The 72089-nt window shown below is 45.2% G+C and overlaps 1 long non-coding RNA gene across 1 annotated transcript; it reads left to right on the forward strand.

Moving 5' to 3' along the window:
* The first annotated feature begins 28966 nt into the window (after positions 1–28966).
* Positions 28967–36818, forward strand: LOC309525512. Its single transcript, XR_014216367.1, has 3 exons — positions 28967–29398; positions 36416–36500; positions 36684–36818. It is a non-coding gene; the product is annotated as an uncharacterized lncRNA (long non-coding RNA).
* Positions 36819–72089: the final 35271 nt, after the last annotated feature.

Here is a 72089-nt window from a genome sequence, read left to right on the forward strand (position 1 = left end):
GACGTGTGTGTGGTCCCATCATTACAGGCTTTAAGAGGGTTTTAAGGAACCATTTGTTTAGAACCACATTCTCTTAAAAAGAGAGCATTGTGGTGCTGGCTTGCTTTGGGGCTGAAATAAAATTTAAACTATTTGCATTGATATTGTTATTGATGCTGATGATGCCATTTTTATTAATATTCTATTTTGGTGGTGTTTTTATGGCTAACTTTTTTGGTTAAATGCGAGGCCACCTTGTAAGGGTTCGGTCCCGAAAGGTAGCCTTGAAAGGCCCTAATAAATTGGGCTACAATTTCCATCAGAGCCAGTGTGCTGTAGGGGTTAGAGTGTTAATCTAGGACCTGGGAGACCAGAACCAGTCCAAATATTCTTCTGACATCCCTGAAACTTCACTTCAGTGGGCTTCCTCTGTATAACTTTGAGTAGTTCATTGTCCAGAATGGGTAGAGTCTGCTGTGCACGGTGAGGGAAGACAAAGAAGGCAAAACTCACTTGTAGGAGAAGGTACTCATCAGAGTCAAAGTTATAGACAAGATTATCACTCCTGACTTTTCTTTTGGGATAGGTTTGCACCACCCTAATGAATTAAGAAGCCTCACAACAAATAACTCCAGCAGATGGTTTGTAGTTGTCAGTAGGCTCAGGGGAGTGGGTTGCCTATAAGATCTCTCCCCACAGCTTTTCCTTCTCAGTTCCAGCATCCTATCCTTTGAGCAGTGTGGGCTTATCTGTTTCCATTTGGAGCTGAAGAGGCTTTCTTTGGGGAGAAGGACACCTTGATTGGCCTTTAGGTGCACCTTTTATGCCTAATAATGTGGCTTCTGGAAGGGTTAGGGCTTGATTTGGCTGCTTGGGTTCATACAGTGTTTAGCGTGGACAGATAAGAGACGTAGATAATGGTCAACGCCATCATCGATGACACTTCGCTAACCATCTCCTATTGTCAACCAGCTTGGAAGGCTACTTGGTTTGGTGCCCTCAGGGTCACACATCCATGGCTTCCCTTTATGGGACAATGGTATTTGCATCATATCATACCCGTTTGGATGATGTAGTTGCTCTGTGGTGGTTTAGCCTTTAGCAGCAGGGAGGATATTTTCTACCTGCCTGTGCAGGTTCTACATCCCTGCACTAGTGATTTGAGATTGGCACAAATTCTTCATTGCTATATTTGAATAAATAAAAGATTTAAAAACCAGTTTCTATCTTGTTGACTCTTCGGTCTGGGTTTGGAACAGTGTAACATGGCCTTTGTATTGAAGAAATGTCAAGAGCCCTTTTAGAGATGTGCACTTTCCATAGGCATCTGGAGAGAAGAATGCTGGACCAGGTAAGCTTTTGGTCTGATGGAACAAGGCTACCCCTTCTCCCTAGGCTGACAGTGTCAGACCCTGAATAGTACTGATAATTTAGGGCAGGACTTAAGCAGAACATTATCTGTAAAGCACTGGCACATAATACTTGGCTCTAATCCCAAGTGTGAATGTGTGTGTGTGTGTGTGTGTGTGTGTGTGTGTGTGTGTGTGTGTAATCTGCAGCTGCATCTCAGCTTGTTAAAGTGGAACACAAGGTTGCCACTTACCAGATTCAGAGGCAGAGAGTCTGCAGGAGATTCCCAGGTTTCTCAATGGACGACCTGCAGGACTCCACAGGGTGAAGCCAGTTTTGAATGTTTTCCCTGTTCCTGGTATGTGCTTGATAAGAAGCAAGCTTGTTGCTCCTTAATAGGCTGTGTGTGTTTGGAATTAACAGGACACATCTCCAATTCTTTTGGCTGGCCCTTAGAAGAGGTTCGAAACAATAGCAAGCCTTTAAGATGCCCCTGGGAGTCCATCTGACAAACAAGTTTTATCCTGCTGCTGCAAAACTTCATAGGACTGCAGTAGAAGCCTGGGCACAGCATGCATAGCTTGCAGAAGGAGAGTTTAATTATTTTTATTATTAATTTTCATTTCAGCATTGCTGGAAATTCATGTTGCTGCTGCTGTTACCACATCAAGGAAGGTGAAAGATCTTTGCTTAGTAGGTTTATTTTTACTGTATTTACACTTCCTTCCTTTAGGAGTTAATAATTGTACTTGGGAAAGTGCTAGACTGAAGGGGGGGGGGAGAGAAACAACCCTGCATCCTTGGAAAATATTTTAGCAGACAGGGTCAGGACAAGTGTCAAAGACTAGCATCATTCAGCAGTTGTCAGTGGTCAAAGTCACTAGGAGGGCTCTCTGTCAACCCTGCCACCAACCCCAAATGCCAGCTATGGCACCTGGACCTGGCACTCCTCTCAGCGCGGAGCCACACAGAGTCTCCATTGAACACAGGCTTCACAGAGCACAGACTCCACCTTATACACACACACACACAGAGAGAGAGAGAGAGAGAGAGAGAGAGAGAGACAGACAGACAGACAGACAGACAGAGATTGCCTGCAAGCAGATACAGTACAATACTTATACAGTGGTACCTCAGGTTAAGAACTTAATTTGTTCCAGAGGTCCGTTCTTAACCTGAAACGGTTCTCTTAACCTGAGGCGTGCTTTCGCTAATGGGGCCTCCTGCTGCCTCTGCGCTGCTGGCACACGATTTCCGTTCTTATCCTGGGGCAAAGTTCTTAACCTGGAGCAACCACTTCCTGGTTAGCAGAGTTTGTAACCTGAAGTGTCTGTAACCTGAGGTACCACTGTACAGAGAATGAGTCATCCTCAAGATGAGTCACAGTGATTCAGCAGGCTAAATGATTCTGAAGCTTTTCAGCATTTCACAACATTTCTAGACTCCTTTACTGCTTCCTTTACTGCTTGTGCTCTGAAATACCTTTCTCACATGACAGACCAGTGGGTGTTTTTCTTGCTGCTGCTGTACCCATCTGCGACGTGTATGATGGGAAAGATGTGCCACATCTGGGTGGGGCCATTATGTGAGATCCCACTCCATCTCCAGAAGTTGAGTCTGTCTATGCATGGATGCAACCTTGTGAAAAGGGCTATAATGGGGTGTCAAAGGCTGGATGTAGATCTGAATCCAAGACTCTCCAATTCAAATTTATTCATACCCTTTCCACTATAGCACACTGTCTCTCTGGCTCTTGCTTAAGCCAGCATATTTAGCTGCCATGCTCTGAAGCCAGAAATAAATACATTAAAACAAGTGAGCTCAGATGACTTGCATTAGGAAGCAGCACATTTCATTCCTCAGCACAGTGTTACAATAACCCATTTTGGGGGCACAGTTCCAGGCCATCCAAACCACATTGTGAATAATTACATTTGTGGAGGTCAAGCCAAAATGCTAAGCCCGCTAGTCTGTTCTCATAGGGTTGAATTATATACCAGTACTTTGGTGAAATGCCACCTCACAAATCTTCTAGCTGAATATGCAAAAAGTGTTTAAGTCCAAAGCACAACTGCAGTGCAATCAGATACAGTACACTGGACAGCCTTGCAACAAATTAAGTCAAAAGCATCTGTAAATGCCAATCAATATGTGTGTGTGTGTGTGTGTGTGTGTGTGTGTGAGAGAGAGAGAGAGAGAGAGAGAGAGAGAGAGAGAGAGATGAAGGCAGGTCTGAACATTTTTCACACTCATGGCTCAGCTCTTTACTGCCAAGCTGGAAGGCACCAAGAAATTGTATCTCTTTCTCAAGCTATAAGCTAGGAACCAGACTCATTCATGCTTAGAGCAGATTAATTGATTTCAATGTGTTTACTGTAAGCCTAACTAAGCCTGAATCCAGCCCATAGCAAGGTATGTGCATTTTGTTTGATTGTTACCACTTTATATTTTTTTAAGCTGCAAAAATAGCTGGCTAGGGACAAGATAGCTGCTTACAGAATTATGAATCGTACACAAAGAGTAACCAGAGAGAAACAAAGAGTAAAGATTATGTTGGCCCATAAGAAGAAAAGATCCATATTACGGCAATGCCGCTATTTGAGATACTGTTCACTCTAGTTCAGATGCCAGAGTTCAAGGTCTTTCTTATTGTGAAAATTGATCACTGACAGGGCCCAAAAGAGACCAAAGAAAAACTTCATGGTATGGTGCATAATTAAATCAGGTTATCCATAGTTATCAGATGCTTGGGACAACCAGCAACCCAGGGGCTGGCTATTTCCATCATCTTGTTTGAAAGGTTGTTTGAAAGTGGCACCTGCAGGGCCACTATCACAGGAGACATTGCCAGGCTTGGCAGCCCTGCTGTGCCCATGTCAGGGGTGGGTCATCAGAGACCTTTCTGATGACATTGGACTTCAGATCCCATTAGGGTCATAGGCTCCTCATCCCTGACATATGTGGAAGAAGGACATGTTGATGCTATACTTCGACATATGCATATGTTGAAAACCCTGTATGCTACACTGACTTGATCTACTTCTGTTTAGGAAACCTGGACACCATTGGAGGCTCAGTTCAAGGTGCTCGTGGCTGCCTGGGCCTGAATCTTCTGTGGTTGTCTGAGTGCTTTCAACTCCCAAAGAAACCCCTCTCTTTCAATACACCCTATGTGCTTGTGTTTGTGTTTCTGGCCTCCGCCCATGTCATAGGAACTCGTTCTTCATAGAGAGAAGAACCCAAGATTATCTCTCCCTGAAGGATAAAGGGTTGATTCCATCCTTCTAGTGAGATGAAGCCGCGTTTTAATATTTCAAACCCAGCCTCTCAGCATTGAGCAATTCCCTCTAGGAAAGGCTGCCGACAAAAATCTGATTGTATATTTTAAAAGGATCTGATACAGTGTGTTCCTGCCACTGATAGAGTCTCACATACATTCATCATTCAGGAAACACGGGCAGATTTAGTGCTTTGTCGAGATTTGCTGATGCTCTGCTTTTTCAGCGCATTTGAACCTGTGCTTCTCTTCATGTTTTAATATCTTTTTGAGCAGAGCTGGCTCCGGAATTTTTCATGCCTTAAAAGCCGCGTTTGGAGGTCATTGCAAACACACAGCAGACTGGTGAAGAAGACAGAATGCCATTCCTTCCAACAGCACAGAATGGAGTCCATGAACCGCTCACGGTTGTGTACCCTAGACAGATGCTCTGCTTCCTGAGTGGGGAAATCTGGCTCAGCACTGCAGGAATTTAACAAAATCTGCCACTCGGAAGTACAAACTAATTAGATTTGTTACAGCACAAATAATGAAAAATAAATAAATAAAACAAAGGATGCTCTAATTGTGCTTTCCCTTGCCTTACCACTTTTTCTCAGTTGGATGTGCTGACAATATTTCAAGCTGGAAAAATTCTGACTCTTGAACGTTGGGGAATCCAAAATGCTCCCCCCACCCGCCCAATGTCTCATAGGGAACAAAGCCGTTCACATTTTTTAAAATGGCCATATGGGAAAACTCTTGATAAAAACACATTTATAAGTTTCACACACCCTGACAAATATGCATCACAATCAAAAACCCAGAACAAAAATGGTACCTCCCCATGCCAGAATGAATCGCTAGCTAAAGGAATAATTTTGTAAAACAGCCAGGGCATCACCACCAAGTTTTCTTCCAGGATAAGAACGGGATTTCTAAAGAAGAGCCCAAGATTATGTTTCAGTTCATTGTTGCTAAGATTGTTAAAGGAACATCTGCTATGATTTCCAGTGTGATAGGGGAAATATATGGGTGATGGATGATAGCTCAGGCCATAGCAGATCTTGCTTGCAGAAGGTCCCAGGTTTAACCTCTGCTATTTCCAGAAGATCTCATACAGCAGGGAAAGTGAAGCCCCTGCCTCAAACTCTGGAGAAAGTGCTGGGCTAGAGGGATCAACAGGTGTGCCCTGAGATAAGGTATCTTAATAAGTTTACATGCAATTGATTTAGTTCAGCATTTAACTTTTTCCTCTACACATAAGCCAGCATTGAAATACTCACAAGGGGAATAGAAAATGTCCCCCTTTCACCATTTAATTCACAGGTAGCAAAAATGGGCAAAAGGGGTGTATATCAGCAATTTAAGGGCCCTGAAAGTATGACTCATGGCAGCTGGCAATTTTCTTTGAGTGGAGGTTGCCATCATTTCTCCCAGAATGTCACTGTAAACAACATTGCATCACCACACAACATTGTTCCCAGGGTCATTCTGAGTTGAAAGTGAGCAGCAGGGTTTGTGTGTGTTGCTGCCACAAAACTAGCCATGCAGGATTTAAAAGAAAGCTGCTTTTTGCCTCACATGCTTTAAACAAGCCATTCCCCCTTCTTTCCAACTTTTGGTTCAGCCTGATCTGAAATGCAATTGGCTGTAAATGCAGCGGGTAATATGGAAAGCCGCCTCCAAGGTTGACTCTTGAAAATTTGCATTGCATAAATCTCTCTCTCTCTCTCTCTCTCTCTCTCTCTCTCTCTCTCTCTCATACACACACACACACACAGGCATACGAAGGGGGGCAGAGTGGGAGGTCCGCCCCGGGTACTACTCTGGGGGGTGACAAGATGGCCCGCTGCCTCCCCCCAGCTGTAGTGCGGCCAAGGGCGCACGCACAGTCACTATGGGCGCCGCTTGTGTGGCATCCGTACGGGCTGTCGCTTGCGCGGCGACCATATGAGCTACTGCACATGTGCACCTCCGGGCAATTCGCCCCACCCCTCGGTGTCCTGCCCTGGGTGCTGGAGAGGGTTCCTCTGCCACTGCGCGCACACCCCCTTCAAGTCAAGGGGCATAGAACCCAAACCTAGAATCAGCACCTGAAGGGAGAAAATCTCACAATGACCTTCTCCCCTTTCTGGGAGTAAAAATCCAATAAGAATACATTTAAAAATAACAAGTTGCTTCCCTTGCATAATACACAAAATCAGCTGCCTGAGGCAACCACCTAATGGTAGGGCCAGCTTTTGTGGTGTGTACAAAGGACAGGGACTTTTCCACCTTGGCACCTGAAGGGCTATGGAATTTCCTCCATTCAGAAGTGCATCTGGCTTCCCTCCCCTTTCTGTTTCCTGACACGTGGCAAAGACTGTTCCCTTCTGTCCGCCATTTTATGATGATAATGATATTGTTGGGTGTCTCACTCGGCTTCCATTTCACTTTATCAACTAGTCAGGGCATTTTTGTTTGTCGAAGTTTGACTGTTGCAATTTTATTCTCAGGTTTTGGGGAGTGTATTTCAATTGTATGCATCCCATGTTGGGATTTGTTCCTATAAACAAATCTTAACTCTTTCTAATGAGTTCACACATTCAGCTGTCAGTCTTTAAGTAGCCGAATAACCCAGTGATGAAAGAAATCAACTAATCTGCATGTTTGTTCATGAAATCACCTCTGCCATATGCTCTGCACCCCTTGAAACCCATTTGTGAACCAAAGTGCTACAGAAATGTGAAGCAGCATTTAAGGCAACGGGTACAATTGGGATGCAAGGGAATTGTTCTGCCTGAAAATCTTGGGATTCTTTTATTTAGCGGAGTGCGGGGCTACTTCACACTATGTTGTCATACTTGGCAGAGGAGAAGGGGGCAGTGGAGTGCTAAGTTATAATGTAAATTGAGTTTATTACTATCTGGCAGAATCCTGTTGGCAGCCTTCAGCAATGAGTCTGTGCCACAAACACTTTTTGTGTTTGGAACCAGGTCAAACAGCTAATCTGAGTGTCTGCTGGGATATGTGTGCTGCACTCTAGCAGCTCCTACAGTCAGAGGGCACACAGACCTCTAGATTCACACCAAAGGGGTCCTCGTGAATTTGAGGAGCTGTTGCTTGACAAAGTGTCAGTGCTGAAGCTTGCACTTGAGAATAAAACACACTGGAGGTAAGCAGCCACAGAAAAATACAAGTTCCAAAGTTTTGAAATGTTATTGTTGTGCTGAAAGGAGGGCTGTATATGGAATCAGACACGCTGTTGCTCAGGCTTGCAATCTGGACAATACATTTGATCCCTCCTTCTCAAAAATGAAATGAGATATGCCATTTCTATCTCCAAAGTACTGTAAATGTCTAACTTTTCTGCTCATTTCCTAGATTTAAACTCTGGATAATAGTCTGGTTGTGTAGAGGGATGGGCAAGCATCTTGCTGCTTACACTGAAAGGGGTGAACGTTTGCTAGCATTCTTATCAAGTTTTTTTCACAGGCTCACACATTTTGTGAGTATTTGATATGAACAACTGTGTGTGAGAGAGAGGGAAGAAGGAGGGAGAGGGAGTGCTTCAGGGTGCTCACAAAGCTGCTACTACATTCCCTTTTCTCTGTCTTAAGCCCCCAAAATATACTTTGTTATATGAGTGGGTGGTGAGCATCACTACTACCCTGCTGAGATTGATGAGAAACTGATGCTATGTGCATCATTTCCACTAGGGAACACGTCCACCTACGTCATCTGCTGCCTTCCTCCTGTGATCCAGGCTTTGATTTCTGGGACTTGAGGCATTGGAAAGGCAAGGCAGTGGGACAGCTCACAAGATCAAGGTGCATGCAAGGCCCTGCTCAAGGCCGGCATCAAGAGTGATGTGCTCACCTCAGTCCCGCTTGCAAGCGTTTGAGCTGTGGTGATCACTTCTGCAAGTCCTGCTGTTCAGTCACAGCAGCTCTAGTTTACTAGAATGTGATTTTTTCCCTGTCCTGTGAAATTTAAATCTGTTCTAATTATAATTATTTTATTTATTAATTGTTACAATTAATAATACTACTTTTCTTTGTTTTCTAGTTAGCCACCATGATAGTATTCATAATTAAGTCATTAAGGGTGGAGTATAATAGTTCAATACATGGGCTAATTAATTCAAGATTACTACTCTAGAACTGAACTTCATCACGCCACCCCTGCCTCTCGCCTTCCATTGTTTGTCATTGTTGCAGCGCCCCCTGTGGTGCCTTTTGGCTCAGCGCCCAGTGTAGGTGAACCGGTCATGCTCCCCTAAATTCACCTCTGCACATGGTGCTATGTTGGCTACGCCCCATAATTTATTACTGTTATTTTCAGAAAGATAATAGCATACAGAGGTCTGATTATGCAGACACCAAATGCACATGAATCCCCCCTTTTTTGAGAGGAAAGAATCCTGCAGATCATGTGTTCACATAGAGCACCTATAATGTCACTGGGTGAAATTTAGCCATATGCCGACCTGCTGAGTCCCACATGATTTTAAAATATTTAAGTCTGGATGATGGCTGGATAATGTATAATGTGTACATGACATTTCTACACATCCAGATTTTATTAACTGAACATTAACTAAATATCTAACAGGAGTTTGTATAAGAGAAAATCTCTCTATAATGAAAATATAAAATTAATTGCTTCGCGGTGCTATTTGTTTACTCCTCTTGTTACAGCTCCAGGGAAAAATGCTTTTATGATTTTATCAGTACCATCATGCTCTTTTATATCTCAATTAATTTCTTAAGTGCTGTTATATTTGCTCCTATATACAAGGCCAAGTGTCCACTAGACCTGGAGTTATAAATGAAACATCATCAAAACTCAATGGGCTTTCCTTTTAATCTTCTCTGTTTTCTCTGTTAGAGTCTGAAAGGTTTATTCGCCTTGACTAGTTCACTGAAATTTCAGTTGTGGGATGATGGATCAGGGCATTAGGAAAACACAGTGTACTGTTTTTCTTTAACTTTTCCCTATCAAAGTAAATGTGTTCTCTCTCAAACTACAGATTTATGGGGTGGGAATCTGTTGTCTGGGGCACACATTTATGACTTAAACATAACAATTTAGGCTCAAACCTTAAGATGGAAACAAGGAACCTGTGGCCCTCCAGATGTTGTTGGAATATAGGTCTGGTCAGCCTTGACGGTTGGCCATTGATAGTCCTCTCCTACGTCAATTAGTTTCTTCTCTCGGTATGATATTTCAAAGCTAGTAAATGAAATTCATTGGCTGTGAGCTGAGGATCAGCCAAAGAAAGATTTAATTTTTGTAATACAATTCTGCACAGTTCAGTTCTGGATCAGACATGAGGTGGAGAAACCACCTTGAGATATTGCTGGACTACAATGGATTTTAATATTGAATTTTCGAATTGGTGTAACCTGCTCTGGGGCAATGAGGTGAAAGACAGTTCAGAAATAAAATAAATAATAAAATTAAATTAAACCGGTCGTTTTATTTGCATGCTGCCTTTCCAAAGTTCAAACCATGCTTATGTAGTACATAATTACAGACATAACAAAAGTAGTCATGGACAATAAATGCACAACCAAATCCACCATTTCCCACATAAATAATAAAGATACAAAAAATTAATATCAATAGCAGCAACAAACCACCCACAAAACCCCCCTCTAAATTATACCCCAGCCCATGAATCTGTTCAGCACCCTCAACCTTTGTAGCTGGAGTTTGTCAGGGCCCCGCCCTCCCAGGCCAGGTGGAAAAGGTCTTCCAGGACTCACAGCCAATAATAAATCCTATAATTTCTGATAATTGCCCATTCTGGCTAGGGCTGATGGGAGTTGTAGTTCAGCAATATCTGTTGAGCCACAAGTCCCCCTACCCCTGGATTAGACAAATCTCTCACTCCCAAGACATCCAAATTCCCAGCCAGCATCATTTCCATCTTGTCTGAATTCAGCATCAGTTCAGTGAGCTAAAACAATAGCTCTGTCATATGAGTGAAACCTTAGATAAATTAAATAGTCTAGACAAAGGGGAAAGTACGTTGTTTTAAGATTCAGTAATGCATTACTTGTATGTACCAGACATATTCAATTTCCCCTTTCAACAGGAACGAAATATATTTAATAATCAGGAGTGTCATATTAATTGCCTGGTGCTTTTTATTTTTAATTACAGTGAGAAAATTTGAAAATCTAGGAAATTGCTTTAATAGTGCAACTTCCTCTAAAAATAATAATACGACTAACAATTCAGTAACTGTTGACTGCAAAAGCAATGTGTTTGGATTGCCCCCATTAATTGTGAGGACCAGCCTTGTGTACAGGCATTTGATCAATTTCATTCACCTTCACCAGGTATGAACTTCAGACTGCAAAAGGCATTGCTGAGTGAGAGGTAACTGTTCCCCTTCAAACAGGAGGCTGAATATTTCTTACCATTTGACTTGCATTAGCATCCAGCTCAGGTTGTACTTCAGGACCTGCCAGGAGCAAAGAGGGGGAAACAAGTGCTTCCGTCCCCCAATCCAGAACTTTACCAGACTTGCTCATGAATGGGACACCACCCTCCATCTCACCTGAGAGCATCAGGCTAACATAGAGGTGCCCAGTGCTTTTTTTCTGAGGGGACACATGGGTACACATACCCCTAAACATTTTGTGAATCTATCTAATGGGAGAAGAAACGATTTTTTTAAAAAAAGTTTATTCTCTAGCACAGTGAATTGTCAGTTCCATTGCTACCCCTGATGGCGGCCTCATTTCCTGTCACAGTGTTTCCTGAGTCTCAGACGGAGGCGAGTGTTTAATGTGTGAAGCAGTGTGGAATGTGGATGTGTGGTGTTTTACTGATGCAAGTTTGGTCTCATTGAGGGACAGTATGAGTAATGCATGTTCTTTTGTCCATTTACTGTATTTAATGGTGATTTTCTTGAGTCAAAATGAGAGTACCCCTAAACATTTTTTTAGGAAAAAAAGCACCGGAGGTGCCTGCCCATCCTGTGTGTTGCAACAGCCACACCAAAAACACTTCCTGCTAAAATGAGCCTAGGAAAAAGCCTTCTGCTGACTCCAACATAAAGCTCCCCCCACCAAGCTTAATTGATTCAGTGAGGTGGGGTGATCTTTCTGGGAAGAGAAGTGCCAGCCCTCTTTCTTCACATGCATGTGGGCATGTTTGTGCACTGTGTGGTTTGCGTGCAAGTGCAGTTTGTGTATAGCAGTAGCCGAATCAATTGGGCCATGCCCATTTATTTTTACCATGTCCTCTGCTAACATGTGGCTCCTGGTGGGTTGGCCAAGAGGAGGATGCAGCCCTCAGGTGAATTTTTCATCACCTGGAGGCAGGTGGGTGTGACAATGGGCCTTGCTGGCATTTCTCGTTGAGAGGCTAGAGGAATCCTTAAGACCTCCCACTGGATATAACAAATTCATAAGGACGTAAGAAGAGCCCCATTAGATCAAATCAAAAGCTCACCTGATCCAGTATTCTCTTCTCACAAACAAGATATTAGCACTCTTCAGCTTACGTTCCCCACAACTGGTACAGTGGAACCTCGGATCCCAAACACCTCTGTTGCCATACGTTTTGGTTCTCGAATGCCAAAAACCCAGAAGTAAATGCTTCCATTTCTGAACGTTTTTGAGAACCCTAACATGTGACGCGGTTTCTGCTGAGTGCAAGAAGCTCTTGCAACCAATGGGAAGAACAGGCTTCCGGAACAGATTTCGTTTGAGAACCGAGGTACTACTGTATTCAGAAGCATGCAGCCTCTAATCCTGAAGGTAGCAGGTAGCATTTATGCCTAGTAAGCCACCCTTAACTTCCCTTCTAAGGCCGTCCAAGTTGGTGACCAAGCTGGTAATCCCTGAAAGTATCATAAGAAAATTGGTTTTGCCATTGAAGATGTTCCATGGTCCTTGGTTTCAAACACCATGTACACATGGCGTTAGCTACAATCCACCTGTATCCTATAGTTTCTTGAGAACTAGTGTTGTTTGGTGCACGTCTGCTCAAACCAGCTTCCATCTGATTTCAAAACATCTGCTGGTTAAGCTGAGGTGCGTACACCTGAGACAGCCATTGAACATATGCATGCACAGATGACAGCTCCACAGGATAGAGGTTGGAAGGGTTGGAGGCACAGGGAAACAAACAAGATAATGTGTGTTGGGTGAAGGCACCCCTGTCCCCTCTCTGGTATTGACGGCAAGATAAAAATACAACTAGAAATGCAGGGCAGGGCAGGAATGACCTCTCTGTGTTTAAAACTGCTGCTGTGTACATAGCCTACGTCTGACCAACCCCCTTACTACCCTCTGCTACATCCCCTTTATTTTAAGAAGATGCAATAAGGCTGAATTATAGCTGCCAATGCTGGCACAGTTTTCATGAGCAATGTGCCCTTTCAGTACAGCAATGTTTGACTGCATGCAGAAAGGTTTTCTTGGCCTTTGAAGCCCTCCTATAAATGGTTTTCTTTGCATGGTAAAAATAATAGGACACCTTACAGAAGACAGAGGCAAAGCTGGCCCTGGGAGGCAGTTGAAGATACAAGCAGACAGAAGGACAAACGGCTCATCTAGCTGGTTCCCCTAACGTAAGGGCAGAGGAGTTCACAAAATAACCAAGCTCTTCTTTCTGAATGGCTTGCTTATCTCATTCAGCTCATGCAAACAAAGCTGGTGGATGGATGCTAGAAGGTAAGGCTCAGTGCTTGCGTCCTGCCTGAAATCCAGAGCACCAATTGTTTTTGAAAGTTGCCATGGTCACAGTACCCAGGAGACACAATTCTCCTGTTCTTTTGCCTGAAGACTTGAATAGCTGATCACTGGATGTGTTGCTTCACAGTGCATTTGCAATCAAGTACTGACACTGACAGTGTTACCTGATTGTTTAATGACACTGCCGGTGTAAGGAATCAAATCATAAAAGAAGGCATGCTTTTCCCCGACTGCCTCTAACCTCCCTTTCTTCTGTGGCTTTTTCTTCTCCCCTGGCATCCCGAGTGCTCTTTGCTTTTTGCTCTGTTTAATAGGGGTACTGACATTTAACAAAGGGATAGAGCAATGAAGTGACTTGATCAGGGTCAAACAGTGCAACAGTAGCTGAGCTAGAAATTGAATCGAGCCCTCTTGCTTCCCATTGGGCACTCTACGTACTCAACTACGCTGCATCACTTGCCAAAATTGATGTAGGTAACACACTCTTTATTTAATCCCATTTTTTGAGGGTGCAGGTGGTTCTATTTAGAGTCTAGGCACTGAGGGACACTGAATGGCATGCATACCCTCTCTGCCTCTCTCTAAAACACACACACACACAAACAGAGAGAGAGAGAGAGAGAGAGAGAGAGAGAGAGAGAGAGAGATCCCTGCTGCATCAGAGAAAGGGCCTATCGACTATTCTAGTATTCTGTCACTACCGTGAAGACATGATAGATGATGGCTAACAGATTGAGGTTGAATCCTGACAAGACAGAAGTACTGTTTTGGGGGGACAGGAGGTGGGCAGGTGTGGAGGACTACCTGGTCCTGAATGGGGTAACTGTGCCCCTGAAGGACCAGGTGTGCAGCCTGGGAGTCATTCTGGACTCACAGCTGTCCATGGAGGCACAGGTCAAATCTGTGTCCAGGGCAGCTCTTTATCAGCTCCATCTGGTACGCAGGCTGAGACCCTATCTGCCTGCGGACTGTCTCGCCAGAGTGGTGCATGCTCTGGTTATCTCCCGCTTGGACTACTGCAATGCACTCTACGTGGGGCTACCTTTGAAGGTGACTCGCAAACTACAACTAATCCAGAATGCGGCAGCTAGACTGGTGACTGGGGGCGGCCGCCGAGACCATATAACACCGGTCTTGAAAGACCTGCATTGGCTCCCAGTATGTTTCCAAGCACAATTCAAAGTGTTGGTGCTGACCTTTAAAGCCCTAAACGGCCTCGGTCCAGTATATCTGAAGAAGCACCTCCACCTCCATCGTTCTGCCCGGACACTGAAGGTCCAGCACCGAGGGCCTTCTGGCGGTTCCTTCGCTGCGAGAAGCCAAGTTACAGGGAACCAGGCAGAGGGCCTTCTCGGTAGTGGCACCCGCCCTGTGGAACGCTCTCCCACCAGATGTCAAAGAGAAAAATAACTACCAAACTTTTAGAAGACATCTGAAGGCAGCCCTGTTTAGGGAAGCTTTTAATGTTTAATAGCTTCCCTAAACTTTAATGTTGTATTTTAGTGTTTTGTTGGATGCCGTCCAGAGTGGCTGGGGAAACCCAGCCAGATGGGTGAGGCATAAATTATTATTATTATTATTATTATTATTATTATTATTATTATTATTATGGATATAGGCCTCTCCCACTGTGGTTCTTCCAGCTACTCTTATTCAGAAGCACATCACCTCCATTACTAACTGCTTTATCAATTTGTCTAATCCCTCTTCTGAAGCCATCAGATTTGATGGCCATCACTACATCTTGTGGCAGCAAGCTTCCATAGCTTAACAATGCTGTGTGAAGAACTACATTATTTATTACATTTATACTCCACTTTTCATCCATGGAGTATAAATGGTTCTCCTCCCCATTTTAATCTCACAACAACTCTGTGAGGTAGGTTTGACTGAAACTGTCCCAAAGTCACCCAGTGAGCTTCGCTGCTCAATGGAAATTTGAACCCAGGTCTCCCAGATCCTAATCCAGCGCTCTAATCACTATGTTGTGCTCCCCTCATAGAGCTACACTTCTTAACGTGGTTTAGCACTCTATCCATCTGCCCAGGGAACTCTGGGAATTGTAACTCTGTGAGGAGAATAAGGGCCTCCTGACAACTCTCTACACCCTAAAACAAACTACAGTTCCCAGGATTCTTTGGGGGGAGCCACTGCTGTTTAAAGCATTATGATACTGCTTTAAATGTATAGTTATTGTGGACTGGCTGGATGCCGAGGAGTGGTGGGACGGGCCAGTTGGGGAACCCCAAAGGAAGAAGGGGGTTGGTGGTGGGACGATAACTGGGAGGAGGAGGTGTTGGAAGCTGAAGAGGCAACAGGGTTTAGTGAGCAGGAAGAGGCTGTGCAGACTCTGAGGCTGAAGCAGAGGCTGGAGAGGAAGGGGAGCAAGAGGCAGAGATGAGTCAAGCTGGAGAAGAAACCTGGGATTCTCCCTCTCCTGCTGCAACCCGCTGCCCTCCCCACTGCTCTCCCAGAACCAAAAGAGGTATGAGGAGCGTGGAGCATAGCAGGCATGGCGACAGGGTCTCAGATTGCTTGGGAAGGACTCAGGAGAGGAGGAGACTTAGGCAACTGTGGGAAGGCAGGGACCTTCAGTCCCCACAACTGCCCTATGGGGACAAGATCTACCGGAATGAGTTGCTGTGCCCACTAGGCCTGACCTCCTGAGCAGACCTTAATTTATTGAATAAAGAGTTAAGTGCACTGATGCCGTGTGATTTATTGCTGACCTGCTCCTGCTGACTGTGCAGATGGATATAACCCCTCCCTTTTCTTGCACTGTTTAATTAAGTGGCACAAGTGCTTATGTTTATCAGTTAGGTAGGTGGGATAGCAGGTGAGAGCAACTAGAGGGCAATTAAAGCTGCAGCAAACTGCATATGAGCAGAGAACTGTACAAAGTCTAGAAATCAAAACAGAAGGAAGGGTCTTTATTGCAACTGTTCCGTGGCTTTACAACCAAGGTTTCCCAACTGAGCCTCCCCACAAAGACCCCCTCCCTTTGCCTCCAGCCCTCTGAAGCTGCTCTTATCCCTAAGCTCCGTGTGCAATTTTCCTTAAGCAAACCGAACTTCTTATTTTTAGTTTCTGTATCTGACCCTTTGGACTTCATAAATCTTCTGCCCATTGTAGTAGTTCTGCCAATAGTGGAGAGAAGAGGGAGAGTGTCACAGGTAGACAATTGCTGCTCGTTCCACATGGTGCGACTTCATTTTGTGCAATGATGCCTTCAGCTGGTGATTCCAGTGCTGAAGCAAGAAGAGACTTAGCCTCACCTATTCTTAAAAAAAAAAGAGGAAGCACTGTATACCGCTCTTTTTCTCGAAAATATATCCAATCTTCTTCATTCCCCCACTCCAAATATGAAATGCCTTGTTTTGTTGCTGAGTTGTACATGAAATTGCCATGACTACAAATCAAGTCTGCTGCATGTGCAATGACCCTAATTAGGATTCAAAAGTGAACTGATTTGCATATGCAGCTGCTAGCACAAATTAGCCCATAATAACATGGCTAGCAGTCTCTAAGTATCAGTTTTCATTTGCTGCATACTGGGTTACATTACTGTATAATGCCACTCAGTTCTCTATAAACCTTTCCTTACCAGGCAGGGCCAGGGGATACAAACATGGGATATCCAGTCTATACCTCTTAGTAAGAAGTGATTGCTATTTTAAAAATATATATGTATATGTTTAATTCCAGGTAGTACGGGTGCTAAAATGTGGATGACTGGGGCATTTTTGCAGGGGCCTGCATGAGATTGTGGCCACCACACCCTCTCATAATGTACACGATGACCCTTCTTACCTGTTGAAACAGGAGGCAGGGGAAGATTTGTTTGTTTCCTGATAGCCACTCAAACTGTTCCCTGACTGCTTTCAGGAGTGGAAGGGAAATGCGTCAAGATGGCTGCGAGGTAATCATTAAGCTGAGCCAAAATTTCCCAGAAAAAAGTTTTCTGAGGAAAATGCTGAGATTACACTTACACACACAAACATACACACAGATACACACAGAGAGAGAGAGAGAAAGAGAGAGAATAGGGGATAACTTTGTAAATCTTCTGTGTTGAAGGGCAAACTTACCTAATTCACACTTTCTGGAGCAAGATGTGCAGAGAAAAACAGCCAAACTTTGAAATTTGCACTTCTCTGAATTTTGCAGTGCAGTTCTCCAGCCAAGCAACATGGGCGAAAACACATAGACTAGGGTAAAGTGAGCATATAAATGCATATATTACTGAAACGTGTGTGTGTGTGTGTTAGGAAAAAATTCTTTGCACAGATGTGTATATAAGGGGAAATTGCATACGTAATGTTTACATTAGGAGACATTTGAACTAAAATGCTGGTGAATTTTCAGAAGGTCTTAAATATTTTTTTTTGTAAACTCATGTGGGTATATACATAGTTGAACTTAAGACTGGAAAAAAGGAGAAACTGGCAGAAGCCAAATTTGCGAGTGGCGCTGTGGGTTAAACCACAGAGCCTAGGGCTGGCCAATCAGAAGGTCGGCGGTTTGAATCCCCGTGACGGGGTGAGCTCCCATTTCTCGGTCCCTGCTCCTGCCAACCTAGCAGTTCGAAAACACGTCAAAGTGCAAGTAGATAAATAGGAACTGCTCTGGCGGGAAGGTAAATGGCATTTCTATGCGCTGCTCTGGTTGCCAGAGCTTAGTCATGCTGGCCACATGACCCGGAAGCTGTATGCCGGCTCCCTTGGTCAATAAAGCGAGATGAGCGCCGCAACCCCAGAGTTGGTCACAACTGGACCTAATGGTCAGGGGTCCCTTTACCTTTACCTTTATCCCACATCCTAGAAAAAGTCCAGTTGTGATTTCCCCCCCAAAAAATATTCTCCATCTTCTTGTTTGTGGCAGCTGCTATTCCAATCCCACTCGACCCACAAACAATGGAAGGTCCAGGCCACTGGAGAAGATACATAAATGGTGATTAGACTGCTGGCACAGTTTCTGCTACTGCTGTCTCTTGAACACACACACAAAACCTATAGCGGGGGTGGGGGTGTTTGTGTGAGAGAGAAACTGTGCTAATGGCCAACCCGGCTCCCAAGAAACTGCTATAGAATTTTGTGGACAAATTTGGTGAAATGGTCATCCCCATTTTTCTGACCACAAATAGGGTGAGAGGCCAATTGCACACAGCTCAACTAGGAATATATTCTCATTAGCAGACAGTGTAGTAGACAACCCACAATCATATGTTAAAAGTATACATGAGGGGGCCATTGGGCCATGTGAGTTAGTTTTGCCCCCAAATGCCTGCCAGCAACACATTTCCCTAATGCCTATTTTCCCCCAATTTCCCTAATTCCCTAACGCACTGGGTACCGTGAAACATTTTAGCACTTGAAGAATATTTCAAGCCCCCTTAGGAGAGCTAGGGGCCCAATTCAGTTCCTTAAGCAGTCACCACAGACATTTTAGCAGGGCCTGAATAAGCTGGTTTCTCTGCAGAACTAGTCTCCCAGAGATTGCGAGCCATAGCAACAGGGGAGGCACGTCAATTCCGTGAGGCATTTAGGATGCGCCATGATACCAGTATAATCCACAAGAATGAAAAACAAATAAGACTAATCAAATTTGTGATTCCAAATGCAAAGATTTGTTTCCATTAAAATATCTCTGCATGAGGCTTAAGAACCTGGGACAAGAGCCTATTTTTTAAAGAAAAACAAAACTGTGCTAAGTCAGAACGATGATTAATCTAGTTCACAATCTGGTCTGACACAGCAGCTTCTTACATGGCTGGTTGTGTGATTTACTGCTAAACCGGAAGCACAGGAAATGGTACTACAGAAGAAATAGACTCTGATCCAACCACATCTGATTTGCTTTTGTTGTGTGTTTTTTTTAAAAAAATAAAATGCAATGTTGGCTGCAACTCCCCACCCCCCACCCCATTTTCATCATAGCCACAGCACTTGAAGAGGGGAGGTTTAACATTTTCCCCAGCTGCTATCCTGGAGAAAATTCTCTTCCCCCCCCCCATCCATGGTGCAATTAGCTTTAGGAGGGGGTGGACTGCGACGCGATCGCAACACAGGGGGGTGATTTTCATCAGGATCACAGCTGGGGAGGTCAGGGTTAGCCTTCCCCTCTCTGAACACTGCAGCTGCAATGAAAACCCCCCATGGTTAGTATTAATGTAACACGCGCCAAAATAACCAAACAATCAGAGCAAAATCTAGTTTGACCCTTTGTGGTTTTTAAAAGTTTTTTTAAAATGTAAAATAGGACAAGCTGGGGAAATTCTTACACATGAAGAAAAGAAACTAATGAAAAAACAAAGCACTAAAATAATATGTAACGTAAGATCCATCAGGAGGAGACAAAACAATTACAATATTTGACCCTCTGCTTTGCTGACTCTGCTAATCCAGTTTACTCTTTCCTAATCCAGTGGCAACAACCATTTTTTCCTTTATGCTTTGCTGCATCTCTAGAAACTGACTTCTCTTTCTCCTGGTATTTTCTCCCACTTTCCAAAAATCTCGTTGGGAAATCATTAAGAGGAAGATGAGATATACTTCCCATGACTCTGGAATCCCCAACCTCTCTGCTTGCTACTGGTCTGATGCTTTTTAAAAAGCTGAAGAAAAAGAAGGCTGGACGTCATACTTCCATTTATTCATCTCAGATTCTGCAAGTCTAGCAAAGGGATGTTGTCCAAACTCTGACCTTGTCTGATAAAACAAATCCCTTTTGCTATAACAGCTCATCTTCCTTGCAGGTCGTTTCTTTGCAAAGCAGCAGAACTGTGATGCAGCTGCAAAGTGCTTTGTTTCAATCCTGCAATTAACTACATATTATTTATTGCATTCACATCCCACCTTTTTCTCTCCAGGGACCTCAAAGCAGCATACATGGTTCTTTCCCTTCCCTGTCAATCACCACCCTGGAAGGTGGATTAGGCTGATAGTCAGTGTCTGGCCCAAGGTTACCCAGTGAGCTTCATGGTGGCGTAAGGATTTAAACTCTGGTCTCCCTGGTCCAACACTCTAACCATTGCACCACTTCATGCATCCGGTGAAGGAGACTGTTGTTTACAAAACCTTACACTGTAACAAATTCTGCCATCTTTAAGGTGCCACAAGACTCTCCCCCCACCCCCTGTGTTAATCTTGCAAGCTTATGTTAATCACCCTCACCCACTTTGTGGAGCCCACTTTGCTACCTGGTGAACTTCAGAGCTCAGGGCAATGAACAAGCTAGGAGGTAACTTGAGCGTGAGAGGAGGAAAATTCCAGTCCAATGCATTTGAACCCTGGGGAGGGCCTATCATCAAACCTACTTCGTGGCAATGAAGGCAGCAAAAAAGGCACCCATTGCTGCCTCCATTGCATTCTCTTTGTGCCATCCAGCAGAGCTTTTATGCAGTGGAGGAAGGGGGTGTGGACTGCCACAGGTGTTATCGTTGAGGGTGTGTGTGTGGCAAAATAAGTTTTAAAAAATGGGCTCATGAAACTTTTTAGGAGTGACGTGGTGGCTTAGGCACCTGCAGTTTCCGCACTGCCTGAAACAGCAGCATGGGACTTGTGTCTGCCTACTGGCTCTCCCTCAGCCGCCCTACAGCTGAGGGGGAGGCAGCTGAGAGGCTCCAAGCATCAGAGAGGCTCGCTCCCTGTCCCCATGGGCAGCTCACCCCAGCCCTATGGGCGCAGGTTGCCCTGTCCCCAGCTGCAGGACACCCCCCACACCAGGCACCCAAGCGGCTAGCTACGCCACAAGGCCTGCTACACTCTTGCCCCAAAGAGGTAGTAGAACTGACGGTAGCTCTCTGTGACTTGTTTGCAAAGCATTTTGAGGATAAAATTGCTTGCATCTGCTGGGATCTTGACTTACAGGAGATGAATCTCCTGGGGTGCCCAGGGCACTTTCTAGTTCTATTGTGTTGGATGAGTTTCAGTTAGTAAGGTTGAGGATGTGGACAAAGTAAGGTACTTCAGTGGGTCAGGGCCACCACTTACGCTCTGGACTGTTGCCCCTCTTGGCTGATAGAAAAAAACTAGCAGGAATGGGATAGCTGGCTGGACCATGGAGGTGGTTAATGCCTGCTTGAAGGAGGCAGTGGTAAAATCACTCCTCAAGAAACCCTCACTGGATTCAGAAAAGTAATTACTGGCCAATTGCCAATCTCTCATTCTTGGGCAAAATTGTGCACCAGATCCCAGCATTCTTGGAGGAAACTGATTCTCTAGATCCATTTCAATTGAGGTATTGGCCCATTTTTAGCCCAGGCTCTGCTTTGGCCACCCTATATGATGACCTCTATCAGGAGAAAGACAGGGGGAATATGTGCCTATTAATTCTCTTTGCCCTCTCAGCAGCTTTAGATACCATCAACCATGGTATCCTTCTGTCCAAGTTGGGGGAGGGTGGCAACACTTTGTGGCAACACTTTGTTCTGGTCCTACTTAAATGGTCATTTCCACAGGGTGGTGTTTGAGGAGTGCTATTTGGCCCCATGGAGCCTTCAACATGATATTCCTCAGGGTTCAATTTTATCCAGTATGCTGCTCAACATCTACATGAAAGCACTGAGTGGGAGTTTGGGGTACATTGTCAGCAAAATGCTGGTGACACACAGCTCTACTTCTCCTTTGCATCTGCAGGTGTGGTAGCAGCAGTGCTGGACCATTGTCTTGCCTTTGTAATGAACTGGATGAACTCATCTTGTGTGCCCGAGTCCCACTGTCCAGTATTCACCAAATGTGCACATGAAACCTAAAGGGCAGCGCCAAGTTCCTCACAAGCCAAAGGCTGCGGAAGGTGAATGCATGTAAACCCCATAATGCCCCAGGGTGCCGGTCAATTAAGTTCTTAAATTCCTTTACCTGCCTGCCTGAATGTCAAACAGACAAAATAAGTACATACATCAAGAGCAAATAACCCTGAAGTGTGGAGTAGGCAAAACAAGGGAAATCCCAAGGGCCAAAATTCCCCCTGCAAAATTCCTACTCAGCTCCTGGAAAGGGCAACTAGGGAGGGCACTACAAAAAAGGAGGAAGTGTAGAAGGTGGAATAGGTTTAAAGAGCAGCCTGATTTCTTCCATCCTATTGGATGCTCCTCCTCTGTGATCCCCAATGGATCCCCAAGGGAGGAACCAACTCAAAAAGAGTTGTGTGGAAAATTCATCCCTACTAAAGGGCAGAGGTGGCACTGCCTCAGACTGGAACTTAAAACCTAACCTCACAAATTTCAACTGGATTACAGGTTCATAAATTTGCTTTGCACACCATTTCAGTTAATTATCGGTTAAGCAACAGCAATGTGCTCTTCCACTTGTGCTGAACACCAGTCAACTCTCCATTGCATATTCCACAAACTTAGGAACCATTTAACATTTTGCGTATCAAACCGTACGTCAAAATATGATTTCTACTAAATGCTTTTAGGACGTCTGTGTGGCAAATCAAATTTCAGATCTCAATTTGCATCCTGTAAATCAGAAGAAAGGTGAGCACCTGAAGTAACCTGAAAACTCATTTTGGCAGTTCAAGCTCTTAACATCTATCGCAGCAGCATCGCTGCCTTAAAATGGTACTTTGCAGGCAATAAATATTGGTTTATTTATTATGCAAGGTACCTTTCATTCTCCTTTCTTGCTTCTGATGGAAGGGAAACGAGGTCAGGATGAGCGCGGCATATTATAGATGAATATTAATCTCTTCTCTTCAGTAAATACATGCATTTATTTATATGGCTGATTTGCTAGTTCTGTTTGGATACACACACATTTTAGCTGTAGCGCTTATCCTGAAAAATGCCGTCAAATTAGCTCTTTTCAGAGATGCCAATATTATTGGCAAGAAACACATTTTATTTCTTTTTGTAAGTATGTTCTGTGCTTCCATGTTTATTCCTTAGGAGGAAGCTTGGGGGGGGGGAGAGAGAGAGAGAGAGAGAGAGAGAGAGAGAGAGAGAGAGAGAGACTGAGTACTTTTTCCAAAGGCAGGAGTGGGGTGGGGATGAGCAGCTGTCACTCAGGCATTTTTTAAAAAGCACAACCGTAGCCTTGATCTTTCTATGGCAGATTAAGGAAAGAGATAAAAATGAAACAAAAGCCTCAAATGTCTGTTCCACTAGGTTCAAGGCGCTCTTTTTGTTTTAGTTCCGCACTCTGCCTCTTTAATTCCCGCTGGCTCAAATGCCAATTTTCTGCTATGCTGGCATGGCTGCCGAAGTATTGCTTCTGTTAATAAACTGCACAAAATAGCTGAGCAATTAGGCAATTAAACTGTTTTAAATTTAATTTAAAACCCTGGCATTTTGCTAGGAGGTTTTTTTTTTTTTAATCCTTTCTGTTTTGTTTTTTGTTGTTGTTGCTAGGTGGTAGGTTGGGTTGATGGAGTGAGGGAGGAGTGTTGGGCTGCATAAAGTGTGGTGGGGGATACAGTTACCTCCCCCCCCTCCATTCTAACCCAGCTGAAGGGGTTGCTTGCTATGGTAAGCACATTTTCTTCCTCTCACCTTATTAGAGCAAGTCATTTTTCCCAAACATTTAACACGCAAACAAGCTTAATCTGATTTCTGCCAGAGTCCCATATGGGTAGCAGAACCAATAAGCAAATCATTTGGGGGGGGGGTTGCCTGTCGCCTTGCCACCAGTAATTCAAATTAAAGCAGGGGTGAGGAGAATAATTCAGATCTGGGGAAATGACAGAGATTGGGAAATGAGTGTATATGTGTGTGGGTGTGTTAATTCTACCGCTGAGCTGTGGCAGGGAGGGAGTATATTTTGTTAACATATTCCCCACCAGCAGAATGGGTTAGGTGCAAAGATGCATTTCTGCTCATGGAAGTCCTTGGGCAGGCTCAAGAGCTTTGGATTCAGCGGAGGATTCCATTCATGGAGCAGGGGACTTGGTTTTCACCAGTTGCCCCTCTGGGGTTGCCATATTTTGAAGAGCGAAAAAGAGGATACATTTGCCGACTTCTGCTTTTAACTATGGATTGCTATGGCAAATCTTTGCATGAACAAGAGGACGTGTCCTGGAAAAAGAGGACATATGGCAACCTTGACATATGGCATGACCCTCTACAGCCACCTTGGGAGCCCAGAGTTAGCATAAGCAGTGAGGCTTCCCCTTCCACCCAGAGTAACACAGTAATACAGCTTGGGTGAACCACTGTCTGTGCCTCTCTGGGCAGGTAGGGCAGTGGAGAAGCAGCTGTGGCCAGCAACTAACAATGGAGGGAAAGAACCATACCGGACCACCCACACATGATTCCATTGTATTAGTTGCTCTGTGGTGCTTCCTCTGTGTTATTGTATCATTGCCATCTGAAGTCTACTCTGGGCTCCCCAGCCAGATATGCACACACTTATTTGGCACTCAAAGGAAGACTAGGAAAGCAAAGAAACTCAAGGTGCTGGAGCGGGGCCTAGAGTAGCATAGGAAACAATATATGCACCCTCCAGCCAGTGGTGGCCCGATACATTTCAGCACGTGAGGCAAAATGCACATTGGTGCCCTCGTGATGGGCATGAGGCTCTGCAAGGGCTTCTCTGGGCACTGGGAGAGACAAACACATTGCCTCTTGGCCCCACTCCTTTCCAGCCTCCACTTCTGCCTCTGGTTCTGGACTGTTCTCTGCCTCAGACTCTTGCTGTTCACTAAACCCTGTTGCCACTTCAGTTTCCAACACCTCCTCCCCCCATTCTGCCCCCATTTCTCCCTCTGACCACACATCATTGTCCCATTACCACTCCCCTAGTTCTGAGCCTTCTTCCCCTTGGAGGGTCCCCAGCCGGTGTTTCCCACCACTCTTCAGCATCCAGCCAATCCATGACACTTGCCTGGATAGAGGAAAAATAGGATGTGTACATGGGAGAAGTGTGTGTAGAATAAGGTTACCAGATTTCCCCCCCCCCAATGAATCCAGGGGACACTTTTCAACTTCCTGCTAAATAGATGGATTTGGTCAGGGGACTGATTTGCCAATCTGGAGACTGTCCACGGGAAACGGGGACGTCTGGTAACCTTAGTGTAGAAACTAGCCTACTGTACTAAGGCAAAATTTGCATCCATTGCTCCACCCACTTTTGGTTCTGGCCCCACCCACTCCTGGCATGCAGCCCCTAGAATGTTGCCCACAAAGAAATGAGGTGCTCAGACAGAAAAATATTCCTGGCCCCTCCGTTAACTGCAGCTGCCTCTGAGAAAGAATAAGGCAGATGTTCTTACCATGTCCACAAAAAAAGTAGTCGTTCTTTCTACATTTCCCAGACTTGAGAAAATAAGTAAGTCAATGGTACCGTTACCAAAACGTTACTACAATTATGTGTTTGTTGCAAAATAGATAAATATCTAAACAAAAAGCGCACACCCACCCTTGCGAAGCTAACATGGGGGGGTATCAACATTTACAATTTTCACGTCATGATTACAAATCAGCTGCCCATTATCTTTTCAACTTAAAACACCATAGGGAACAATCCAATTGCTAGCTGGGGGAGGCACAAAACAATCTAATCATCATTTGTATGACTCTGCGTTCTGCATGATGAAGCCAGTCATTAGCTTTAAGAAAAGGTGGTTGGAGTGAAAAGCATCAAGTAAATTGGTCTGTTCCAGGAAGAATCCAGCTCTCTCTTACCCTTTCCTCTGTGCACGTTGCTACAGATTAGGAAGTGGTCAAAGAGACAAACAAGACCAAGAGAATGGCAATGTCCTAGGATAGGAGGCTCTCCTGAAAAAGTGGGCACCTGTGTGCCTTCTCTAAATAAAGGAACTTAACAGGAGCAGAAATGCTAGCAAAACAAATGTAAGTTGGCCGTAAAGGAGCTTTGGGTTTAAAGTCCCTTGAGTCACAGTATTTCAAGAAATGGCTCCTCCTGTCCTACTTGGTTTCACTACTGAGAACCATCTTCATGTCCTCCAGCTCCCCCCCCCCCATGGTGCACTATTACACAATTGTAGCATGGCTCCCCTCACCAAAGGATCCTGTGAGCCATAGTTTGCTAAGGATGCAGAGCATTGTTAGGAGACCCCTTTTCCCCTCAGAGAACTATAATTCCTAGAGTTACCTGGGAAGGAGAAGAAGAAGAAGAAGAAGAAGAAGAAGAAGAAGAAGAAGAAGAAGAAGAAGAAGAAGAAGAAGAGGCAGCGGCAGCGGCAGCAGCAGCAGCAGCAGCAGCGGAGTTTGGATTTGATATCCTGCTTTATCACTCCCCTTCAGGAGTCTCAAAGCGGCTAACATTCTCCTTTCCCTTCCTCCCCCACAACAAACACTCTGTGAGGTGAGTGGGGCTGAGAGACTTCAGAGAAGTGAGACTAGCCCAAGGTCACCCAGCAGCTGCATGTGGAGGAGCGGGGATGCAAACCCGGTTAACCAGATGACGAGTCCACTGCTCTTAACCACTACACCACACTAGAAGAGGAGTTGATTATTAAACTACTTTGAGAATTGTAGCTCTCTGAAGGGAATAAGAGTCTCCTACCCATTCTCGTCACCCTTAACAAACTACAGTTCCCAGGATTCTTTGGGGAAGGCTGTTAAAGTGGCACGATACTGCTTTAAATGTATAGGGTGGATGTGGCATAAGTGATATGTAAGTCATGCTCAGAGCAGACCCACTGAAATCAGGGGCAGCCTGTCCTCAGCCATGTCACTGTGCTTGCTGGGAAAATGGCACCTGGAAGGTTGGTGCCATGCAGGTGCAACAGCAGAGCCAACCCAGAACTCCTGCTGCAGCACTCACACTGCATCCACCTCCCTTGTCATCTCCCTCTGCTCCCAATGTGGAAGCATAGCAGTGCAGCTGGCAGGAGGCCCGAAAGCCAGTGCCGCCTTCCCCCACCAGCCAGCCCTGATTCCAGCGGTTCTGCTCTGACTAATTTAGGATATCGCCCATTAAAGCAGTTAGCACATCCAAGGCAAGAACCTGGCTTGGGAGGCAGTTGGCGCATTAAATAAAGGTGTGAAAGGATTGCTAAAGCAAGAAAGAATGAAGAAAAGCAGAATAAAGAATTTGTGTTTGTCTTCATTGTGCAATATGTTGACTGCGCCTGAATAACTTTTTTGAGAAGGCCATCTGAGGTACTCAGTCAAATACAGCTGTCTGCAGGTTGAATTCAACGTAGCCCTGAGGAGATTGTTCTGTCAGGGAAGCATTTCTGCTCGTGTGACAGAACAATCTCCCTTCTCCTGCCCCTCGCATACTGTTTGGCTGTGGGGTTCTCTCAACCCTCTCGAGCAGATTTTGGGAGGAAATGAGGGCACGGGGAAGGGAGAGTCCCAATGCATTAGCAGGCATCCACCAGTGCAATGATTTGACTGAATACACCCAGTATGTGGCATTCTGCAGCTAACTGTCAAATTAAAACTTTACAAGTCACTAGCTCTGGTTGACATACACTGGGGGAGTTCATTTAAAAACTTGAATGTGGAGTTGTTGATTGCCTAACAAAACATTTTAACAAAAATTGTCACTAAAGGTTGAAAGGTAGCTAACATTAAAATAACAAATCAATGAGAGAGCTAGGAAATGACAGACCAGCTAGGCTAATGCGTGTTCTAGGCAAATTGGTGAAAAGCATAATTGAAGACAATGCCCCGTAGAATAATCTATGAAAGCAGAATCAGTGTAGTTGGGCCTTGAGTCTGTATGGCTGCAATGAGTATTCACCCGCTCCTCCCCACACCCTCCACTTCCAACCCTACAATTCCCGAGAATATTCCTGTGCAAACTTGCTCAGTACCAAGACTCTAGTGAGACTCTATTGTATTGATCAGGGTAGAATATAGCATTTGCTGCAGTGTTGCAGAACTGATGCCTAGGTTTCACAGTCCATGGTGTCAGTTGGGACATAGCTGTGAACATTGACTGGGCAGGTGCTATGAAGAAACCCATTGGGCAGGACCAGCAAGGAGTGGGCGCTCCCCATGACAATTGGTGTGACCCCCTTCCTTAGTTAGCCCTGGCCTCACACTTTCTACAGTTCTGTCCTAATCTATATTCCTAATTAGAAAGGCACAAAAACATTAAATAAGCCCCATAGGAAGACAGCGATGGGAAGCTAGATATCTATTACCATACCACACGTCAATCAGCATTTTAAACAATTAATGGCTATCTAATTATCTTGCTATAACGAGCTTGTTATACACCATTTAAACTGCAAGGCATTTGAATGCATTAATAAGAACGTAATTACACAGTTATTGGTGACATAATTTTCACTTCATTAACTAGCAACTTATATACTTATTAAACTCAATAAGAACTCCTTTAACATCCCATTGATCATGAATCAGGATACAATGGTTGGTTTGTTAATTCCAAATGAGATGACTGTAATTATTGGAAGCACTTCGGGGGAGGAGGGTTTCTGGTCTTGGGGTAGGGGGGTGGGAGAGCAATCAAATATCCAAAGAAAGCCAATGGCAATGAGAGTTTAGAAGTGGTTAGGCTAGTTGACATGGGAATAGATGCAGCTTCGTTTTTTAAATGAGCCCATTGCTAGTATGGAGTGCTGGATTTATCACTATAGAGATGTCGCTGTGCTATTTAGCCTGAACACATTGAGCGTAAACAAAACAAGTTTCCTTCACCTTCAGGTGTCAGCCCCTGTTTTCTTTAAAGGATTGTCACTTACTTAAGACGTTCACCTCCTCATAGAACATAACATATGTCTTTTCTTTCAGATGGTAACAGCATCATTGGATTCAACAGAGCAGGCAATGCACATTCACAAGATCCCTTACACTGGAGTTTTAATTTGGCTGCCCTATTCTCTCTAGGCATTGGCCGCTCACAAGAAGTTACGCTGCCTCTGCCCCACCCCACACCATATCAAGCCAGATCCATGAACCAGTTACATAGTTCCCACTCCCGATGGTATAGAATACAACAGAGCAGAACTGATTAATGTGATGGGCAGCCTGATCCTGAATATGTTTGTTCACAAGTCTTGCTAAATTCAATGAGATCTACTTCCAAGCAAATGAGCACAGGATTGCATCGTTGATCAATTTTGAACCAAGCACTTTGCCTTAACTGAGCTGCAGACTGAGCTGAAATGAAGTTTGTTACATCTCCAGGCTGTTTTTCTTGTCCTGTTCACACAGATGCCCACTACAGAGGTGAGTACAACCACAAAACATGATTCATAAACAGATTTGAATTAGGCTTTGGCTGGTTAGATCTGATTAGTGTGTTCAGCCAGTAGTGGGCCATAACCTAGAGACGTCGGGGTGAGTCACACTTATAATTTTTAAGTGCTGAGGTCAATGAGTTGGCTGTTCTGAGAACCTGAGTGTATTGAATTACATATGGACCTTATATCCTGTGTACCCTGAAAAAAATGTTTGGAAAAAGACTTGCTAGTGGCCGTAGCAAACAGCAGTTTGGGCATTCATGTGATTGGTTCAAGGCATCCATATCAGCTGAAATAGCAACCTGTATACAAGATTGGACATCAGGAGGGGCGCATATTCTGGTCTGGCACTCAGGTGCTCATCAGCAGGGTGCACCAGAGCTGCTGACTTGCTCCAGAGTGAGCATCTTTTGGTCCAGCGCTCTTTCACCAGAGCATTGGACCAACAAACAGTACATTCTGGGATGAAAACGGAAACCAGGAACGGTTTTTGTGATTCTGGATGTCCTGCTTAAAACAGGACAGTTGGGGGGTAGGACTATAAAGCTTGGGCAATCTTTTTATCAGCTGTTTGAGTTGGGGGTCAATAGGCACCTGATAAGAATTTTCCAGAAGATTCATGGTCAGTTCCCGATCCTCATTTGAGAAGGCCACTTAGCTCAATAGGATAACAATAATGAGTGGATTTCAGCCCACCCATTGTGCTATGATGGCTGTTCCGTCTACACAAGCATTTCAGGTTTCCTTTCTCCTTCCTGCATGCACTGGCCTGGAGCTTCTCTCCCACACTCCAAGCCAATTTCAAGGGGTCCGAGATGGCACAGAGAGGGCAGAGGGGGAAGCCCCACTGCACAAATGGAAGTCTTTGCACAGGGCTTCCACTGATAGGGTTCGTTAGGTGAATCCTGCCCAATATGTTCTTTCCCCCATGAGGCTAAAGTCTTCTAATGTGTTTCTGAGCAAGGCTTTTCTCTCCAGCCATGGCAAGGGTGCCATAAACAAACAGGAAGATTAGATTATAAAAAGGGATGGTATTGAAGATGTCAAAGTCTTCCCTATGAGTTGCCTCTTCTTTATTTCACCATTCTGGAACAGCATAATGAAATCTGGCCTTTCATGTACACACTCAATCCTTTATGAATAGCAAACAAACCACCAAAGCATCTTCTAGCAGTGGAGGAAGGTATTTTATGAAATGGGGATGTATGAGCCATGGAATAAATTAATATCACAGAGAGAGAGTGGGGGATCAATCCCCTAGAAACTACCAAACTCACTTTTCACTTTCTGAACCCCATTTCTGAGTCACTTTTCTCATCTGTAAAGCAGCATTGCTTTGCACCTGTTTTTACCTTCACCCTCCCTTTGTGCAATCTGCTCTCCCTCCCCCCCAAACCACCCCCATGGTAACCCCTGCATCTGGTGAAAGGTGAACTAAATAGTTGCATGGAGTGGGAAAGGGAAATGCTGGTGGGGTTATGTGGGGTAATGGTAAGCAATTGGTGAGCAGAGTGAACAGATGTGCAGCCCCTAGTATATATAATAAAAATGTAAGGATGTCATCACGTAATCCCCACTGGAGGATTTGTAGTGCTGCTTCCCAAGCCTGGATTTGCATGAATTTAGGGTGGGGTGGCAGAGCAAAACTGAAGGTAGGTTGCACAACAGCCGTGGCCGTGGCATGGCAGCAAGAAAGGATGGAGACTAAGGGTGGGAAAGTGGTGGTTTGAAACAACAGCAGAGCTTTGAGTATAACAGGGATGGAGAAATACCGAGAAGGGGGGAAGTGGCCATTTGAAACAATGGCAGGTATCTGAATAAAGCAGGGATGGAGCAATGCTGAGAAGGAAAAAAATGGTGAGTTTAAGCATTTGCAGAAGCTTGAGTAGAGCAAGCAGGGGGTGACCTGGAGGGAGGAAGTGGCAGTTTAACACAGGGTTTGAGTACAGCAAGAAGGGAGAAAGCCTCTGTTGTGTTAGTCTTTGGTAGTAGCTTCTGTGCAGTACACATCTCAGCTATTTCTCCTCACTAAAACTGGAGTTTCATTTTGTTTTTAAACAATCCTTTATTGTTCCTCCATCCCTATTTTACTCAAATACCTGTTGCTGTTCAAAACCTGAGGAGATTTCACCCCTCCCATATCCAAGAATCTGCTGATGTTCTCTGCTGATTCTCCAGAGAGGAGGGGGAGGTTTTTGCTCTCTACTTATTTCGCTCCAGCCTCACATCAAAGAGAGAGAGAGAGACTGAGTGTTAGAGAGAGATCGTGTGTATAGATAAGGTTGCTGCTAAGAGCAGCTGCAGACACTCAGTGCAGTTCAGCATTTTTGTTTAGACCTCATTTAGCTCTGTATATAGTTGTGTATTGGGACGCGGGTGGCGCTGTGGGTGCCTAGGACTTGCTGATCGTAAGGTCAGCGGTTCGAATCCCTGCGGCGGGGTGAGCTCCCGTCGTTTGGTCCCAGCTCCTGCCCACCTAGCAGTTCAAAAGCACCCCTAAGTGCAAGTAGATAAATAGGTACCGCTTTATAGCGGGAAGGTAAACGGCGTTTCCGTGTGCTGTGCTGGTGCTGGCTCGCTAGCTGCAGCTTCGTCACGCTGGCCATGTGACCCGGAAGTGTCTTCAGACAGTGCTGGCTCCCGGCCTCTTAAGCGAGATGAGAGCGCAACCCTAGAGTCGGACACGACTGGCCCGTATGGGCAGGGGTACCTTTACCTTTTTATAGTTGTGTATTATAGTTGTAGTTAGAATAAAGAAGATATTCTACAGAGCTGCTCTCCAAGTCATTTATACTCTGCTGTACTCTGCTGTGCGATGACTGTCTTCTTGTGGAAGTGAATCCGGTGCTCACAACTCTAAGCTGTGAGTCCACAGCACTTTGACCTGTTCCTGTGCAGAAGGTGGTCTCTGGAAGTGCTACCCAGCTCGCCTAGCCCAGTCGGGGCTGAAGTGGATGAGTCCAGTTCATGGCACTGGCTCAAGGGCAATGCTGACAAAACCATCATTTCCCTCTCAATGGTTCTCTACCTCCACTTTACTCAACTTCTGCTAAGTTTTAAACTTTTGTTTAAAACAGCCACTTCCCAACTTTCAGTGTTTCCCCCTTCTTACTGTACTCAGAGGTCCCCTTCTTCCATTCCTCAGTTGCCTCATGTGAGAGAGATGAAGGATGCAGAGCCCATTGTATGAAGCTTTACTCGAACCTCTGCTGTTGTTTAAAACTGCCATTTTTCTTTTAGCTCTCTCAGTTCCTGCTTTATTAAACCATCCTTTCCCCCCTCTTACTTTACCCTACCCTGCAAGTCCAGGAGTGCAATGAGGCAGTGCAAATCCTAAATGGGGTCTGCACTCTGACTTCATGCAAATCCAGGATGTGATGCAGCAATACAAATTCTCCAATAGGGGCTGTGTAATGACAGCCTTACATTTTTATCTACATATGGGGGGGGGGGAGAGGGAGAGAGAGAGAGAGAGAGAGAGAGAGAGAGTCATGTAAATCTCTTCCTTCCCCACTTTCCTCCTTCACAACTTTTAGTAAAATTATTCAGTTCATACCATACCTACAGAAATTAAGCGGAGGAAAATGACTGATTACTAGGTACTGAATTAGGCTCTCTGTTCAGTTATAATATTCAACTGACTCAGCCATCCTACTCAATGACTTAATGAGCATTTGGTGGCTACAACACCTATTCATTATCCTTGATAAATGCCTTCCTGAAATGAACACGGTACTGTACGTCCCACAAAAAGTTCCTTGTTGATTATGCTTGTGTTCTTTGAATGTCACAGGAAGGCTTTATGTAATATTCTCTGGCAAGTTCCCATTAGATTCCAAAGTACTGATGATATACTAAGCTCTTCATTTTTTTAAAAAATGGTTTTTTTGTTTTATTGTCTTCCAAGCTCTGCCACTAATCATTATTTAGCAAAGCAAAACAGAGCAAACCGAGTTTCTTTAGTCTAAACACGTAGACACACACAACTGATGGCAGCCAATGGGTTCTCAGCTATCTTCTGTTGTTCTGGCAGGACTTGGTCTTAACTCAGTTATTATTTCATATCTATATGAAACCATTACAGTCGTACCTCGGAAGTCGAATGCCTTGCAAGTCAAAAGTTTTGGCTCCCGAATGCCGCAAACCAGTGTTCCAGTTTGCGAACGTTCTTTGGAACCCGAACTTCTGATGTGGGTTCTGTGGCTTCCGATTGGCTGCAGGAGCTTACTGCAGCCGATCAGAAGCTGTGCCTTGGTTTCTGAATGTTTTGGAAGTCAAATGGACTTCCAGAACAGATTCTGTTTGACTTCCGAAGTACGACTGTAGAAAAAATCATCTGGGAATTGGAAATATGTCATGTATATGCTGATTATACCCAGACCTAGATTTTGCACTAATCTAGGTTCAACTGTCACTGTTTTGAGTACTGTCTGGGGGGCACAGTCATAAATGAGGAGGAATGAATGAAAGCTGAATGATTCAGAGAGGAAAGAAAGGATAAGTTTGGGGTCCCTAGAATCTTGAAGAGACAGATATTATTTCCTCCCCTTAAATATCAGGTTTCCAGTCTTACAGTATATTTTACTGGTGCATTTTAGAACACTTTGATCAGTTTTAAAGTTCCTCTTTTGCACTCTCCACATGCTCTTCTTAAAAGGAAACTTTTGGGGCAGTTCCACTCCCACCTTTCCTGGGGGCTGCTAAAGACATGTGCACCATGAGGGAAGGCAGAAGAGAGGGAGCCCAGGTCAGCGGCCACACATACCATCAGCTCCTCACAGAACCATCTAAGATCTGTGGGAACTGCTGGGGCTGTTCCACCTTCCCTGTGGGCTGTGGGCAAAAGTGCTTTCAAACAGGCCCATGCTGTGCCTTGAAGCCCCTGAAATTGGAGCTTCAAAGCACAGCATCACCTGACATCATAATGACATCATGTGATTGGCAACCACCTGTTAAATTTGCCCCGCTAGAGGTGGGAAGACATTTGATCTGCTTCACAAGCCAGAATAGGTTCCCTACCTCTGACCTAGAGAAACACAGAGCAATATGAAAGCATACAACTATTTTGTTTTCTAAAAGGACAGGAAAACTGTGGCATAGTTCTCTGTTGCTGGGGGAGAGGGAGACCTGGTTCAGTTCAAGGAGACTTATTGACATTGTGATTCAACTCTTCAATTCACTTTATTTGACCCCACACAGAGAGCTGATGCACAACTGTTGCACATCTCAAGCTATCACAACCACCATCTTTGACATAAAAGTCCTGATTCCTAATCCAGCACATGTGCCAAGTAGTTGGGGTTGCTTTCCAGCGAGGGAAATACAGCCACATATTTCCTGTCTCCACACCTGTTCCTGGAACTCAAGGCAGGCTAAGTCCTATAGCCACTTAAGGCTTTCCTGCTATCTTGCTAATTATCTAGACTCCCCAGCATCAGCAGACCTTGACAACCATCTCAGCCACCACAATCCATCATTCTTGCCTGCACTGTTGAACAAAGCAGGAGGGGGGCAGATACACAAGCACTCATCTTCCCTGGTTCTGTGGAGATCTAGGCACTTGGCAGATCTGATCTGATGCTTTCAAGAATTGTTTTCTGGTGGCTACTGCTAGAGTTCTCCTTTGCCCCTTTCCCTTCTCTTTCATGGAGAGAACAGTGTGCTGCCTTCTGTCTGGTATTCAGAAAGCTGCCACGCATGCCTGCAGAGCTTGCTTGTGCTCCTTGGATGCGGGGGAAAGGATATAAAATTTCCCTGTGAAGGTGTGTATTAATAAACAGCAGTGACTAGGATAATGATGCGTCTGTTGCAATGAAGTTTCTGACAGCAAAATCATGACCTGCTTGACTGCTCCCTGCAGGTATCAAAGTCACTAATTACCTATCACGCACCCAGGATCAGCATTCATTAGAGGAACTGACACTACATTATTCAGTCCTAGGGAGTCTCTCTCTCTTTCAAGTCTTTGTGGCTTCTTCTTTCCATGGGAATTTGCGTCGCATCAGCAGCGACACGTTTAGCTGGAGCCTGTAGCTATTGGGCTGCAGGGTGCAGAATGCCGGCTTTCACCATCAAGCCATAAAGGAAGCCAAAGCAAACAGTAATGAAACAAGCCTGCACAGAGAGCTTTCCCCGAATTAGACGGTGTGAGATCATTGCTTCATTATTTTTTTAAAATGGATACGTTGCCTGTTTCTCCAATGATGCTCCAAAGCCAGCTAGAGCAAGCATGGGTTAGTAAGATTTCACAGAATTGTAGAGTTGGAAGGGACCCCGAGTGTCATCTAGTCCAACCCCTTTCAATGCAGGAATATTTTGTCAAACATGGGGCTCAAACCCATGACCTTGAGATTCAGTGTCTGTTGCTTTACTGACTGAGCTATTAGTCAACTAAGTTTTATTCATAGTAGACCTATTGGCATTAATAGGCCCAGCTTAGGGCTTATCCATACTTCCACTTGTCCAGTTGCTTTCCCCCAGGGAGAATGACTTTTTAGCGCTCAGACGGAGAAAAGGGCAATTCAAGTTTTCCATTTGTTCCGCTCTGTTGTTAAAGAGAGCATTTTCCCTTGGGAAGGAGCAGGGCAAGGAGGAAAACGCTTGGGCTTGTGCTTTCTGGGCGTGGAACAAGTGGAAATGTGGACAGGCCTTAGTCGTGTTCCTTAATTTCATTTTCAATTTTGAGTTAAACTTACTTGCCCATCCCCAAGAAGATTACTTTGCTGATTAATGACAGAACCATAGAATTGTGGAGCTGGAAGAGAGCACAAGGGGCATCTAGTCCAGCCCCTGCAATGGAGGAATCGTTTGCCCAGCATGAGGCTCGAATTCATTACCCTGAAATCCAGAGTCTCGTGCTCTAGTGGCTGAGCTATCTATTTTGCAGACAGAATGACAGCTTCAGACAGCATTCTGGACAAAATGAAAGCTTCAGCTCTTTTAGTCCATTATTTTAGAGCCTCTGAAAGAACCACCTGGCTCAAGTAACTCATCTGTCTTTCAGCAAGTTCTTTGGTTAAGCTCCAGTTTGACACTGTGGATTCTCTGCATGAATTTGCTGTGTGCGTGGAAGGTGAAGGTCAAGAAAGGTAAGTAGGTTTCAGATTATAAATGAACTGAACAATTTATCCACTTACAAACTTATGGATACACAATGGGAGCATATGTGAGCAGCATCGATATGTCCCTGCTAGCCTCGCTCCCCATTTTCCATCTGTGTTGTCTGCTACATTATCTTTGTGATTTCATTTTCTTTGGCTTTTGCATTCCAGGAATAAGCTTTCTAAAGGGAGCAACTCCCAGTACAGGAATCTGTGAAGTCAAAATGAAGCACCAAATTTCTCATTCTGTGTACGAGGAGATGCCTGTAAAACTTGTACATACATTCATCTCAGTGTAAAGTCCTGGAAAGCTATATAATTAAACCATGGGATTGCTCTCTTTCTCTGTCTTTTTCTCATGCATGATTTTTGAAAACAAGGTTATTTTCCTTATGAATGAAACTGCAGCAGAACACATTATTTAAAATCCGGTAGCTCCACTAGAGATCAGATGTAGAACTCTCTAGTGAGCAAAGCCTAGCCTGCAGGCTACCACTTGACAAACACTAATTGCTGTTTAACAAAGGCCTGTATTGGTATCTCATGGCACCTCCATATACTGCTGTGATTGCTTAGCCTTCTGCTCCCTGACGATACCTGGGTTAAATTCTGTGGCCTCTTCCCCAACTATTGTTGCAAGCAACTAGCTCAATGTAACATCCAGTGCCCCCAAAGTCAACATGCAAAAGTCAACATGCAAAGTCAAAAGATTCAATTCAGTTGTGCTCTAATGGACATCAGAATTGCATGGGGCTTCTATCCAGATTGAAATCAGCTCGGCAATGAATGTGGAAAGCTGCTTACATGCGTGCAGATCTCCCTTGGTGGATCAGGGAAAGTGGAAATTGGCCACATTTGTGCCCATCCTCATAACACAAACACATATGACTCCAATAAATCATGAGAGTGGCACTACAAAGTCCTCTTTTTAAAAAATAAAAAAGTTTTTATTAAAGATTTTCTTGGGTTACAAATGTACAAACATTGCATCTATTTTCAGATCATAAAGTCCTTTCTACAGATCAGTAGACACGGGTGGTGCAGTGGGTTAAACCACAGAGCCTAGGACTTGACGATCAGAAGGTCAGCAGTTCGAATCCCCACAATGGGGTGAGCTCCTGTTGCTCGGTCCCTGCTCCTGCCAACCTAGCAGTTCGAAAGCATGTCAAAGTGCAAGTAGATAAATAGGTACCGCTCCGGCGGGAAGGTAAACAGCGTTTCTGTGCGCTGCTCTGGTTTGCCAGAAGCGGCTTAGTCATGCTGGCCACATGACCTGGAAGCTGTACGCCGGCTCCCTTGGCCAATAAAGCGAGATGAGCGCCGCAACCCCAGAGTCGGTCACAACTGGACCTAATGGTCAGGGGTCCCTTTACCTTACAGATCAGTTATATTCAATGTGAGACATTAATGTATACAGTATAAGGTTGGGGAAGATGAGAGGTGGGGAGAGAGGGGGAGGAGAGGATAGTAAATTGTGATTCTTTTACCCGGTGTATGTGTGAGGTTTCTGTGCCAGCGTCACATGGGAAGGTTCTCTTTCTGTTCATTTATTAGTTTTCATTGGCAGTGAGAGAGGTTGGGGGGCCCAGGACATTAGAGTGTAAGACTTGCAGGCCTCCTTTTCCATTTGAGCCGAAGTCAGTTCATTTCTCTCCAAAGTGCCTGACAGTCATTGCCCTTTTTCATGTGTCACTGAATCCATTCCCCCTCCCCTTTCCTAAAATAATAATGAGATGCTTCTGGCATTGGACTGGAGACACAAAGCAGAGTCATCTATTTAAGTGGTTGTTTTGAAGCCAGCATCAATAGAAATCTTCCGCTCCCAACATGTTTTTCAATACGGTTGAACAAGTTTCTGATTTAGCACACACACAAAGACACACACACACATACACACACACACAGTGCCAGAGGTTAGAGAGACTGAGTGCTCATGCAGAGAAGTGTCCACCCACAGGTCATAGTTCTCCCTTTTCCATAATCATTTTTCGATGTGACTTCATTTATGATCGTCTGATTAAGAACAAGGGCAGCTTCAGAAAGAGGACGATCACTTCTCTCTTCACCTTTTCCTTCCTGACCTCTATTTTCATTCCAAAAAGGAACTGGCACAGCATTGTTGAGAATGGTGCTTGGCAACTAAAATTCATAACCGTGCTGGATTTCAAAAATCTGCTAATGGGTTTTAAAAAGGAAGACTCTGAGATTCTTTAGTTGCTGTATAGTTCATTTGTGTGAAGGTGGATGGGGGTGGGTTGGAGCTTATATCCACTTTTCTTTCAAGAAGGAACATCAGAATGACTCACAAAGTTCTAAGTAGGCACAATTACACCAGGGCTGCTGGCCAGTTCAAAAAAATTATAATGAATTAAATAAATACATTGCAAACAGTTAACCAGTTAGTTAATTGGTTCCAGGAGGGGGGCACATTTTTAAAAGGAAAGGGCAATTTTTGAGCAGTTTTGCTGCAACTTAAATGGACGCCACCACGGCACCACCCCTTTTCTAGTTCTGGGAGAGATAGTCATTTTGGTCCCCATTCCTCCTCTGACAGAAAAAACAACCAGTCCTCTGCATCTGTGATGACTCAAAAGTGTGGTATCTCCCCCATACACATAAGCTTCCTCTATGCCCCCCCCCCAAAAAAAAAAACCAGGACAGGCTAAGTGGCTATGCAACTGGCACCTAATTGGGAGCACTGCAAGAGCAATCTGCCAATTATTAGATTTGTTTGTTTGTTTGTTTGTTTGTTTGTTTGTTTATTATGACATATAAACCACTTATACCAAAACATTTCAAAAGAGTGTCTACAGAATCAAGCCACGGATCTGAGCCATCTAGAACTGGTGAGAATGCAGGCAGCTTTGTTGCAGAACTCACCCAAAAGCAGGCAGATAAGTGACTCACACATGCACTTCCCAAAATTGTGGAGATACCATATAAAGCTTGAAGGGAACGGAGGGGGAACTGGCACATTTCTGCAGCAGGGAAATTGAGCCAGGATCTTGAGCTCACATGGGAACCCACAATATCTCACTTCCTTGTCCACTTTTCGTCACTTTTGTGATATGGAAAATAATCCTAGATATCATCTAGATAGAAGCAATTGCACTTAGCCAGAGTGATGACGTGTGTGTGTGTGTGTGTGTGTGTGTGTGTGTGTGTGTGTGTGTGTTATACAGATAGTTGCAAATATATGGCAATCAAGGTTCTCCCAAGTACTCCAATCCTGTGATGATGGGAGAGATAGAAACAAAAATGAAACAAAGAGGAATATTATCTTTGTTAAATGACTGTTTGTTTTCAGTCCTCTGCTGTCAGCGCAAGTGGAAAGACAAGATGATTATTTGTGGATGTGGGGAAAGACGAGAGCCTTCTATTATGTTTAAGCTGCTTTAGAATGTGGATCCCTTAAAGCTGTTGCAATGGTGCTCTCTGCTACCTTTGCTTAATTCAAATGCTGCAGAGAGTCAATTTCAGCTTAAACAATCACTCCGGCACCTTATCACCTTTGTAATCTTTTGTACCTGCAACATTTGCGGAAGGAGAGCAACGTGGCTTTCAAAGATAAAAGAAATATATTAAAGATTTCCCCTTCCTTGCATTCTTTCTTTCTTACTTACTTACTTACTTACACACACACACACACACACACAATATTATGTTATCTGTGAATGGAGGAAAGGGTGTTTGTTACCCTCCCGCCCCCTCTTTGAAAGTTGATAGCAATCAAATAAAGCACTTCAGAGCACACCGTGGCTGATGCCAGGAGGCACATTTTCAGCGCAATGCCCCACATTCCATGGGCTCTGTTTGCAGCCACAATAACGTTCCCAAGAAGGTAATGCTGCAAAATGTATAGCAGTACAATAGCTATAAAAAAAATCTCTGTATCATTTACTACAACAGGCTAAAAGGGGAAACATGGAGAATGAAAAATGGGGTGATGGTGGTATAGGGATGCAATTCTTTTCAACCGACCCATTTTTGTAGGGATTGCCACATTTTTAGAGCCTTTTCCTAGGCAAATCCTCCTTCCCATTTTTCTTTCTTTTGCATGCTGATGACAGCCTAGGATAGGCCTCATAAATGGACTGCTTATCAGATCAGTATTATGTAGCCCACATCACTTATGCACCCTTTTAGTTTGGGTGACAACAAAATATCATAACTCTAAGTGATGTGGCCTGAAGAATGCAAAGAAACGGGCATGAAATGCATTGGTTATAATGCATTTGCCAGTTTCCTCCCTTCAAATTTTGCTCACCAAAGCCATTGGCACAGATGTGAATGAAATTGTTTTACTGATTGGGTTGGTCCACCACCAATGCTTTTCTCCAGGGGCCACTCGAAGGTATGCAGTCCCAGCACCTCTTTTTATTGTCGTGAAAAAGTGTGGCACTTACATTAGAAAATTAATGGTGATATTTTCTCCTAGGAAATAGCATTGCCCACCACATCCTAACGTGCCCTGCTGGAGTGCCAAACTGTGCCCTTAGCTCCACCACCACCACTCTGCCCATGCACAGGAGTGCTCCTATTTTTATCTACATTGTTGGAGGGCGCGCAATGATAGGAATAAAGAATGGTATGCCTAGCTCTCCCCCTCCAATGCTGTTCCTTTTGCCATCCCCAAGGACATTCCTCCAGCATGCTAAAACATTCAAATGACTGTTTACAGCTTGAGACCCTTGAGTAACAGTCTCAGCTGGCATGATCTGGTGGCAATCTCAGCAACGCTATTATTCATGAACTCAGGGCACTGTTTTCTCTCTCATTCTCCATAAGTTGAGGGGAGGGGCTCTGTTTATTTTTAGAGTTGTCACCATGTTGCAACCCAAATAACTTCATGTGCCTTTAAATATACCCCCAGAACCAGATCCTAGGCACATGTCATAGCTTCTACCACCCGTTTCTCCACTAGCCATTTTGTCTACCCCTTTATCCTGCCTGCTCTGAAGTCCAAACTGAGCTTGGTCCAAGAAGTCCTACAAACAGAGAACTGATCGCGGCTTTTTTTCCAGCTGGAACTCACCTGAACTCAGTTCAGCCACCTCTCAGGAAAGCGCCATTGCCATTGTAAGAGAATAAGGGAGGCATTCATAGTGAGTTCCGGAACCCCTTTTTCTAGAAAAATAGCACTGGAGAGGATCCTGGGCAAAGTGTCCTCTGTCAGTGGGCCTTGAAAGAAGGAAGGAAGTGTACCTGTTCTTAGTGCTTTTTTCTAGAAAAAGAGGTGCCAGTACTCACCATGAAATTGTTACAATAAGTGCCACACTTTTTAACAACGAAAAAGAGGTGCCAGTACTGCGTACCCTTGAATACCTCCTGGAAGAAAGAAGAAGAAGAAGAAGAAGAAGAAGAAGAAGAAGAAGAAGAAGAAGAAGAAGAAGAAGAAGCAGCAGCAGCAGCAGCAGCAGCAGCAGCACTGCCTGTTCTCATCCTGGCATTTCCCCCACATTCAATTTGTAGGGCAAATAAATAAACATGCTTTCTGCCTCACCGTGGACTGGGGGGAAATACATTTAAAGGAAGGATTGAACAGGTTCATCCAAGTGATGCCAGAATGTTGAAATTCTGTTGCTGCTATTTCCAGCAATAACCCATTTGAGTAGTTTATTGGGTGAAGGTCACAAAGGTTCCTGGCCTGGCCTTCAAAGGAGGCCTTCTACCATTCATTTTGCCCTCTTGGCCTGTGCTTTCCAGTGCAAGGGCTACTTGCCTCCTTCCCATTTGCCCAGCAGCTTCCCAATAAGCAGAGTGCAGAGCAAAGTTGTTTTAAATTTAGGTTGTCACAAAATATCCTTTTTTCTAATTTGGGCCTGAAAGGTTCAGTGGCAAAGCAATTGAAGGCAGTCTGCAGTTTCTGAAAGTCTGGTAAATGGTTCTTAAAATAGCTGGACTAAAACGCATTTTGGTGCTTGCTCCGAACAATACCAATAGCTCCCATCAATCTCAGATGAATACCATATTGAGTTGTGGTTTTCCCTTACCCGTAACACTGACTCAGGATCTCAAACAACAGCAGCAAAAAGCACTACACTGCATAGATGGAAGTTTATTTAAGATGGCCTGTTCTGGGCAGCTCATTTTAGCTTGGGAAGTGTAAGGAGAGAGAGAGAGAGAGAGAGAGAGAGAGAGAGAGAGATCGCAGGGGGTTTTTAATTGCTGGTGAGTTACTTACAGGGCATACTTTACTGAAGATGTGAAAATGCAGTGAAGGCTATTTCTCCTCCTTCTCTTAAGCTAGTGGGCCAAAGCGATAAGACAACAGGAAGGAAAGTACAGAACAGAGATGACTGTGTGGATTTGTCCACACTTCCGGGAAAGCCATGTTCTAGTCTCTGCCCCCTCTTCTTCACTGCTGGCACACATCAGGAGGAACTGGAAGTGGTTTCTTGCCCCTCTTCCATTCCCACCACAAATGCAGTCACCCAGGGTCCTTTTGGAGCTGGACGGTTGGGAGCAATATCATGTCAGCACTAGAGGGGAAGGGATTTCAACGTCAGGGCTGTACTATGGAAAATAGTATAATAGTATATATAATAGTATATCTTCATATATAATAGTATAATAGTATATCTTCATGAGAAGATAAGACTCCCTGGAAAAGACCCTGATGTTGGGAAAGATTGAGGGCACAAGGAGAAGGGGACGACAGAGGATGAGATGGTTGGATAGTGTTCGCGAAGCTACCAGCATGAGTCTGACCAAACTGCGGGAGGCAGTGGAAGACAGAAGTGCCTGGCGTGCTCTGGTCCATGGGGTCACAAAGAGTTGGACACGAATAAACGACTAAACAACAATGGAAAATAGCATTTTCCTTTTCGGATGCACAATGTACCATTGTTGGAGAAGCTGGGCCTCTGCAGAAGAACTTGGCAATATAAACTGGGCTTTGCTAAGGCCGTTGAGTACGAAGCAACTTGGATAGTTACAGCCCCAAGGATCAGGTGGGGCTCAAAGCAGGGCCCCTCTCTGCCCCCTTCTCTCCAAGGAGGAGGATAAAGAAAAACTTCAGGTTGCTAAGCCATTGCAATAAAAACAATCTTTCTTTCCTCCTCCCCTCCCTCATTTTCTCCCTCTTCATCTGTGCAAATTAAGAGGAAGCGAGAAAGTTTAATTGTGATCCCCCCTCTGTCTTTCTGCTGGAGCCACGGTAGGGGCAAATTGTGAGTGTTTTAATTCTGCCTCTTGCAAGCCTATCAGAAACCTAGTGGTTCATTACGCCCTCTGTTTTTTCTCCAGAGATGCTATAGAAACACAACAGTGTAACTAACACTTTTCGTCATTTGGAACCACAGGTGGCTTGAATGTGTGTGATTTGATTGTCTTTACTAGGTAATTACAGGTTGGTGCCTATTCCTGTCGTCTCAGTGGGATGCTCACACAGTACATGGGGGCCTGAGTCATTTGCAGGGTGGATGTACAACAGAATAATATGGAATATTACTTTTCCCTATAGAAAATCCCACATTGATATATATATATATACACTGGTGATCACAACCTCTCTATACATGAGGTGCCATGAAGTATGGTGAAGTATAGCAACAGCTCTGCCATTGGGCCATATGTCCCCAAGAAGAGATGAGAGACAAATTCAATTCCATGAGCCTGTGGAATTTGCACTTCCTGAAACAATACAAAAACCAAAACACCACCATGCATCAACAATTGCACTTGTCTGAATTTTGCAGGGCAGTTCTCCAGCCAAGCAATATGTCCAAAAACACACACATTGGAGTAAAGCCTGCATGAAAATGCACATATTAGTGAAAAGAACATTATAAAAAAACCCATTATATTAGGAGAAATTGCTTTCCAAATATGTGGACATAAAAAGGCACCAGGCAAAAACATTTTCATTCACACAGGCCTTTGGATCTTAATTTGCGTGGACAGGCGGAGTCCCCAGATCCTGAGCGGTCTCCCCCCGTCATGTGGAATAACGACTCAAGACAATGTGCTATGGGATTAAATTGGCCACAACTTTATTAAATTTCAAATGTGGGTAGAGCTTGGCTCAGGCATTGGCCGTTCTCCCTCCCCAGTCCCCAGTCGGGGACCTAGGGAGCATCAGGGTTATCCAGTGGGGGGGGATGGGCCGGCTCTGGAGAACATATGTTTAAGCAGAGATAGCCGCCCCTGTTACGCCGCCGCCGCAGGGGAGAGCAATGACGACCTTTCAGCGTACGGTCAAAGCCTCCCTTCAGAAACCCCTTTAACGGGGAACCCTGGTATTGCCACTGCAAAGAGGAAGATGGACAAAAGGATTCTGCCCAAGGCCTGATACAGCCAAAGTTGTGACGTTTTGCTACGGAAAAGGCGAAACCTGCCAATGCAGGGAAATTCCTTTCTGGCCCTTTAACAGCAACCTTAACGTAGCAGCGCCCACATACCTGTGAAGAAAAGTTAACCTGCAAAATAAGACATTAACTGAGGGTGGGTAGGGTGGGAGAAGCTCTGGAGCCAAGTGAGGATTCCCAGGTAAGATCCTCCCTCTATTGTGTGGGCAGGTAATCCCTCCCCTACCTGGCCTGGTCTCCTTGGCAACGCTTCCCCCAGGTGGGATTGGACAACTGACTGAGGTAGGCGGAGACCTCCAGGTATCCCACCTGAGGGAAGGTAAAGCCAAGCCTATGCTGATGGAGCCGCTCCAGATCCAGGGGCTGCGCAAAGGGTGCCCCCCGTTTTATGCGGGGAGCAGTCATTTCTGCTTATCATTTAGTGGGGTAGAGTTGGAGCCCCCACCCCTCCAAACTCTTTTCATGAATTTATCCGTGAATCCTCATTTGCACACATGCAATGGCTGCATCAGATGTCCACCACATTCTTAGGCACGGAGTAAATGCAGCTTAAGTTATCCAATGGGATTGAACCTGGCTCGAACGGGGCTGGGAGGGCATAGCAAACAGCATTATTTGTCAAGAAATGACAGGATTGATATGGATTGTGGGTAATGTCCTGTGAATGCAACTTGGAAAACAGTGGGAGTGCAGTGGATGCAGAGTAAATGGTAACATGAACACCCCCAAAGCAGGGAGCAGAATGGTGAAAGAACTAGAACTACACTGGAGTTGCACTTATGGACACAAACCCCAGCTGATGCTGTGATAAGCAGCCCAGCACCTCCATATACACTGCCCAGATTTGCACCCCAGAGAGATCACTTCGGTGCTGCTAACACAGCGAAAACAATGTAGGAAGCAGCAGTTAGGAGTCAGCAGTCTCTGCAGGCACAGTGATTCTAGAGTAGTTTGACTTCACCCCCGGAGGGGCACTCCATTGTTTCTTGAGACAGACAGATGCCAGCCAACCAACCAAGGCTACCAGTGGGTACTGGCCACAATGGCTATGTTCTACCTCCACTGTCAAAAGCAGTATGATGATGATGATGATGATGATGATGATGATGATTTATTGTTTATACCCCGCCCATCTGGCTGGGTTTCCCCAGCCACTCTGTATTAAAAACCAGAGTATTAAAAACACAATAAAACATCAAACATAAAAAGTTCCCTAAATAGGGCTGTCTTCAGATGTCTAAAAGTCAGATAGTTGCTTGTTTCCTTGACATCTGATGAGAGGGCATTCCATAGGGAGGGTGCCACTAGCGAGAAGGCCCCTTGCCTGGTTCCCTGTAACCTCACTTCTAGCAGTGAGGGAACCACCAGAAGGCCCTCGGCACTGGACCTCAGTGTCCGGGCTGAACAATGGGGGTGGAGACGCTCCTTCAGGTACACTGGGCCAAGGCCGTTTAGGGCTTTGAAGGTCAGCACCAACACTTTGAATTGTGCTCGGAAATGTATGCCTTTGAATACCAGTTGTTGGAAATTGCAGGTGGGCAGAGTGCTCTTGCTTTCATGTCCTGCTTACGGGTTCTGACAGGCATCTGGTTGGCCACTGCGCCAACTAGTTTACTGGACTAGGTGGCCCGATCCAGGAGGGTTCTTCTTGCATTCTTATGTGAAAACATTGTGAACATATGCATAGTGCTTACTGTAAGAAGGACCAGGACAAAGTGATAGGAAGCATAGAGAACACTACATCTCCTTCTGCTATCCGCACTGACTTGGGAGTATGTCCCTTTCAACCATATGAATTCTATGGTTCTGTTATTCAGTTTGGCGTGCATCTAATTGTCCTTTATGTGTATTTGTGTTATGAAGCTGTCTGGGTTGAGACATGACAGATGAAATAAACCAAGACTTCAGGTCCCATTCTCATATAGTGGCAGTGGTGTGGAAGACATCTTCCCATGATGCAACTTCACACAGTTCCTGGAGCATGTGGATAAAGCAAACTTCTAGGCATGGTCCATTGCATTGGTCTATCACTAGTCAGTCAACACCAGGCTGGAAGGGAGCATGGATAGCCCTGCCCAGGTTGACAAAGCATGGTGAGTTCTCTCTCCCAGCTTCTTGGAAGCTGCAGGTGGCTCCTTTGTGTGCACATGCAGAGATGTGGTGAGGGATCGCACACAGGAAAGCGCCTCCCATGAACTGTCCATGAAGGTGAACTATGGTCTTAGCCACAGCCAATGTCATCCTCAGATTATTTTTTGAAGTAGGAAACATAGCTACAGTTTTTCTATAAAATAAGGACTGGGTGTACCCAAGACAGGAGGCACCAAATACTGATAATCCAGGGGAGTACATCAACTATTGGAATACTGGGTGTATGTTTCAAAAGAATACAAAACCCATTATTTCCTTTTCTGCACAAAATTTTAAATATTCAGGATAATTCCCTACCTGCCCTGGTAGAGATATTTTGTAAAAAGAAGGAAGGAAGGAAGGAAGGAAGGAAGGAAGGAAGGAAGGAAGGAAGGAAGGAAGGAAGGAAGGAAGGAAAAGCAATACATAATACTGTAGGGTGTTGGTTTTTTTAGGACAGAATCAGGACAGCTGACAACCCCAGACCCTTGCCTAGGCATTTTTATCTCTGCAAAACAGTTGCTGCTTTATTTTATTGAGCATATGGATTTCTCCTATAATTACAAAGCATAGGCAGATAACCCCAAGCCTGGGAGCAGCTAGGGAGCCCATTGTCTCTCTATTATCAAGGGACACTGATCATTTGCCATCTAATTTCATTAACTTCCTTGTGTACCAAATTTGTTTTTCTGACATAAAAATGACTGAAGGTGCTCCGTGGCAGCGAATTACAGCACTAAGGTGACTGGATTGATGCCTCTTCTGATCTAGTGCACATTTCAAGCCCATTTAAAAATGTAAATATTTATATTCTTTGATTTCAGCCTCTGAGTCTGCCAGACCTTTGCAGCTGATAAGCTGGTCTCCATTCAGATCCTGCCACTTTTCATCAGAGTGTATTATATTTATCAGGTGGAAATCAATGTGTATCAGGAATGGATAGAGCTGGAGCATCCCAGGAGCTGATACGGTATGTTAACTACGTGTCCCTGGAACTTATTCATGTTAAAACTTGGAAAACAAATTAGCTGGCAGAAGCTTTTCTGACATAAATCATATCTTTCTTGGGAATTTCTCTCCCCCCCCCCCGCCACCACCCTGTTACCTCTGTGAATTAGCATACTGTATCAAAAAGAAATTAAAAACCCAATCTTTCTGAAACTCCACTAACCCTTTACCCTGATATATATAGTTCACACCCTTTTTTGTACGTGGCTTTTTAATCTACATATTATTAAAATAAAACAAATTAGCAAACATGTAAATGTCACTTGATTATCTCAGAAAGATTCATTAAGGACGAGCACAATGAGTGAGTGAAGATGAGTAAAGTCAAATAGAACAATTCTATACAATTGATCCTAAGATACAACCATAGCAAATATTCTAAAAGCAATGCTTATGTCTCCATATCCAAAATATGTCATGAAACCCCTGAAACACATACATTAAGTCAGCGGTTTTGGAAATGAATGCAGGTGATGAAAATAAAGAAGGAAAAAGCAAAGATCTTAGAGATAAGCAATTATAAAGTTTAAGAAAACCAGGAGACCAATCCCCGCTCTTTTTTCCTTTACGATCACAGTTACAAAATTGCACTATTATATATAGGGCTGTACACGTGAACCAACTAATAAATAACCCACAATTTACAGGTTACACATGGTTTGATTGCACTACACTCAAACCATGAAATATAACAGGAACCTGCCAATAAGATAGTGTCGTGTGATAGGAGTCTGGCAAGTCTGGGTTGGGCTGTTTTTCATTTCTTTTGTTGTTTTGTTCTCCCTTTAGACTGAAGCCTAAGGGATGGCTTGAGGGGTGTTCTTCCCCCTTAGGCAGTTTCAGATCAGACCAGAATTTACAGAAACAGAGATGTGAGATTTGGGTACCTTGGTTGCAGCCATCTGCTGCAGTGATAAATGTCCCCACCCCATGGAGCCGTGCACACACAATGTACTTTTTTTTGTTTTGCATCATAAAGAAATAATATTCCATGGGCCTGTGAGGACTTGGCATGACTTTCTAAGGGTGCTGAGTGTCCCCCACAGCCTCTCCTTCAATTCCTGGAAGCTACAGTTGATCAAGACCACATTCACACCACACATTGAAATCACTGAGATACCACTTTGAACAGCCACAGCCCTTTTTCAAATAATCCTGCAATTCTTGACCATTGGGCTAATGAGACTTGCAGTCTGTAATATGTGGAGAACCCCACATTTGCTACTCCTGAAATAACAGTCCAATAGCTGGCCAATCTGTAAGTGAGCAATGAGACTGAGGAGCCAATGAAGAATCAGCAGATTTATGGGACCACATGGAAGCCCGTTGACCTCTTGTGTCACCTATTTCCTGTTGAGATGCAGTACTACACTCTGGCCACTGGTAGTGCCATGATGCTACAGTACAAAAAAAAAAAGCAGGCCAGCACCTCCCTCCTCTGGCAACTTGCAGCTGTGGTATGGAGTGCAAGGCACCTGGACCTTGCTGCTAGAGAGCTTCCTTCAAGGCCCTTGTGCTTTACAAGATTTTTAAAAAGAAAGAAAGCAGATGGGCAGTCACCAAGCTAACGCTCCAGGTTTTCTAGGTATCTCCTGACCCAACTCCATTTCCATGGCTTTGACCTGTAGACTTTGCAGGGGAAGAAAATGACAGGCCCTCAGCTGGTGAGCTTTTGTATCCATTCTGCATGTTTGCCAAATCTACGCATTACAATCTTCCTTTCCAAAGCAGTCGGGCTGACCTAATCTATGGCAGCAATTCTACACAATGCCACGAAAGCTATAAAACCAAATCCCCATACAAGGATTTAACATCATAAGACTCTCTGACAGCAAATATGTAGACCTGCTGAAGGGAGATATGTTAAATACTTCATAAAGAGCATTAAAGAGAGTTGAGCAGGCCAGATGGCTCAAGGGCTTGTGTGTGTGTGTGTGTGTGTGTGTGACATTGTTGCTGAGAGGAAACTTTCACCTTTGTGATACTAGACCCCATGACTCTCTTGCCAAAAAGAACTGAAATTATATGCCATCCAGGGCTGTACAATGTCCTGTTTTCCTCAGAAATATGGTACCTATTATTTTTCTTGTGCATGTGCACTATCAACACACATCTTGAGAATATGCTATGTATAATGGGGTCCTCTTTTTGACCCATAAACCATGACCATGCATTACAATACTTTCTTATTTGAGGGGCTTACATATTAGATTGTCATGGAGCAGGAACTTATGGGCAGAAGTGTTGCTTTTCTACTTCCTGTGAAATGCTGTGGGTTACAGCAACAAAAAAACTGGGTCTGTACAAAGATGGTGGTGTTTGGCAACTTAATCAGCAGCGAAATCACATCAACCATGCAGGCACAGGAAATATAAATGAACTCATCTTCAGTTTCCATCAGAATTACAAAAATATTAAAGCAGCAATGGTATCCAAACATATCTTCAAGCCCTTTTTTCTGCAACTGGCCCAGCCAGATCCTACAGCGTGACCTTCTAGGGGTGTTCAAGTGCTTTCTGAGCATCTAGCACTTAGAAGAGTTTGAAATACTCCTGTTTGGAGAGAATTACCTAACAAATAATTGAAATTCATTACCCAGATGAAAGCCCCCAAATCTATTTCACTAGCTTTACTATCTGTGCCTGTCTCTTATGGGTAGTACATATTTCTTCAGATTCACTATGATTATATTGTCAACACTCGCTGCACCTTCAGCGCTAAAAATGTCGGACTCCTTGGCTTTATTTCCCACCTTCAACCCACCCACCCCCATTTCACCTATTTACATATGGTCTCATTATAGCTTTATGCTGGACATTTGATGCAGAATGCACAGAGATGTTGTTGAAAGAGGCCTCTATTATTTGCTCTTCTTCCTTTCTTTTTTTCCCTCCAGTGATTCTAAAAAAGGGGGCATTGCACTTTAAATAAATAAAATAACTGCAGCCCCCTCTGCCTGGTCAGAAGAGACAGTTTTATAATTGCATTTTTAGTCGTCTTTGTATTCTTTTGTATTATATGCATGTAGGGGGATAAACTGAACATGGCTGTTGGAAAGCAGCCAGGCGGAATTGTCAGGGAAAGAGTGAAAGTGTAAAAAGCTAGATGGAAAGTGAATTGGAAGGGGGAGCTGGGGAGGGGGAGAGATCAAAAATAAGAAGTGCGAGCTCTCCAAATAACAGCTTCGGGGAGATGATCACACAAGAGAGACCATCTTGGACAAACCAGGCTTTGTATACCTCACTGAGAGAAGCCGGCCATAAGTTCCCCGCCAATCAGTCTTTTTAAGAGCAGAGGGAAATGAGAAATTTGAAAGTGGTGGAAGGAGCTTGTCTCTATTTTATCCGTCTTGTTTGTGTAGGGAGATGGATTTTTAAAAAGGAGGAGGAGGAACATGCGAGCCTAGAAGGAACCAAATCTCAAGCATGTCTTTCACACACTTTATCCTCAGGGCAATGTGCAGGTTTTTATTCATAATGACATGCAGTGTAATTGTTCTTAGTACAGTATTATAAGATGATGTGTTGAACTATAGTGGAATGGCATATGAATGAAATTAAAGTACCCAACCAACACCTGTTTCAAAACCACTTATCAGTTGAAGCACCAGGGATTATTTGTCTCTGTCTCTCTTTTGCCTATTATAAGTCACACATTGTATGATAATTATTTAAGCACAAGGTGATTTTTGCAATTCCTCCCTGCTAGCTAGGGATGATGGGAGTTGTAGTCCAAAAATAGCTGGAGATCCAAGTTTGAGAAACACTACTTTACTTGCTTTAGAGGTTCAGTACCTTGGACAGGGCCAATCCTATCACAGCATGTAATGGGCCAATTCACACATATCTTGAGCTAAAAGGAACCAAACTAGACTCCTTTGTTAGGGGTCATATGTTCTGCTTCAAACGCAAACAAATCCACAACTGGTAAACCAAGAGCAAACCTTGTTACCAGGGCAGGGTTCAGACATAGTGCTAGTTTGGGAATCCCAGAAGGAGTGGAAAGGACTAGGGAGCAGTGAAGCAGATGTGATTTGGTCATGCATGGTAAGCAATGGTTTATGTCTTTCAACAATGCTCAGACTTGGCCATTGAGTCATCTGCTTCAGGAAGCAGATTCTGTGCACCATTAAAGGGGTGCAGTCTTTTGCTGTTTTGTTTTACTAAAGGAAGGGATATCATTTGGATTTCCTGCCTCAGGTGTCAAAACACCTCACTGATGCATCATACTCCAAGAGTATTCATCTTGCTGCTTCCTCACATCACTGCAAGATCACTCAACTGATACATTTCATTACCTGAAAGATGTACCCATACGCAGATTAGTCATAGATTATAAGAAATTGGGGTAATGGGGGTCACTGTGGAAGCTGCACACAGTTCTCCTCTATATAGCTCACATATTAATTCCCACATCAGGCTCATCATCACTTTCCGGTGGAATTGTGTGGCTCAAGCTTGTCACTGCTTCTTAAAAATAGTGCTTTCTTCTGTTGGGTCAGTAGCTTTGTCAGGTTATACTTTAAAAGATGGAGAAATGCCTAATAGCTCCCTCACCTTTGGGAGAAACTGGACCGCATTACCTCATTTAGATTCCTCACCTTTTACTTCCATGCATCACCAATCCAAATGCATTTGGGGAGGACATGCAGTCATGGGGAGAAGCACTCTGCCATATCCTCCTCTCCCATGAGGCTGTTAAAAAGAGATGCTGATGGGCTTATTAAAATGATACCAACACAAGAGTCTCTCCAAAGAGACACAAGTATCTCTTCCCACATACAGGCGGCGAGAGAAATTGCTCCTTTAAGTGCCAGTCACTTAATTAGGAACTGAACAAATTTGCCAGTTCTGTCAGGCTTTCTGAACATGCACACATACACCCCCCTTCCCCCAAAAAACCTGTTCAACCATGTAGTGGTAGCACTGCAACGAAGAGTGTGGCAAGGTCTTGACCAAACCACTTGAACTGAAAGCACCTTAGGATTCCTCAGGAAGCTAATTACCAGCTTTGTTCCTCATTCCTTGCACACCACCCTCCCTCCAAATGGAAACTCTCATCATTAGAGGATGAAGTGGCAACTCAACATACCATTGCCTAAATGGGAAGACTTGCACTTCCTGACTTCTTCTCCCACAAAGGAGTCCCTGGTGAGATCTTCTCTGTGCCCTGAGATGGCAGCACCAGCATTGTGCCTCTTGACTAGGCTTGCTCCTCTCCAAATTGTCTGAGAGGTAGCCCTGCACCTGCCAATGCTAATTTTCAAATTCTCTCAACATAATGTGTTCGTTCTTTCTCTCCCCATTCTCTGTTCTAAGCTCTGTTACCTGACTCATTGGCTGAACTCGACATAGCCTCTACATTTTTTGCTGCCTTTGTTCCCCTATCTATACATTAAAAGGGGGCAACAGTAATCCTTTTGTAGGGTTTTTTTCACCCACCTAGGCTAGCCTAAGGCTTGAAATGAAGGACAAAATGGCACTCTCTCCAAATTCCACACACAGAAGCCAGGACTTGGACACTCTTAACAGGTCAACAGCCTCCTCTGCATCTGAGTGGATCAGGTTAGCTTAGGGGGCACAGACCATCTCACCACTACTCCTTACCACCAAACATCTACTGCCTGACAGAGGCAACCACCTCATTCCGCCTCTGTCTCTCGCAGATGGTTGCTTCACCTCTCAGTCTTCCAGGGCACCAAGTGGGACTGCATATGACTCATACTAGATTTGTCCAGCAGTGGGAGACAGACAGCAACTGCAGCTATGTTCTGTGCCTTGGAGGGTCTGCAGGCATCTTCAAGTGAAGATTCAGCAAAGCTGAATTTTTTGCACAGCCTAAGCTGGGGTTTGCAAAATATTGTGTAGGGGTGCCTTAGACATCATGATAAATCACTGTCTGAATGTATGAGCACATTTTAACATGTTTATTTTGATTTCTACTTAATAAAGAGAAGCCCATTTTGCAATGCTTACCCTTCCCTGTCTGGGAACACCAGCAAGCTTCCTTGTTCCTCTCTGCTGCTCTGCGTTTAAGAAGAAGTCAGGTGCTGCTGGAGGGAGGGGAGCAGCACCAGGAGAGGGTTAAACGAGGGCTCTCCGTGGGTGACTGTAGCAGCTGCAAGAACCACTAGCTGCTACAGTCATCCTGCAGACTTTGCATCATGGGGAGCCTCATTCACAAAGTCCTATGTAAGCTGGCACATGTAGAACCAGTGATCTATAGCATCTGTCATGCATAATATTTGTCTAACCATATGGCCTGGCCAGATGCTGTAGACAGACCATTTTGCTTAGAGCTGCAGATACCAAGCAGGGAGTTTCTATGCGGTCGCCATTGGGATGAGTGATCATATGTATCCAATATTGTGGTGGCTAGGGCTATTGAATAGGTCTAACTCAAGCATATTCTGTTGTGAGCAATCGTGTTATAAGAAATCTGGTGTGTACAGGCACATGTGAACTAGCTCTTAGGAAGAAAATTACCTGACTGGAAAGAAGGACTCATGTAGCCAAAAACTGTTGTAACCTGAAACAATCAGTAAGTGGAGGCTACACTTCTACACTGGTTTCTCCCAGTATCTCAATGCAATGGCTGCATTACCACAGGTTCATACCAGGTTGGCCAAAGTGCAAGACATGTATCATGTATCCAAAGCGTTTCCAGTGCATAGCCAGTTATGTCATTGAGGCAATGAGAGTAATCAGTGGGACAAAGGTCAAGATCCAGGAAGGTGTCATTGTTCCAATGCCTGCCAGCAAGAGTGTTCTCATTCCATTATTCCCTGCACTTACAATGGTACCTTGGTTCTCAAACTTGATCCGTTCCAAAAGTCCATTCCAAAACCAAGGTGTTCCAAAACCAAGGCATGCTTTCCCATAGAAAGTAATGCAAAATGGATTAATCCGTTCCAGGCTTTTAAAAACAGCCCCGGAAACAGCAATTTAACATGAATTTTACTATCTAACGAGACCATTGATCCATAAAAGCAATAAACAATGTATTGCAGTTGCTCAATCAATCAATTAGTAACTGAACTGGGTTCCACACAGTCACAAAAACAAAACAAAAAAGCCGCAAAAACACAAAACACAAAATAAATAGCAAAAACAGACAGACCTCAGTGTAACACTCAAAACGAAAGTGTGGAACTCAGATCGGAAGTGTAACACTCAAAACGGAGCACATTTGGCTTCCAAAAAGGTTTGCAAACTGGAACACTTGCTTCCAGGTTTGCAGTGTTTCGGTTCCAAGTTGTTTGAGTACCAAGGTGTTTGAGAACCAAGGTACCACTGTACATGATATTCTATGTGTGGTTTCCTAATCTCCCTTTTGATCTGGTTTCCTTTTCCACTGGCTCTTTGTCAGCATAGAGTTGGAGCTCAGCAAAGCCATTTCCGAACTCGTGAGGAGAAGGGGTTGCGGGCTGCCCCCTCACACACGCAGGGGCTGGCCTTTTGCCCCCGCGAGAACAGGGAATCCCCGGGCGCGCCTGCGACCCTGCCCGCCAAACGGCGGGCTGGGGAGGCATGGCCTAGCCCATTTAAGGCCAGGTGCACCCGGGGACCGCCCTCTTTCCCCTGTTCCAGCTGACCGGTTTTCCCATCCCACCCACCCTTTAGGCTTAGCTAGGTATGACCTTGCTATGGACTCCGGTTGGTCGCCGCAAAGGGCCTGGTAGGAATTTTTCCAACTTGGCGTACTTCCAGCCTTTTGGTTTTTTCGCCTACCTCGTAGCAAACGTCACAACTTCCTCGGTATTGGCGGTTAGGCATTGGCAGGGGTAATTGTTATGCAAATGAAGGGGGTAAGGAAGCACCATCACCTTCCCCCAATGAAAAGGGTAGTCCGTTAGAGGACTCCAGGGGGCGTTGCCTTGTCCGAAACCTAAGGAGGTAAGGGCCTCCGGCACGCCCCTGAGCAGTGACACCCGTGGGATCCTAGTTGGCGTACTTCAACAGAACTCCCACGGCTTGTGGATAACCCTTCCCAGTCCCCATGCCGGGTAGTCAATAGGAGCCAATGCCTAAGGCCAATACCTTTCAATCCTGTAATCAATAAAGTTGTGGCCTTTTTATGCCCATTAACCTTAAATAATGTGTTCGGTGTCTTCATTTCACATGGGGGAGGGGAATTGCCATGCAACTGGCAGCCTCCAGGCAAAATCCGGTTCCTTCAGGTGAGTCACCTTGTGCCCTTTCCAGAGAGGCTGAAGTGATGCCCAGGACAATGGAAACTGTTGGCGGGTGGGTGTGACAGGTGAGACTGGAACCGGGGGCATTGTCTCCTTTCTCAGAGTAACCCTCCAGCAAAATGAGTTGCATGGCATATCACTGCAAAAAATGCAGCAAGAGGGTTTATTTGAAGAGTAACATTGTTTTTCAACTGAGTGCAATTGGTGCAGAATGCAGCAGTGATAATGTTTGCAGGAGACAGGTGCTGTTGGCTCCATGACAACTATACTAGCAGCCAAATTAATTTCTGGACCCAATTTAAGCTGCTGGCTGTAACCTTTTGGGACATGTTGGGGCCAGGCTATCTGAAGGACCACCTACGGCAACACTCATGCAAGCTTTTAGAACAACATCAAATGACAGGATCTTTCATTCCCCTATGAGAACTATTGGGGTAATGAGTTCCAGGGGGACACCTTTTCTGTAAAAATTAGCTCCCCGGGGATCTATCCAGCCCCCTCTTTCTTGGCTTTTAGAAGAGCCCTACACATTTTTATTATTATTCTTCCAGTCTGCTTTGGGGTGGTTTTATGGCACTGGTTTTATCCACTGCTATTATGTTGATGTTACCTAATGCTGTTTGTTATGTTAATAGCTTATTATAACCTGCAGCCAAGTAGGTGCCAAACACATTGCTCTGCTTTCCTTTGGACCACATCAGCAAGGCTGAGAGAGAAGCCTTGTCATCTGGGCAGCCCATGACCTCCTTGTGCCCTGGGGAGGGCACCTCAGTGCTGCTAATGCAGCAGTTTGACTCACCCTCGGAGGGGCACTCCATTGTCTCCTGAGATAGATGGATGCCAACAACGACAAACACCATTTTACTTATTTCTTTAAAAGCCACCTTGGGCAGACAAAAAGGAGGGAAGCAGGGGGGAATTAAATACGATAAATAAAAATAAAAGTGTTGTGTGTAATCATCGTTTAGTTGTCCTTTACTCGTTAGTGTTTTATGTTCCTGTTTATTGGTAGTTCCATTTTTGACCTTAGACCTTCAGCCTGCAGTGTGCTGCATTTAAGATCCTTTCCTTTCTCCCCACTGCATAGCCTTGTCTCTGAATGATCCCTCTTCTAAACTCTAATGAGCTCCAGGCATTAAGAAAAGATGGCTCTGCAATCACTTCAGTTATAATAGGCTGCTCTGTACAACAAAGAAGGTTAAATGAGGATTCAATATCAAGATTATATAAACACTATTGCCCTCCAAGTACATCCTTTCCCAGCAGTGCTGAGCTTTAAGATCCCCCTCTGACTTTTTGTTACAGAGGTTTTATTGATGCTTCCTAGCCCTATTAGCTGCCGTAGTCTTCATGTGGAATGACGCAATGTAGCCTGAAGTCATTAGGCTTTGCCTTCATGCACCACAAAAGATCATTAGCAATGAGGAATCAGCTAAACAATTGCTTGGCTAATTTCCCCCTAAATGCAACATGCAGTCTTTCTGTTGAGATTGGGTTTGAAAATGGTCCTGGCGCACACTGCTTAAGTGGAGCCCTCATGCGCATCTCTGGTAACGGGAGCTGTGGCTTATCAGAAAGGGCTGGGGTTACCATGCTGCATCCTGGAGAGCCCCTGTATTCCTTTAAGCCTACTGCAGAACCAAGAGACAAGGTAGACTGGTCCTTTGCCCTATTTCCACACACAGGGAGGGACCTTTCTCCATGTCTGCATGAGGCAGGGGTCAGCAAACTTTTTCAGCAGGGGGCCCGTCCACTGTCCCTCAGACCTTGTGGGGGGCTGGACTATATTTGGGGGGGAAATGAATGAATTCCTATGCCCCACAAATAACCCAGAGATGCATTTTAAATAAAAGCACGCATTCTACTCATGTAAAAACACGCTGATTCCTGGACCGTCCGCAGGCCGAATTTAGAAGGCAATGGGGCCAGATCTGGCCCCCGGGCCTTAGTTTGCCTACCCATGGCATAAGGAGTGGCAGACAAGCATGCAGATGGTGTGTGTGTGTGTAAGTGTGTGTATGTAAGTGTGTAAGGACCAGTGGACACATTCCAATGCAGTGGTGGATTTAAAAGTGCAAAGAAATCTCTAGGGTATATATCACACTTGTAGTCTGTTTTCATAGAATCATAGAATTGCAGAGTTGGAAGGGACCCAGAGAGTCATCTAGTCCACCCCCTTACTGGGATGCTGTTGTTAGGAATGGATGGGCTACGAGGAGCTGGTGAGAAGGGGGTGCTGCTCAGGAACACAATACCTCCAGGACTGACTCTCTCCATATGAACCTACCCAGACCCTGAGATCATCTTCTGAGGCCCTTCTTTGTGTGCCTCCTCCACAAGAGGTCCGGAGGGTGGCAATACAAGAATGGGACTTTTCTGCGGTGGCTTCCTATTTGTGGAATACTCTCCTCAGGGAGGTTTGGCTGGCACCTTCATTATACACCTCTAGGCACCAGGCAAAAATGTTCCTCTTTAACCAGGCCTTTGGCTGATTGACATCTAATGCCCTTTTGAATGTGTTGTGGTAGGGGGGATTATTGGGTTGTTTTTATTTTTATTATTCTGTGTTCTAACAGTGACACATTTCCCCTCTCTCTCTCTTGCAACAGAAGTCATCATACAGGGAGATCAAAGCAGTTTCTGTGCCAAAGCCAGGCCTAAACCCTGACTGAAATGGATCTACAAGAGTGTCTGGATCTGACCTACAATCATCCGCTTAAGAACCTTGCCCAAGAAGAGGAGATTGGCAACTGTCTGGTAATTATTTAGACTTTATGAATCCAGGGAGGATTTCTTGAGGGAAGGTTTTTCAAGAAGCATTGTTGTCTACTCTGGTTTTCTTTGCTCTCCATGATGTGGTTGCACAACCAATATAAATGCCAGGATGAGGAAAACAGGCTTTTGAACAAACAAACAAAATGGCAGGGAAGCTGCAATCAATCAGGGCAACGAATTCCAGTGAACAAGCATGAGAAAGATAATCTTTGTGAGATCATTTGGGGAACTTCCCAATCACCACCACCTCCTATAAAAGCTCATTTTCCACACCGAAAATGTTCAGCAGAGAACATTCAGCCAAGCTGTACAATTTGGCACTTCAGGAATGCAGATTTAGATTTGCATCCTTGCATCCCTTTAATGGTTTTCAAACCTCTGTGTGTTTTTGTATCAAAACATAAAAATAGAGAAAAGGGCGGGGTGTGGGGGGGAGGGAAATAGTTTGTAGAAATATTTCCCAATCCACATCAGCATTTGCAAAAGCTTGAGAAGAAGTTGTTAAACTACAAAGGTGCTCCTGGGATACAGACTGAAAGAAAAATGCTACAGCTAACTGAAGAAAAGGTAGGAAACTTGCCTGTCACCCACAAGAGATGTTGAGCCAAAGCTTGAGCTTGCAGGTTGGAGGAAAGATCATTAATTTTAAGACCTACAAACTCACTCCCACTCTTCCTCTCGCCTCCTGAAACAAAAGCAATCTTGGGTTTATTCTCCTCAGCTGAATGCGGAATCTTAATGGCCACTGGGCGGTGTCCGGTAATGGGTGGTTTGCTATGATGAGGACTCCTGCAATCTTTTGTTCTCCACAGGGGATCCACTTCCCTGCAGTTATCTCAGCAAAGCCTGGTTTGAAATACACATTTCAAAATAAAAACCCCTGCAGTAGTGTGCTGATATACATACTAAGATAAGGCCTTCCAGCATTACATAGTTTGCCTGCTGGTGTTAAAGGACAAATGCCCCTGATTGTCCCGATGAAACTGTTTCTTTATAACATTCATTGGTGATTCAGAACATGGCTATTTCTCCAAATGGACAGAGGAAATAACGGACAGCCTCCAAAACACGTGAGCTAGAAATCTGAGTGTGTGGGAGAGCTTCCAACATAGGAATTGCAGTGATAAACTATTAGCCTGAAAATGTATGTTGAATTTGGATCTCTGGGAGTTTTATTAACTGAGTTTCTGATAACAAGGACACTACAGGGTTGCCCTTTAGCAAAATGATTCAGTTTGTGGATATATATTTTTTGTAAGGTATCCAGGGGGCACTACTATTGAAAGTAATGAAATCCCCATCTTCTTTTGCAGAGAGAAAATGTACAGAGGAGAAGGGATGATACATGTATTTCACAGATTCTCCTGCTCACAGAAAAACATTGTGCTGCCAATGGGCTACCCAGAGTCAAGGATGGAGAGGGGGGGGGAGACAGATTTTGTCACCATCATGTTCTCTCCAAGAACAGCATTTTATCTTTCACTAAAGTTATAGATGGCAGTCATTTTTATATATGAAGGGGAAGAAACATTTGACTCTCCAGATGTTGCTGGGCTCCAGTTTGCATGAGCCCCGGATATCATAGCTAATGGCAAGGGATGATGGGAGCTGTAGTTCAACAACATCTGGAGACCATACATTAGCCACCTGTCAGGGAACTGCCATCAGAGGAAAGGGAGGTGGAAGGGCTCACAGAGGCTGGCAGGGAGTCAGCAGAGAAAGCAGGGACCAGCAGGGGGAGAGAGGGGTCTCTGGAGGAGGGTCTCATGAATGCGGAGAGAGACGCAGCAGCAAAAGCAGGAACTAGCAGGGAAGAGGGAGGGATCAGGGACACGTCCAGCGAGAACAGCGGGGAGGTGTCAGAAGCTCCTATAGGGAGACCCATGCTTCGCAGGAAGCTGCCACGTCGTGAGTCCAGAAGACGCGTTTCCGTTAAGGAGCTTCTTTGCTGGAAGCGCTTCCGCAGACAGCCACTGTCGGAATCTACGAGTGACTAGGGCAGACATGTTTGAGGAGCTCTGTCACACACAGAGGTTTGTGGAGTGGCACAAACTCTGAGGGAGCACGATTTTACGCACAAGCAGCTAATCATCCCATCACAGCATTCCGACAGTCTCTGTACGCTGCCTGTGCAGGAGAAGGCATCATGAGCGACCCAGCCGGAACTGAAGGAGCAGGGGTTGGAGCTGGTCCAAGCTTGGAAGAAAGATACCGAGCGTTGGAAATCCAACTTGCGCTGCAGACGGCGAGGCTTGAGGAGAGAAGGGCTCAGGATGCAGACAAGAAGGGGAGAGCCACCCAGTTCACCAGAAAGGTACCAGGATTGGTGCAGAAGTTTGGGGGGGACCCCAAGGACTACCATGCCTTTAGGACAGAGATGCAATATGCCCTTAATGTGCAGTTTGATGAGTTCCCTGATGAGGAATCGCGAGTTGCTTTCGTGATTGGGCATCTTGAGAGGGGGGCGAGGGACTGGGTTAGACCCCTGATGGCAACGCACAATGACATCCTAAAGGACACTATGAAGTTCTTTCGTGCAATGGATATCATGTTTTCCAGCGATATTGAGGAGGGAGTGGTGCGCAGACAGCTAATGGCTTGCAAGCAGGGAAGCCGATCTGTCCGTGAGTACTGGACTGAGTTTACCATGCTGGTTCACAGATTGGGGTGGGATTTATCGGCGGCACCCATTCAGATGCTATTTGAAGAAGGCCTTTCTTCGGCTGTGAAAGACGAACTGTCCCGGAGCCCCAGGGCGGTGTCTATGGATCAGCTGACCAAATCTGCGCTGACCATTGGAGCGCGCCAGGAGGCAAGAGCTTTGGAGAGGCGGGAAGGTAAAGGGGAACGTTGGAAGGAGTTCCGCATTCCAGACATTCCTGAGCCAGCTTTCCCGCCGGCAGAGCCGATGGAAATCGGAACAGCGCGCGCGCGCGCAGTTTCAAAGCCCAGTGAGGGGGCTAAGAAGGAGGGAAAGGGCGCACGGAAATGCTATCTCTGCCAACAGCCAGGCCACTTTGCCAGAGTCTGCCCCCAGAGGAAGGAATGGCAAGGGATGGTGGGAGCTGTTGAGGGAAGAGAGCAGGGAGAAACGGAGCAGGTAAAAGCCAACGCCTGGTTGCCACAGTTGGGGCACAGCAGCCAGGCCAAAGAGCAGTGAAAGTGCCCGTGCCAGAAGCTCCTCAACCTGCTCTAGTGATTGAAGTGTCGCTAGAGCTGCAAAATGGACACCCCCTAAAAATAAAGGCGCTGTTGGACTCAGGCAGCTCCTGCAATTTTATGAGCAAGGAGTTTGCTGCTGAACACCAGATACAGACGATCCCTTTAAGCAACCCCCTGCAGGTGACCACGATCGATGGCAGGGAGTTGTTGGGAGGAGGGGTCAGCTTGCAGACCGTCCCAATGATAATGAGGGTGTCAAGGCACACAGAACTGATAGCGTTTAATGTGGCCACCTTGGGAGGCGCTCCCATTATTTTGGGAATGAGCTGGCTAGCGCTACATGATCCGCTGGTGGGCTGGCATCAGAGAGTGGTTTCCTTTGGTTCAGCACATTGCTTAGAACACTGCAGAGGGGAAAAGGGTTCAGCAGGGGCCCAAGCCACCCTAGCAGGGACTGAAGTAATGGAGAAGGTGAAGGTACCACCACAATATGCAGATCTCAGCGACGTGTTCAGCGAGAAGGAAGCCGACCAACTACCCCCGCATAGGCCCTTTGACTGTCAGATCAATTTACTCCCTGGAGCACAGCTTCCTGTAGGCAAGTTGTATGCCATGTCAGACAGAGAAATGCAGGAGCTGCGAGAGTTCATTGACAAGAACCTGAAGAGAGGCTTCATCAGAGAGTCCAAAGCAGCGGGGGGTAGCCCAGTGTTTTTTGTGGATAAAAAGAACACGGACAAGCCGAGACTTGTGTGTGATTTCAGGGGGTTAAATGCAGTGACAGAACCAGTGGCTTTCCCTATGCCCAGGATTGATGACATTTTGACCAGGGTGTGGAAGGGAAAGATTTTTACAAAGCTGGATCTAAGGGGGGCGTACAACCTGATACGTATAAGGAAAGGGGATGAATGGAAAACCACCATGTTCACCCCTTTAGGGGCATTTGAATATCTCGTTATGCCATTTGGATTACAGGCAGGCTCCGCATGCTTTCAATCGTTTATGAACCACGTACTGGGGCCTTTGCTCTACAAGAATTGCGTGGCCTTCCTAGATGATGTGTTGGTGTATTCGGAGAATGAGGAGCAGCATGTGAGAGACGTGAGAGAAGTGTTGAGCAGGCTGCAAGCCAACAGGCTGTGGGTGAAACTGGAGAAGTGTCAGTTTCATACCAAGGAGGTGGAATTCCTGGGGTACCGCCTGTCAGACAAGGGATTGGCTATGGATCCCGGCAAGGTCCAGGCAGTGCTGGAATGGAAAACACCCAAAACCAAGAAGGATGTGCAGAGGTTCCTAGGGTTTTGAAACTTTTATCGTAAGTTCATCCGAAACTTTGCACACCTGACGGCGCCCATTACGGACTGTCTCAGCAGTAAGAAGAAATTTGTTTGGACGGCGGAGGCGGAGCGAGCGTTTGAGGAACTGAAAAGGGCCTTCGCCTCTGAAGGACAACTTCTGCATGTGGATTTACAAAAAAAACTGAGGGTCGAAACAGACGCATCGGACAGAGCCATAGGGGCGGTGCTTCTTCTTCTGCAGCCAGGGAAGGAGGAGTCAGAGTGGCGACCGTGTGCCTTCTTTTCGCGAAAGCTGAACAAATCCGAGAGGAACTACATGGTGTACGACCGGGAACTTCTTGCTATTCATGAGGCTTTCCGGAGATGGAGGCACCTGCTAATTGGTGCACAACATAAGGTGCAAGTGTGCACGGACCATAAGAACCTAGAGTATTGGAGAACTGCGCGAGTGCTCAACCAACGGCAGTTGAGATGGGCCCAGGAGTTGTCCAAATTTAACTTTGAGATTTGTTACGTGCCAGGCCCAGAGAACAGTAGGGCGGACGCTCTCTCACGCAAACCTGAATATTTGGAGGGGGAGGGAGCACCCGAAGAAACCCATGTCATTCCCGAGGACCGCTGGGTGTGTGGGGCGGCATTGGTGGGGCAAAGGGAACTGGTAGAGGGAACGGTGCATGATGAATACGCCCAGGACAAACTCAGGGGTCTCAGGAGGGAGGGAGACAAACCCGGGGGTTTTGAGGAGAGAAACGGGGCGTTGCATTACAAGGGAGCGTTATATGTACCTGAAGGTGAATTGAGGGAGAAGGTACTCAAGCAACTGCACGATAGCCCCACAGCAGGGCATTTTGGGCAACACAAAACCATGTGGCTGGTTACCAGGGAATTTTGGTGGCCCAAGGTCAGGGAAGATGTGCGGGAGTATGTGAGAGGGTGTGACCAATGCCAACGGGCCAAGGGGGAGAGGCGGGCACCGGCAGGGTTATTAGAACCACTACCCACACCTGAAAGACCATGGGAAACAGTGGCAATAGATTTCATGACTGATCTGCCAAGGTCCAGAGGGAAAACAGCCATCATGGTTGTGGTAGACCTGTTAACCAAAATGGCCCACTTTATAGCCTGCTCACATGCGGTCACGGCAGAAGAAACCGCTAAATTGTTTGTAGAAAATGTGTTTAGGTTGCATGGCGCCCCCTTGAGGGTGGTTTCAGACCGAGGGAAACAATTTACTTCCAGGTTCTGGAGGAAGCTCATGAGCTTACTGCATGTAGAGGTTAATTTCTCAACTGCCCGGCATCCTGAAACCAACGGGCAGGCGGAAAGAGCTAATGGCGTCCTCCAGCAATATTTAAGGTGTTATGTGAATGACAGAGAGAATGATTGGGTGGAGAAGCTGGCGTTGGCAGAATTTGCCTACAACAATGCAGAGAACGTGTCCACGGGGATGAGCCCCTTTTTGGCTAATTACGGGTGCCATCCCCGAGCCTTCCCAGGGGGGGAAGGGGAGAACTGGAGCGTTCCAGCTGCAGAACAGTTCGTAGAAGAAATGGAAGCGATCCATCGCCAGCTCCAACTTAACTTAAACAGGGCTAAGGAGGAATATAAGAGGCAGGCAGACAAAAACAGAAGAGAAGGGGAAAGCATTAGGGTGGGGGACCAGGTGTGGCTGTCAACCCAAGGGTTACCATTCAAAGGGGGTTGTAAGAAGTTAAGACCCAAAAGGTTGGGCCCATTTGAAGTCACGCAGCAGGTCAACCCAGTGGCTTTCAGACTCCGGTTACCGAACCACATGAAGCTGCACCCAGTTTTCCACAGGTCGTTGCTGTCACCGTATAAAGGGGACAGAGAAGGGCGGGTCAATAGGGGACCAGCAATGGAGGAGAAGGAACACAGCTACCATGTAGCGGAGATTCTCGATTCCAGGTGGAAGGGAGATCAAGTAGAGTATTTGGTAATGTGGGAAGGGGAGCCGGAGTCGGAAAACACCTGGGTTATGGCAGAGGATGTAGATGACGAGGTTTTAATAGAAACTTTTCATCAGAGGTTCCCACGTAAACCTCAGCCAGTGGCAAGGTTCCGGAGGGAATACTTTGCCACCACCGACGAAGAAGAAGAGTTGGAGGGGTTCCCTGATTCCGAGGAGGAGGAGGATTCAGCGAGCCGGAACGAAGACCGATGGAGGGAAATGTTCGAGACGTCTGAAGATGAAGAGGATTCTTTTCGGGGTTTTATCTCCTCACCGCCCAGGGGAGAGAGAATGGGCGGGGGGGAGGGGGGCCCTGGAGGGGAGGTGGATGTCAGGGAACTGCCATCAGAGGAAAGGGAGGTGGAAGGGCTCACAGAGGCTGGCAGGGAGTCAGCAGCGAAAGCAGGGACCAGCAGGGGGAGAGAGAGGTCTCTGGAGGAGGGTCTCATGAATGCGGAGAGAGACGCAGCAGCAAAAGCAGGAACTAGCAGGGAAGAGGGAGGGATCAGGGACACGTCCAGCGAGAACAGCGGGGAGGTGTCAGAAGCTCCTATAGGGAGACCCATGCTTCGCAGGAAGCTGCCACGTCGTGAGTCCAGAAGACGCGTTTCCGTTAAGGAGCTTCTTTGCTGGAAGCGCTTCCGCAGACAGCCACTGTCGGAATCTACGAGTGACTAGGGCAGACATGTTTGAGGAGCTCTGTCACACACAGAGGTTTGTGGAGTGGCACAAACTCTGAGGGAGCACGATTTTACGCACAAGCAGCTAATCATCCCATCACACCACCCTTGATGTAGGGATAAATCAATGTACCTTGACTCACCCTAAAGATTAACTGGGCTTTTTGAATGTTCAGAAATTCAAGCCCTTCCCTCCTCTAAGCCTTCCACCTCTGCCATCACTTTGTTCTCCCCACTGTGGTCCCACCCATCTGATTCCTGAAGAACAAAAAACCTTACCTTAAGGGAGCAGGAGGTATAGTGGTAAGGGAAGAGAGTAGGGCATGACTTCCTAATATTTCCTGCAGAAATTAATTTGGGACGTAATAAGGCATTGATTTCTGTTCAGACCTCAGTTTGCCACACACAGCACTGTTTCCATTCTGCTGCAGTTTGGCTTCTGACAAAAATGACATTATTTGGCTCACTGTCTGCTGTGGTGAGATTCTACATAATGAATTGTGTCCTCAATTGTGTAATCGTTACGTTATTCCACATCATTTATTTCATCGCAAAGGAAATGCAATGCAAATGGGAGCGGGGAGTCATCAATTACGTAACGTTTGCAAACTGAAAACAAAAGCAACAGTGAATACTAATTGTATTCCATGGAATTGTTTTTGGTTCTGGACATGGGATGAATAAGGAAACATTGGCAATTTTTGCTCTCATTTTCATTTCCTCCCCCACTTCCACCAAAATTCTTTGACATCCCTAGAAATAACACACACTGTGCATCGCTCACAGTCAAGAAGAGGCCTTTCAGGACTTCTCCTGCTCTGCTTCCCTACTGTTTTCACCTGCTGTCCTGCCCTCCACTGCCTGATACTCTGGGAAGAGGGGATTATCATGGCGGACAGGGGAACAGTGCAGATGTCACCTGAGCCTATTTATGCATCAGGCCCAGTTTTGAGGAGACTGGATCTGATCTGATATGCATCAGAAGAGGAGAAGAGGAGGTTAAGGGGTGATATGATAGCCATGTTCAAATATATAAAAGGATGTCATATAGAGGAGGGAGAAAGGTTGTTTTCTGCTGCTCCAGAGAAGCGGACACAGAGCAATGGATCCAAACTACAAGAAAGAAGATTCCACCTAAACATTAGGAAGAACTTCCTGACAGTAAGAGCTGTTCGACAGTGGAATTTGCTGCCAAGGAGTGTGGTGGAGTCTCCTTCTTTGGAGGTCTTTAAGCAGAGGCTTGACAACCATATGTCAGGAGTGCTCTGATGGTGTTTCCTGCTTGGCAGGGGGTTGGACTTGATGGCCGTTGTGGTCTATTCCAACTCTATGATTCTATGATTCTATCTCTGGGAGAGAGCACCTTCAAATAATGTGGTCTGCTTCAAAAAGCTGCACTGTGGGGCAGATCCCAAAGCTTTGGGATCAACAGGGGATCAACTGAGAAGATCTGAGGAAGCTGAACAAAGCCTTCTGAAGAAAGGCCAGATTTTGTGCTTTTCTGCAGTGCTCTGCCAAAATTCACCCTCCAGTTTCATGAAAGTTTCCTTTCTGAAAGAAGCACCCATCTTTTCTGCCTTATTTTCAGGGCATTTTTGGATTTTCTGTGGGTGTGGGTGTAGACATACCGTATCATTGTGAACTGGCTAAGGATGGTGTATGGGTTTTACTTTCCAGTAAATATTTATTTGACCTTTCTCACTGCCCACATTTACTGATCTGAAAAAGCCCTTTTGGAGGAGTTACCTCACAAATAAGCCCTGGAGCTTATTTGAAGTGTGAGCACATGGGAAGGCTGCAGAGTGCAGGCCACTGGTGAGGTGATTTGTAGCATGAAAGAAAGGACACCCACAAACCTTGCATGGGGTAGCCATGCAGAGGATTCTGGGATGTTCTGCATGCAGAACCTTCACATCCCACCCTTCAGTGGCCATGGGTGCATCCAATTATTGTTGGTGGCATCTCTTACCATATACTGTGTGTAAATTGGAGTTATAACTCCCACAAACCATTCCTTTGAAAGCATATGCTCCCCTCACCAACACCATCTACCACTTGGCCCTTCCCTCACACCTGATCAATTCCTCCTCCCTTTACATCTCACCCACCCATTCACCTCTCTCCTACAGCTCATTCCTAGCCCCTCTTGAATAGTTTGTTTAAATTTTAGGGTTCATTATTGTTTCACAGGGTGTGTACCACTTTAAAAGCCAGGGTGCATATCCTGACCTAGTTTTTACAGCTGTGTAGCAGTGTAGCAGGTGCTGTAATTAGCTGTGTCAGCAATTGTGAATGATATATAACATGCAGTATGTACCTTACTCTGCCCTGGTGGATGGATGGGTGACGATTATAGGCAATGTGTAAGATGTATGTTTGGGAAGTTGTTATTAAACCTTGCAAATATATCTTTGCATCTCTTCAGTGTTTCCATCTGTATGGTCCACACTGCATGTACTCTGCAACATGTTTCAACGTCCAATACCCCTCCTACCCTAAATGCCACCCACTTTGAAAGGAGGACTAGGTGCTTCACAGAGCAGATTGCTAAACCACTGTGTGAAGGACCTGTCTCCCCCCTCCCCCAAACTGCTCATGTGGGCTGGCCAGCCATTCTTCATGCTGCAGTTGGTATGGCTGCCTATCGGTAGCCAGACAAACTACAGAACATGGTGGCATCTTACATTTTTAGGCATAAAGGAAGATATCTATATCGCAGAGTACTATTCCATTAGTGTTGTTTTAGTTGTAGATGGGGTTTGAATCTATGGCTTTTGCCCTAACATAAACATAAGAAGATGTTCCGTGACTTTCTTGTTGTGACAGATACGTTCCTGCTCCTGCAATTGTGTGGTTTCTTTTCTTTTTGCAGTTTTAATTAAATAGGTTATATACCTTGCTTGGTGGGAAGTGGGTGGCGCTGTGGGTTAAACCACAGAGCCTAGGACTTGCCGATCAGAAGGTCGGCGGTTCAAATCCCCCGACTGGGTGAGCTCCCGTTGCTCAGTCCCTGCTCCTGCCAACCTAGCAGTTCGAAAGCACATCAAAGTGCAAGTAGATAAATAGGTACCGCTCTGGCGGGAAGGTAAACGGCATTTCCGTGTGCTGCTCTGGTTAGCCAGAAGTGGCTTAGTCCTGCTGGCCACATGACCCGGAAGCTGTACACCGGCTCCCTCGGCCAATAAAGCGAGATGAGCACCGCAACTCCAGAGTCGGTCACGAATGGACCTAATGGTCAGGGGTCCCTTTACCTTATACCTTGCTTAAGGCTTGTTTATGGTGCACATCCTGGACTTGATTCGTATGTTAGGAAGGAACCAGTAAAGAAATTTGTTACAAACATTACCACTCAGCCTGTTGCGCTCTATATGTTGTAACTATTGCATCTGCGTAACAAGGTATTGTATTTGTTTTGCCCTAACATAAACATAAGAAGATGTTCCGTGATTTTCCTGTTGTGATGGATACGTTCCTGCTCCTGCAATTGTGTGGTTTCTTTTCTTTCTTTTCTTTTTGCAGGTTTTTTCTCTTTTTTTTTTGGGGGGTAACTAGAGCACTTTCCCCACAGGCAACGTCAGATGCTAATAATATCTTTAATTAATTCAGATTCTAATGGGCTCGCGTATTTCTCTCACTCGCTTGCAACTTCAATCAGGGCTTCTTCTTTCTTTCTCTTTGGTTATGCCACTTTCATATCACTTTGCACTGCAGCTCTGATTTATCTGGAGCTCGGCTAAGATCAGCATATTGGCGGCAAAGCTTCAGATAAAAGCGGAACAGGGATGAGGAAAGTCATTACTGCAGGATGTATCTTTTTAAAAAAAAGAGGGGGAAGAAGAAAAAAAAGCGAAAACATACCCCAAAGGTCCCATCATATTATGAATCCCGCAGGAACTCTTTAAATTACATACAGTTTGCTTGATTGGACTGCACCAATTTTAAGTATTAGAGTGAGACAAATCATTTTTAACAAACGTTACATCAAAAACGAAAGACAAGAAATCTTGATAATGTGAAATGAGCTCTGTAAAATTAAGGCATCTTGAGGATGCTCGGTTTGTAATAAACCAATAAGTGCCTCCAAATGTGTCTTGTCTCATTATCCAGCTTGATGACTAGTTGCAGAACGGCCCCCTCTAATAAACCAGTTAACTCCAAAAGAAGCAATCCATGGTTTTTTCTTTCTTCTTTGCAGGTGCCAGAAGTGCTTAGGAAGTTAGAATTCAGACTTCCTTCCGCTTAGCAATTTCACATCATTTGAGTTGAAACTGTGCCACAAGTATGACAATATTTCTGTAAGGGCTACAGTTTTATGTACTCTGTGCTCGCAAGGCGGCAAGTCTTATTTCAATAGGGACAAATGTAAGGTTCTGCACTTAGGCCAGAATAACCAGCTGTACAAATATAAGATGGGGGACACCTGGCTTGCCAGTGGGAATATGGGTCTTAGTAGGTAAAAGGTAAAAAGGACCCCTGGACAGTTAAGTCCAGTCAAAGGCAACTATGGGGTTGCGGCACTCATCTCGCTTTTCAGGCCGAGGGAGCCGGCGTTTGTCCACAGACAGCTTTCCGGGTCATGTGGCCAGTAGAGACTAAACCACTTCTGGCACAACGGAACACAGTGATGGAAACCAGAGTGCACGGAAACGCCGTTTACCTTCCCACTGCAGCAGTACCTATTTATCTACTTGCACTGGTGTGTTTTCAAACTGCTAGGTTGGCAGGAGCTGGGACCAAGCAACGGGAGCTCACCCCGTCATGGGGATTCGAACCACTGACCTTCTGATCAGCAAGCCCAAGAGGCTCGGTGGTTTGTTGATAGGATGATGTAGCAGCAAAAAAGGCTAATGCTGTTCTTGGCTGCATCAACAGAAGTACAGTATCCGGATCAAGGGAAGTAATAGTATCCCTCTATTCTGCCTTGGTTAGACCACACCTGAAATACTGTGGCCAGCTCTGGGCACCACAATTTAATAAGGATATTGGCAAGCTAGAACATGTATAGAGGAGGTCCTAGACTCCCTGGTCCTAGTCTAACACTGTTATTACTGCACCATACTGGGTCTCTAGATAAGCTTGGTAGAGAGCTCTCTTTGAAACCCTGGAGAGCTGCTGAGGGTGAGTGTGAACTAGACTGCTTCAGATGGACTCCAGTGGTCTGGCTCAGTATAAGTGGTTTTGTTTATTTCAGCCGGAACTCACCAGAACTCAGTTCCAGCACCTCTCGGGTGAGCACCATTGCCATTATAAGAGAGAAAGGGAGGCATTCATTGTGAGTTCTAGCACCTCTTTGTCTAGGAAAATAGCATTGAGTATAAGTTTAGGTAGCTTGCTATGTTCCCAAGGTAGCTCAGAGGAACCAAGGACTCTACCTTCACTCTCCTCTGTCCTATCACACTGTTGGCACAAACAGAAAATGTTAAATGAGTAGCAGTACTGGTAGGCTCATTTGTCCCAGAATGGTTTTGCTGTTGTTTATTCTTTTACATCACTCATGAGTCCCCTCCGGCGATATCCGGGAAGGAAACATCCATCCATTTTATTTTCCTTTAAAACTGGTGAGCCCGTTTGCGGACATGAGAGACTATCCGTTGTAGATTTAGTGGGTAGGCACCTCCCCTCCACATCTTGCCAAGGTACCCTACTCCTGACCCCACACCACGGGGAATACATCTATATAGCAACCATTATTATTGTTAATAACAGCTCTGCTCAGTGGTTCTTGGTGGCAAGAAGTGATTTGATCAAAAGGGGAAAACTCAGACATGGGGCTCATGTTTTGTAATATGCTGTAAACTGATTTGTTGCAAGCTTCTGCAGGATAATACACCTGCCATACTCTATAGCAATCTCACTCCAGGTTCCAGAGGATGGCTTCCCACATTCATAAAGCGATATAGCCCTAGGCAATATTATAATTGAATATACATCGTGAATGATTCGATTACTCATGTGGTATTTTTACAGTGCAGCTTTGCAACTGCCCAGAATGGCTGGGCTAGTCCCTTAGCTACTCTTACCTAGATGCGAAGGCTATTCCTATAGCAGTGCA

The sequence above is a fragment of the Podarcis vaucheri genome (assembly GCF_965113315.1).
Source record: "Podarcis vaucheri genome assembly, chromosome: 2".
NCBI lineage: Eukaryota > Metazoa > Chordata > Lepidosauria > Squamata > Lacertidae > Podarcis > Podarcis vaucheri.